The following is a 72089-nucleotide window of genomic DNA, read 5'->3' as shown; positions in this document are numbered from 1 at the left end:
AATCCAGAGGAAGACCCTAACTCTCTTCAATTCCATGAAGGCTGAGAGAGGTGAGGAAGTTGCAGAAGAAAAGTTTGAAGCTAGCAGAGGTTGGTTCATGAGGTTTAGGGAAAGAAGCCATCCCCATAACATAAAAGTGTAAGTGAAGCAGCAAGTGCTGATATAGATGCTGCAGCCAAGTTACCCAGAAGATCTAGGTAAGATCATTGATGAGGGTGGCTGCACTAAACAATAGATTCTTGAGTAGATGAACTAGCCTTAATTGGAAGAAGAAGCCATCTAGGACTTTCATAGCTATAGAGCAAAAGTCAGTGCCTGGCTTCAAAGCTTCAAAGGACAGGCTAATTATCTTGTTACCAGGCTAATTTAGTTGGTAACATTAAGTTGCAGAAAATGCTCATTTACCATTACAAAAATCCTAGGGGCGTTAAGAATTATGCTAACTGTACTCTGCCTGGACTCTAGCAATGGAACAACAAAGCCTAGATGAAAACACATCTGCTTTAGTTAGCATGATTTATTGACTATTAAGTCCACTGTTGTTACCTACCGCTCAGGAAAAAAAGATTCCTTTCAAAATCTTACTGATCACTGGCAATGCACCTAGTCACACAAGAGCTTTGCTGGAGATGTACAAGAAGATTAATTTTTTTATGCCTGCTAGCACAACATGCATTCTGTAGCCCATGGATCAAGGAGTAATTTCAACTTTCAAGTCTTATTATTTAAGAAATACATTTCATAAGGCCATAGTTGCCATAGATAGGGATTCCTCTGCTGGATCTTGGTCAGGTAAGTTGCAAACCTTCTGAAAAGGATTCACCATTCTAGATACCGTTAAGAATAATTGTGATTCATGAGAGGAGGTCAAAATATCAACATTAACAGGAGTTTGGAAGAAATTGATTCCAACCCTCATAGCTGACTTTGAGGAGTTCAAGACTTCAGTGGAGGAAGCAACTGCAAATGTGGTGGAAATGGCAAGAGAACTAGAATTAGAAGTGGATTATAAAGATGTGACGGAATTGCTGTGATCTCATGATAAAACTTGAATGGATGAGGAGTTGCTTCTTATGGATGAGCAAAGAAAGTGGTTGCTTGAGATAGAATTTACTCCTGGTGAAGACGGTGTGAACACTGTTGAAATGACCAAAAAAATTAGTTGATAAAGGAGTGGCAGGGTTTGAGAGAACTGACTCCAGTTTTGAAAAAAAGTTTGACTGCAAATAAAATGCAATCAAATAGCATTGCATGCTACAGAGAAATTTTCCAGTAAAGGAAGAGTCAATAGATGCAGCAAACTTCATCAGTCTTATTTTAAGAAATTGCCACAACCACCCCAACCCTCTGCAGCCACCACCCCGATCAGTCAACAGCCATCAACATCAAGGCAATATTCTCCACCAGCAAAAAGATTACAACTCAGTGAAGCCTCAGATGATCATTAGTATTTTTTAGCAATAAAGTACTTTTAATTACACTATGCATGTTGTTGTTTTAGACATAACACTATTGCACATTTAATAGACTATGGTATAGTATAAACATAACTTTTATATGCACTGGGAAACCAAAAATTTCATGTGACTCACTTTATTGTGATATTTGCTTTATTGTGGTGGGCTGGAACCAAACCCACAATATCTCTGAGGTATGTCTGATTCGGTTTAGAAAACACAAAAAAGTGCAAAACTGGACCTATCCCTCAGAAGCTTCTACTCTATTTAAAAAAATGTGAAAATTATCCACATGAAGGCATTAAGCAACAGAATAATTAATGCTAAGCCAAAGAATGCTCATAATAATTGCTTTAGAAATACGTGCATGGTGGTGAGGGAGAGAAAGTTATATTAGCACGGGCTAAAAGAATCCCCAGTTCCTGGAATAAATGGAAACTGATTCCACTATGGAAAAGAAAAGATTAATCTTTGACTCGGCTGCCTGTGAAGAGACAGCATGTCAGGTGCTAGAAACCATGTAAGGTAAAGCCCGAACATGAATACACATTCACAGAACAAGAAAAGAGAAAGGGTGTGCGGCAACAAAAACGACTATTTGTTGCCATAGAATTTAAGGAGTCATTTGGGGCTCTAGCAATTGAGATTGACACTCTGAACACAGGATTTCAAAAGACAACTGAAAGAAGGATCGTTTGGAATGAGTGGAGGCTAGAAACGGGCAGAGTCATCAGATGGAAATCAGAGAGGAGGTAGGAACGAGCAGAGGAAAGCCTTAGAAATGAGCGACACACTGGACATGCAGGGGGCTCTCATAGAGGCAAAAAGCAAAGACGCTCTCTGGATCTGTCAGCCTGGGAGAAAGGACAGGGAGTGATACCAGAGGGAAAGTGACCCCTGAGAAAGGAAATGGAGAAGTCAATTTCACAATTCCCTCTCCACGATTTCAAATCTAAACAGCTCTGAAAAGCTAACATTTAAAAAAAAAAAAAAAAAACGTGGTGCAGCTCACTTGGTGGCAAGCCTGATCTGAATGAACATGAGGCTATTTGTAATCTTTACTCACCCTCTTTAGAGCGAGTAGTCTCACGTGCTGCTGAGGAAATATATACTGTGTTTGATTCCAGGGTGTTGCCTCCATAATATATGGTATTTGCCTCATGTTACCTTTCTCAGACCTGAAAAACATCAGATATTTCTGCAAGGCCTAAAGGTTGTAGAGAAGAAATTTTGTCCCTGTAATGAGTCCCGTTTAAAAGTTGCATTTGAGGTGTTCCAAACGAAAATGTTCTGTCAAGAGTGGGTACATATAGAGCACAAGTGTGGAAAATCATTTTCCAGTGAACTAGAATACTTTCTATAGAGTGGGAATTTTAAATGAAATGTTAAAATAATCCAGCAAAAAAAATCTCACCTCACAGGAAAAGTTCTTAGTTAACTTTAATGTGTTTAAACAAATTCCACAGTAGGCTACAATTTAAGGTTTAATGTACAGAGTAGCTTCGCATATAGATTTTCCTATCTCATTTTTCATCCAAGCAAATGTCTGTGAGAAAATGTCAACAGTAAACCTTACATAGTTTGTTATTTTTGTTTTATGTTTCCATTAAAAGCTGTTACTGAATCAAATCAGTCCAACATGGACAGCTGCCTGTCTTCTCATGCCCTGTGCAAGGCACAGAACACCCAGGTTTCTTTTGAAGTTAGGCCTTTGGAGTCCAACACTTTTCCTCAGGCTATTACTACTTGCTCAAACAGGTTTTCAAGAGTTCTTTGCAAAAACTCACTTGTTCTCTTCATGTTTTTTTCTGAGTAACATGGGAAAGAAAGGAAGAAAAAAAAATCAGACTTTCCCATGCTTCATAGGTAGAGAGAAGAAAAGCAGAAGTTGAACAGTTAGCAACAATTTAGAAATCAAAGTAGTCCTTCACCAGCTCCCAGACTCCTGACGTGTGGACCAGTGTAATTCAACATCTTGAAGAGCATGTTATCGAACCATGCGTGTGTGTGTGTGTGTGTGTGTGTATGTGTGTGAACACATGCACACCACAAACAAATGTGGAGTTCACACAGCACACCATAGACAAATAAACAGATAATTCAAAAGTGTGTTTCTCTCTTCCCAGCACTACACAATGACTTTTAAGATCTCTGGGAGTCAATGAGAATCAAACACATTATTGCAAGTAAGGTTTGGGACCAAATGAGTTCATTTGATCACATTCCAGGTTGTTTAATTACAATGCATTCTTTTTAATGAGAGAAATTACACATAAGTTATAACTGCTCTTCTTTTTAATTTAGCAGGTACTGGCAGAAATCTTATAACATACATAATTGCAACATCCTGTAATTAACATTTACCATCTTATCCCTGCCACAGAGTGGAAGAGTGGAATCCACAAAGCCAACAATTATAATAAAATGAGACATTACCATGTTTTAGTCCCAGTTTAAATCACTCAATACTGTAGCCATCATTTCTATACCTCATTCATTTACTTAATACACATTTCACGTGTACGTAGTTATTTTGCCCACAGCATTCTTTCCAGTGTCAGAAATAGGATGAAAACAAATTTTTGAAGGGAAAGGAGTTTGTTTTTGATGAGCATCTATTATGTGCCAAATAACTTATTTTGTCATCTCTTCTTTGAAACTACCCCTATTAATATAGATATTGTTATTCCCATTTTATAAATATGGAGAGCTGAGGTTAAGACAAGTGCAAGAAGTTTCACATAATTCATACAGCTAAAAAATGGTGAAAGATTTGATCCATTCAATTGATTTTTTTTTTTGAGACTGAGTCTCACTCTGTCACCCTGGGTAGAGTGCAGTGGTGTCATCATGGCTCACAGAAACCTCAAACTCCTGGGCTCAAGTGACCCTCCTGCCTCAGCCTCCCAAGTAGCTGGGACTACAGGTGTGTGCCACCACACTTGGCTAATATTTTCTATTTTTGGTAGTGATGGGGTCTTGCACTTGCTCAGGCTGGTCTTGAACTCCTGACCTTAAATGATCCTCCTGCCTCTGCTTCCCAGAGTGCTAGGATTATAGGCATGAGTCACTATGCCTGGCCCCATGCAATTAAATATTTATTGAGCACTTACCACACCTCTGGCACTGCCCTGGCTACCTGGGATACACCATGATACCAAAGGGACAAAGGTCTTTTCCTCTCATCTCTTTCTACAGTAACTGTGGCTCTCAGTTCTGATTGAGAACACACTAAGTCACCTGGAGAACTTCTAAAACATACTAGTGCCCAATGTCCACCGCTAGTAATTAAATCAGAACCTCTGGAAGTGAAACCAGACCTTAAGCATTTTTTAAAGTTCACCAAGTTATTCTAAAGTGCATCCAGGACTGAGAATCTTTTCATTTATTAGATTGTGCTATATACAAGGTCACTACTCTCAAAATACACTGTACAGAGGTTAGAGATAAATGCATACAAATAGAATAAGAAAAAAAATTTAAGGAGTTAAGAAATTGGAAATTGTGTGGTATATAGTCAAAGCATTGGAATTTACAAAAGGAAAAATTACTTTTGTATTGGGGTGGGTATATGAAAATGTAATTTTTTAAATGAAGGGAATGTAGGGGGACCACTTGAAGGGAGGGTATAATTTAGAGTAGAGGAATGGTCTTCAAACTTTGGTGTGTATCAGAATCATTTATGGAACTCGATAAAATGCAAATACCCAAGCTCCATGCTACTTCCAAAGGTTGAGCCTCTCTATTCTTTGCTAGCTCAGATGATTAAAATACACACTATAGTTTGATAATCATTAGACTAGAAGGAGGGAATTTTGAAGACATTATTGGCAGATGAAGAAGTGATTGTTACTGAGGAACAAAGAGAAGCCAGAATGAATATGATATACATGGTGTGAGGGTAAAGGCTAATAATGTTAAGGAAATCTACATAATCGAGATAGAAAGTGTGATGGCTGATTTTATGGGTCAATGTGGCTGGGCCATGGTGCCCAGATATTTGGTCAAATATTATTCTGGATGTTTCTGTGAAGGTGTTTTTTGGATGAGATTAACACTTAAGTTTGTGAACTTTGAATAAAGCAGTTTACCCTCCATAATGTGGAGCATCTCATCCAATCAGCTGAAGGTCTTAATATAACAATGACCTCCCCCAAGCAAGACAAAATTCTCTCAGCAGACTTTCTGGGACTCACACTACAACTCTTTCCCGGGTGTTCAGTCTGCAAATTTTGGACTTGCACTTCCACAATCATATAAGCCAATTCATCTCTCTCAATCTCTCTGTCTTTCCTCTACACACACACACACACACACACACACACTAACACACACAGACACCCTGTTGATTCTGTTTCTTTGGAGATCCCTAACTAATAAAGACAGAGAAGTTAGAAAAATGACAGATTACACTGACGGAAGACCCCGACGGGCAAGCTAAAGAACTTGGTCTTTATCTGATTGGAACCATGGGAGTTTCCAAATAAAATGGGTGAGCCTTCAGAGTATAGGTTTTGCCTTTGGCACTCACTGAAAGATCGAACATCAGTATAGAGTGTGGGTTAATTTCTATTGTTCTTTTCTCTTTAAACTGTCACTACAGAGAGAGAAGTAGCTGTTTCGAAACATGTAACTTGTTAGAACAGGATTAAAAATTTCACTGAACTGTAAGTTTTCCTCATTGTTGTACCAAGGAAGTGCTAATACATCACAGAGATAAAGGGCAAACAGAGGTGAAACGGGACTGAAGAATGACGCTGTAGATTTCCAATCTTTGATGCAGGTACCAACCTCACCTTCTGCAGCCATTTTCTGAAATGTTAAATGTGTACCCTTCTGATGTAGTAACCACAAAAAAAATAGCCTAGAATTTTAAAAAATAAATCAATTTAGCTTCAAAGGATTTATACAAAGAACACTAGGAATTTTATAACCTACAGTCCTAAGTTGATTTTTAAAGACATCTCCTCACATACATCTTGTGTCCCTGATACCTCCAGAAAGATGGGAAAAAGACAACAAACCTGGGTTTGTTTAAAAAAATGTAGTTGAAATCATCTGTGCTTATTGTTCTATTGTCGTAACTATGTAAATAAGCAAATTTTTTGTTATAGATCTGTTTAGATTTTCTTCTTAATTGGTCCAAAATCTGGCAGTTTTCTTTCCAGGGTTCTACATTAATCTGTGTTCCTCATTCATTCATTCACTCATTCATCCCATTCGGCATTTTTTAAAGAAATATATACCAAGTACCTACCCCAAGTCTCACACTGTGCAAGGTATTAGAAACACAGCATTGAATAAGACAAAAGACACAATCTTGTTCTCATTATAATTTTATGATATCTTAAAATGATGTCTTGAAATGAAAAAGGTAAATAAGGAGAAATGGTCCAAATGACAATGACCCAGACAGCTAATGGGATTACATTGGCTTCGCAAAGGTGCTAGGGGTTTTCTTTGTTGGTGCTTGATTTCTAAAAACTTCATAGAGCAGAAATTTCAGACGTGGAAATTCTAATAGACATAAAATACTTTTCCAGAAGACATGCAAGTAGTTTAAAGCTTTCCTCCTTCCTCACTTCCCCCTTCTCTCCTCTCTTTCATCTGACAAGTGTGTTTGAATCTCTACTGTGGACAAGTTCAGGTGAAGATATAATGAGTGAAAGCACACTCTTTGCACTCCGAGAGCTTATAGTATGGTAGGGAATAAGACAGGAATAAAAATTAACCATAGGAATCGATGTGGGAAAAATTGTAAAAAGAGGGAAGAACATGAAAGAATGGTGCACAGTTGTGAATAAGCGTAAGAGACAGTGAGGAAACTAGTCAGCTGAAGTTAGATGTGATGTTGTGTAATCCTGGGAAAGAAAGCTGGGTTGATACAATGGGACAAGAGTAGAAAGTGCTTTTAATTCCAAGTAAAAGTGTTATATTTTAATTTCTAGACAATGAGGAGACACCAAAATTCCTTAGCAGAGCATTGATAAGGTGGCATTTTATTAACATTAACTTGTTTGTAGTTGCAGAACAGAAGCAAAAGGTTGGAGGAAGGAAGGCTAGGTAGGAGAATTTGGCAATAACTTTCCTGCAAGGCCATGAGAGTTTGGGTTTTCCTGATATCTGTGTAAAGAAAAATGATGGGATGTATGAAAGAGGAATTTTGGAATAAGAATCAGAAGGAATTGGTCATTGACTATATGTAAATAATAAAGAAAAAATGTTGATTCAAAATTATTCCCAGGTTTTAAGCCTGAAGGATTTAGTAATGTGAAACCTTGGGAAACTTTGTGGAGATACTAGCATCTTGGGGCCAGTGTCATAATATCAGCAGAATAAATAACCAATTGTGTTGTCTTTGGGGAAGGCTACATATACATTCAATGCACTTCATCTATCTCAGAGTGTTTCTACACTTCCTTAGAACTAACGTGTGCATTTCAGGCAAAATAACTCAGGACAAAAAATGCAGTGATGTATAGCAATATCAGAATTGTTAACCTGGTAGGTTAACAAATTTATCCCTTTGGGAAATAACTTTATCAACTAGAGTACGCTACTTATGTATAGTTTCTTTTACCTCTAGTCTCACAGACTCCATTTATTTTGAAAGTAACTTAAGTCAAACTCCATTTGTTTCAATAGGTTATTTCATACGTTTGTAATACAGTTAGATTGCTTTTGTCACATTCTGCATTCCATCCTGGGATCCACCAGTCTTCTAAATAATTTTTTTTAATTTGCATACATTAAACCTTTCTCTTTGTGCCATAAGTGCTATGAGTTTGAACAAATGCATAATGCCATGTATCCACAATTACAGCATCATACAGAATAATTTTACCACCCTATGAAATTCCCTGTGCTTCCCTGATCCTTGGCACCCTCACTGATCTTTTTACCATTGCTAGAGTTTTGCCTTTTTTAGAATATCACGTAATTGGAATCATACAGTATGCAGACTTTTCAGACTGTCTTCTATCACTCAGCAATATGCATTTAAAATTTATGTATGTCTTTTTGTGGCTTTATAGCTCTTTTTTATATAATTCAATAATGTTCTATTGTATGCATTTATCACGGTTTGTTTATCCATTGGTCACCTGAAGGACATCTTGGCTGTTTCCTGTTTTTAGCAATTATGAATAAAACTGCTATAAGCATTCAAAAAATGCAGTGATATCCCCATCCCATAGTTCAATCTGGAGTATTTCAATTTATGGAGTAGGTTTTCCCTAACATAAATGAAGAGGTCACTGTATTACTTTGCGAGGGCTATCATAACAAAATACCACAAACTGGGTGGCTAAAACAACAAAAATTTATTTTCTCACAGTTCTGCAGTGTTAAATTCCAAGGCAAGATTTGGTTCCTCCTGAGACCTGTCTCCGTGGCTGGCAGGTGACCATCTCCTCACTGTGTTCCTGCATGTCCTTTCTTCTATACCTGTGCATCTCTGGTGTCTCTCCTTCTTATAAGAACACCAGTTATATTGGATTAGGGCCCACCAATATGACCTCATTTAACCTCAGTTACCTCTTTAAAAGCCCTGTTCCCAAATACAGTCACATTCCATGATGTACTAGAGATAAATATTTCAACATATTGATTGTTGGGAGGACATAAATCACTTCATAACAGCTACTGTGTTCTCTATTATTCTTTTTGAGTTACTCAGTGTTTGGGAATCAGAAAGTTAAGTGGAAGTATTTCTGGGAGGTGGGTTCTAAGGGAAAAGTCTCTCCACTTTCAAAAAAAGCAGATAAAATCAATCATTTAAGTCTTAGGAATTATGTAAAATGAAAACACAATATATGACTAAATTATTCTTTTTTATTCCTATAATTATTCTAATTATTTTGAATGAAATCAAATCACCAAATCATCTCTATGCCCATGGAGTTTTCTACTTACCATTCTGGTATCTGGCTGACTGTCCCTTCAAATGTTCATTTCATGCATTTATTTGTGTATTTACACATTCATTCATGTAATGAATATTTAAGTGTCTACTATGGGCCTCACACTGGTAGGTCCTAGGATACAGCAGAGAAGAAGGCAACAAGAACCCTGTGATACAGCTCTTACCATCTACTTTGAAGCGCAGACAAGCAAGCAATGGTGGCAATCTGTGATAAATGCAAGGAGAAGTCTGATGTGGGTGCCAGGGGAACTTAACCAATCTATCGGCTTCGGAAAAGGGTTCCCTGAGAAAATGACACTGAAGCAGCAACTTGAAGAATGACTAGGAATAGCAAGAAAAAGAAGAGAGTGGAGAAGCATATTCCAGGCAGAGAAAAACAAGGACAAATGCTCCAGGTGTGAGAAAGAACAAGGTCTTTTATGGCAGTTGGAAGGAATTCCGCATACTAGGAAAGGAACAGGTGGTGCCAAGATGAGGCATGTTACAACAGGAAACCAGAAATGAAGAAAGGGTCAAGTCACAAGAGTGAGGTTTAAAAGAGATTAGGTGGTATACTAGGGCACTGAAAGCTGTTGAAGAGATTTAAACTGGTGAGTGATTTGATCAGATTTGGATTTTTGACATGTTCACTCAGGCCACCGTGTGGAGAGTGAATTGGAGGCAGGATGAAAAGAGGCTTGTCCAGGAATTAAGAGTGGATAATGCTTAGAAGTAGGGTAATGACAGTGAGGTGAAGGAAATTGGATGAATTTGTAAGAAACCTTACAAGAATCGAGGGGACCAATGCATCATTTAAATTCCACAGAAGCTTTTCACAAGATGGCACTGAAGGCGAAGAAGGAAGCTTCTGCCCCTCCCAAAGCTGAAGCCAAAGCAAAGGCTCTGAAGGCCAAGAAGGCAGTGCCACAAGGCGTCCACAGCCACAAAAAAAAAAGAAGATCCGTACATCACCCACCTTCCTCTAGCCGAAGACACTGAGGCTCCAGAGGCAGCCCACATATCCTCAGAGGAGCTGCAGGAGAAACAAGCTTGACCACCATGCCATCATCAAGTTCCCCCAACCACAGAGTCTGCCATGAATAAGACAGAAGACAACACACTTGTGTTCGTTGCAGATGTCAAAGCCAACAAGCACCAAACAGGCTGTGAAGAAGCTCTATGACATGGATGTGGCCAAGGTCAACACCCTGACCAGGCCTGGTGGAGAGAAGAAGGCACATGTTCGACTGGCATCTGATTATGATGCTTTGGATGTTACCCAAAAAATTGGGACTAAATCAAGTCCAGCTGGCTAATTCTAAATATACATCTTTTCACCATAAGAAATAAAAAATTTAAAAAAAAATTTAAATAATTCCACAGAGGAAAGTAGATTTTTTTTTTTTTATTTTATTTACTGACATATCCCAAATGCCTTAAGGAGTGCCTGGCAAATAGCAGAAGACCAATGAACACTTGTTAAATGAATCGATTGACTGTAGTATGTAATTTACAAGAATTATAAGAATGAGTTAAGAATATTATCCAGGTTTTTGGCTTGGGAAACTGGGAATCCAGTGGTGCTATTTACTGAAACAGGAAGCCATGGAAGAGGAGTACGGGGGAGGAATAGGATGGATCATGTTTTAGGCATGTTTTGACATACCATTAGAGGAAACATCAAGTGGAAATGTGAAGTAGGTAGGGAGAACTCAGGAGAATGTCCCGACTGGAAAAACTGTGAGTTGTTAATATAATTTTTAATATGATCAACATGACATTTAATATGATCATGGTTGACATCCCCATGTGCGGAGAGTTAGCTACGCTTCCCGCAAAGAGGTCCTTTTCTCTTTGTTCTGATCATGGTCTCTAAGTTGACTATGCCAGTTTGCAGGGAGTTAGCTACGCTCCCTGCAAAGAGGTTTTTCTTCCGATCAGGTCTCTCAGGCAGGGGTCATCGCAAAGGATGAAAAATATAGTAGGAAACAGAAATAAAAGATAAAGTAATGGTGATAATAATACACAGAGCCAAAGATATAGTTTATAAAGTGAAAGTTTATGAAAGTAGACAAAGGAGGGTATCTGGATGGAAATATTTTACCCACATAAAATATCTCCCCAACTGAAACTCCACACAGGTATTATATAGGGTACATACAGGCTCCGGTTGCCAAGGGCAACGGGATTTTCATACTAACAGGCAGTTTGCTTTAGGGTCAAAGTCTCCTAAAAGGCTACTACAGATCCTTTAACTAACTCTAACTAGGGGAACAATGGGTTATAAAATCGTCTTGGGGCAAACTTCTAAGTTTTATGATAAGGCTATTACTTTAGCAACAAACAGAGACATCTTGGCTCTGGTGATGGTGTTCTTGGAGACAGAGATGATCCCAGAAGTCAACATGGGCTGTGCTTTGTGTTAATTACTTTAACCGCACGGTTCCATCTGGGCCCGGCTTGGGCAATAGCATATCTATCTGATTAGCTCTCATCTCTGGGGGTCCACCTGTCAGCAGCACCGGCAACCTTTGGTCCTAAGGGAGGCCTGCCTTGTCTTTCAAAACAGGCGAGAACCAAAGGCCCAGTTTACAGCTGTCTCCTTGAGATGCAGCTTCTACTGACCAGCAAAACGCCCTCCTGAGACGAGGCAGCTTTTGAACTAACATATTTATTTTTTCCTTAAGGCAAAGCCTTATTTGATTTCTGAAATAAAATCTTGTCTCCAGAAATACAGGGGGCATTTCTATAATTCAGTATTCTTAGGCTCAACACCCATGTAAGGTATGTAGGCCGAAAACAGGAGGATCTAGGATGCATCCTGAGGAACACTAACATTTAAGTGACCTAGAGAAGAAGAGCTTTCTCTTTCTCTCTCCAAAAACCTATTTCCCACCCTCTTCATCATACACCACTAGATCTCTCTCTTCCAGGAGCTCTTATTTCATAAACCTTGACACAAGAAGGGAGGGAATTAACCTCTATAATTTCTAAAATCCCTTGGTGTTTTAAAATTTTGTGACTCAGTGATCATTTCTTTACTCTCTATGTTAAATCTTTGTTACAACCTAACAAAGATTTTTGAGGAAGGCACAGTGCTATTGAACCAATTTATACTATATTGACATTTAATATGGTGACAACCAACATCTCGTATAGATCTTCACAGTCACCCACTTTTATTGTAGTTATTATCTTTTTTTTTCTCTGAAATAGAATTATCAAGTTTAGAAAGGGAAGAGCCTGTAGAATTCATCTAATATTATGCTTTTATTTTACAAAGGCAATTTGCGACTTGCCTAAGACTATTTAGTAGCAAAATGAAGGTTTGAAGGTGATTTTCTAGCTCCCAGTTCGGGCTTATCCTACTATGCTACCCCATGTTGCATATATTTATGATTTTCAGTTTCTTTGTTCAGAATAAAATCCCTTAGAGGCAGAGACCACATTGCTTTTGTATTGCTTCTTGATCCTTGATGTGCCTAGTGCAGTGCTTAGGATGCAGAGAAGGGGACAAGGAACATCTTGGGCTAATTGTTCTGGAGGTCACAGGGTAACTGTTCAAAATGATTGGACAATGCCCTTGCAACACAGCAAAACTTTCTTTCACTTATTTATATAACGTTGGTGTGGAAGATGCAGGCAACACAAAGAGGCCAAGTACTTCACTGAAATGTCACATTCCTTTGGCTCTGGAAGACATATTAATTGACCTATCCTGTAGGCTAAATCAACCCCTTCACCTGCAACCATGCAGTGTATCAAAGTTAAGTATTATTTTAAAAACCTGCAACACACATACCAATAGTTTATGGTGCAGCTATTGTGAGGGTGTCATTCTCTCTTCTCTCAATTATGCAGGGGCACCTAAATTTATCAAGGCCACCAAAGGGAATGGAGAGGGAGTGATGGATTAGCCAAGCACTGACTCTATTTTGTGACTGGATATTAAAATAACAATAGAATCCATATCTGAAGGCCAACTGTGCACAAAGCCTCATACTACATACCTTCCATACATAATCTTATTTCAATCCTCACAAAAACTGTGAGGTACAGACACCAAAAATCAGAGGTGTGGACTGATTTTCCTAAGGGTACACAGTCCGTAAGTGGCAGAGTCAGGATTTGAACTCATGTCTGTCTGATTCCAAAACCCATTCTCTTCCCAAACACTGAAATCACTGAAATTCAACTTTACGCTGATCTCTCAGTAATAGGATGAAACATTATTTTTTTCCAAGGGACTACTTTCTACTTGAATGGAGGCTGGAAAAGTAACCAACTTGTCCTGCCTCCCTCATGCGATGCCATCCATCTTCAGGCCCTGACTAAGATCAACCCAATCACCGAAGCTGAGGGAAAGAACCATTCCTGAGCCACGATCCCGGATAAAGTGGTTCTGGCCCTCAGCCCAAATTTTTCTTACAGGAGTTTGAGATGGAACAAGGTCAGGGAACACATTTTCGTGTTTTCTTCCTATGAGAATTGCTTGGATGAGAAGTTTCTATCTCAAAATATGAAAAATATAAAGAGGAAATATGCTACTTCAGTCTTAATTCTGACTAGGAAGGGAAAATTGTAGGCCAAAAAGAAGTCACATGTTCCTTAGAGGGGGAAAAAAAACCACATGATCTTAATTTTTAAATAACTAGATGATAAAACTACAAGTCAGAAAATATATTAATTCATTCCCTATTCTGTGCCAGACATTGTTCTAGGCTCTAGATACACAGAAGAGGACAAGACAGATAAAATCCCATAACTTCAGAATGCTGACACTCCTATGTATGGGGAACAATAGACAAATAAACATAAAACTTCAACATTTATCCTAGGGTTCAGAAAAATCTAATTTAAATAATTTTTGGAAATTTTAAAAATCCAAAGTCCCAATGCCAGACAAATGGTTCATATTTTTTCTTTTTCTGTTTAAATTGACATTATAATATTTTGAAAATGGAAACCTAGTTTTAAAGTGAAAATACACTCAGTGACTGATGAAACTTCCATGGGAATAGTGAGAAGACAACTGTCACACAGGATAGTTCTCCATCCTTTGATAGTTTTGTAAAGTCTTTGATATGTTAGGGAATTTATCACAGTTCTTTATGAGCATTCTTTATTACTTTGAATTAACGTTAATTCAAGTTAAGCAACATCTTATATCATAGTTAAAACATAGCTATTCTGTTAAACTCCAGCTTGGAATAAATTTTAAAGTACATTCTTAATAAAAAATGTTTAAGAAAAGAACATGGAACAAAATAAAAAGTGTTCAGGAAAATAATTTTATTCCTAAAGACAATAGAAAATAAAATTAACTCAAGAGTGACCAAAGACTCTAGATGTTCTAGTTTTTTTTTTTTTCTGTATTGCTGACCTTCATTTTTATTTAAATACAATGATCTTTTAAGAGGATAAACAAAAAACTTTACACAGAAAATATTTTACATAAATGTAAACATGCATGTCTACTTAATAATTAAGCAAAATAAACTTTTAGGTACAAAATTTTAAAAATCATTAAAGCAAATAAAATAATGAACTCAAGAGAGAAATAACAGAAGCAATGAAAACATACATTTCATAATGCTTTAATTGGTCTTCTCTTCCAACCTACTGGTTAAGGTCTGAGTTTCAGAAATCCTACTTTCCTTGCCAAATGGAAACATCCAATTTGGCTGTACCTAATATATATCCACATAACAGACTAATTCTCTTCCAAAGTAATGTAATAAATATATCATTCATTCCCTCATTCTATCTCTCTCTCTCTCTCTCTCTCTCACACACACACACACACACACACACACACAGCTGAACCAGCCTCTCAAATAGGGAAGTAAGGATTTTGGAATTTTCAAGTTTTCCCAGCACTGATACACAAACACATTATCACCTCCATAGAAAAAATGGTTCTGCTACAGAAATAAAATAGTTCATGAGTGGAATTATTACAAATCTCTAGTTTATTTGTATTAAGTTTCCCCAAATCACATCTTTACTGAGGCTTGCCATGGCATTTCAGGCACCTTAGACTTAAGTCTTTTCATCTTGCCTAAATGACCCACAGTATAGTAGAGATCGTATAGAGCAAAGAAAAGGCAATTTTAACAATTCAGTTAAAGACTTCTAAATCATGAAAATCAACACGAATATTTTCAGCTCTCTCCAAATGCCTGGAATGTTTTCTCTATGTCTATCCCCTGTACTTCTCTATGTCTATCCCCAGGTTAGTTTTCTCTGCCTCCTCCCCCACAAGGCTATAAGCATCTGAATGTCTATTCCTGTGGACACACCAAGGAATAGAGATGAAAGTGATAGTCTCTGCTTTTAAGGAGCTCATATCAACTCGAATTCAGGCAAGAGAAAGATCAGTATGCACACACAGGACACTCCATGTGGTTGAAACAGAAAAAGGGTCCATGAAGATGGCCCCGCAGAATCTCAGGAGTGGGGTTTGGAGGTCGAGGGGAGGGGGAGAGGCTGAGAGAAGGCACAGAGGCAGGAAGAACCAAGTCTAGCTTGGCTGACATGAAGTTACTCATGAGAAGCCATCTGTGAGGCCAAATTCTTGATTTCCAAAAAGAAAATGATTCCTTACTCTGGTGGGTACAAATAGGGGGTAGGGGACCAGAACCACCAAAGGTTTTGTGCAGACAACAAAACTGGACCTGTGCTATAGAATAACCATCCAGTGTTGGGTAGGACAGATGACAGGGAGGAAAGGGTCTGAAGCTCAGAAAGCTTAACTCACTGAGCCCAGTGCCACGTGCAAGTACTTCCTATAGCACCAAACATCTTGGCCCAACATACCAAAAACCACAGTTCTGTCCATATAAATAAATCAAAGCTTTCGAAGAAAAAAGGGAAAGAGAGAGAGAGGCTTAAATAGATATTTTTAGTTCAAGTTCCTAGAACCTACCCCAGTTTGAGCAAGTTAAGAGTAGTGAAACAATTCCCACATCCAGTAATGATTCAAGTCTCCCAATCATGACCTTCACCTTCCCTGAGCTGTCATTATCAATCCACTATAAGTAAGTTCCTACTCGCCACTAAATCCACTGAAACGTCACAACTTCACAACAGCTGAGAACCCACCACAGAGTACTGGTGCACAACCATTACCTAAACTTGGGTGAAGTGGTGTGAGCGTGCTGCTGGGCAAGGGCTCTGTCCCCATCTCCAGCTCGCTGGCGTCACTACGCGGATGAAAATAGTCAACTCTGCAAGGTACAACTCAAACAAAATCCCCCACCACAGACTATTACCTTTCTAGGTCTAGATTAGCTGGGGCGGGGAGACCATCTGAGTGGGCGGACTCAAAGAGGAAAAATTATTATTACTGTCTTAATGGAAATTTCTCAGGACATGTTCAAACTGCAGAAATGGGCTACTCTATACTAATTACAGGACGATTGATCACACCTTCACTCAATATGGAACATTTACTAGTGACCAGTTTCCTGCAACAACAGATTCATTTGGAAACTGCACACTGCAGAAGGCAATCTTGTGACTTTCATCTAGTTGTACATAAAAAACACAAATCAGTCTGGGAGTCAGGCACAAACAGTGGTACAAAAGCATGAACAGAAATCCCCTATCAAAGAATGTGCAGTTTCCTACTGTAGAACTCCTATCTAGATTCCGGTTTTTGGAAACTTACTGCTGGTTCATTTGTTCAGAGAGGTTCTTCACTACACCTCTCTTCTATTCCTATCTCCTCCTGCTAAAACCCACTGAATGAAGAACGCTTACTATGGATGTACATGGAACCAAAAGCCCCAATGTAACTCAGTCACACGCATCAGCACAGCGGCTGCTGGTTTAATCTGCTCACCCAGCCTCATGTGTTTAGGGACTCTGTGGATCTTATTCAAGCTAGAAGTACCCAACACTTTTGTCCTTTGGAATCTAATCAAAGCTCCAATGTACATATAAAAGTCCCATATATGATAAATCTCTGATTCCAACAAAAGGGATTCAAGGGAGGGAGGAACGAGAAAAGCCTGGGAAAGGGGCAGGTAGTACCCAGGAGACTGCCACAGCTGGCCGTGTGCTTCCTTTCCTAGTCTGTAAATGGGGGTTGAGCTAGCCAGATGTCCTGGTTCCCAACCAGCTGACGCGCAAGCACTCCGTCTTGAAATCCATTTCTACCCAGGCTTGGGTCAAACAACTTCCTTACCACTTTGTGTCAACAATTTAAAGTGGTTTTCACATATTTCAGTGATGCAGTTTGAGATTTCCCGCTCTCTCCTATCCCCTCAAAGACTGTTTCATTTCACTGGTGCAAATCACCTGGCCAAGCTGACTGGCCTGGTGAAGACATGGCCTTTGAGTAACCTAGACCAGGGCACATTTGTCTGTTTCTCATGAACAATGTTAACTAAATGGAAACATAATTCTGTTAGTTCTTCTATAGATCTACTTGGAAAGATGAGATTGTTCAAAAATTACATGAGAAAATCACCCATTACCACTAAGGTAAACCTTTGAATATCTAAGAGCTCCAGAGCCTCAAATTTCTACTACTGATTCATAACATTTTCCTCTTGGCAATGGACTACATGCTAAAGCAGCCCGGTCTTGCAGCATGTTTGTGTACCAAAAAGCAGACTTTGAAAGATCCAGTGCTAGTCATCACTGTCACTGCCAGACTCACTCAACTGCAAGTCATTTCTGAGGGTGTTCATGAGCTGGTTGCTTCCTTGTAGCCGGCTGGTTCCATTGGCAATGGCAGGGCTGCTGGTGTGAAGGCTGTGGAGGAGAGACTGGGCCATCGTCCTCGCCTCCCTTGCTGGAGCTATCGTCATCGCTTCCTGAGGAGCTCTCAGAGTCTGAGGAGCTGCTCCCACTGCTGCTGCTCATCTGTCCAATAACATCAACTTCCGCTCTCGGCTCTCTTTTCATATCATCCAACTCAGGTTCCGGTGAGGGGTTATCTTTCAAGGGAGAAGTTTTGGGTGCAACTGGAGGCTTCCTTGGAGCTCTGAAGAGCATCGGTGGTGGAGGTGGTGGTTGGTGGCCGTGATGGCTGTGCCGTTCGAGTAGGCTGCTCTTCCATTCGGGCCTGGATTTTACTGCTCCCCTCAGATCTTGTTTTCTTCACCTGCATGCTACTACTGAGTTTTTCCAGCACCTATTCACCAGTGTCGTGATTAATAATAAGCACACGGTCTTTCTGATAAGGCCATTTGTTTCCCTTGAACACAGTCATTGGTGGTGTGGATCCAGGGATATGTGGCAGTGTGACTTCATCTCCTTTGCCAACCTGAAGCCCTCCTTGACAGGAAGTGTCTTTAGATGCTGGCTTAAAATCATAGAGAATGGTGTGGAAGAAGGCCCTTGGAAGCTTCTCGAAGCTCTCCCCGAGCCCCAGGCAACGTTCCTCGAGGTCCAGCAGTGGGTTTGCGGTCCCGTTCATGGCCGCACACGGGCCTAGCCTAGATGTTCTAGTTTTTTGTTTGTTTGTTTGTTTGTTTGTTTAAAAAAAAAACTGAAGTAAATTTGGATTTTGGAAAATTGCTAGAATAAATTCTTGAATACAGTTCGTGAGCATGTAGGAAATGAAATGGTGATTTCTAGGGAATCATGGATATCTTAATAACAAATCATACTTTTTAATGAGCAGAAGCATATTTGCTGCAAACACGGTACCTTGATATTTTTTTTCAGTCACATTTACCTTGACTTCAATGCCTTGATATTTGTAAATCATTTCCCAAAATCTTTCACGATATGTATGCAAATAAGATTGTCTAAGTTGCATATGTAAGTCTTCAGTTAGCAAGTTTCATTCCTGGTTCCACAGTAACACCGATTCATGGTTGGATAGAAAGCTAGCAGGAATGCTTTGTATCTGTTCCTGTTCTCTTTAACATTTCTACATGTGATTTGAATGAAGATATCGAAGGCATGTCATCAACTGCACAAAGTTTAGGGTAAAAGCTACTGTGTTTGAAAAGAAAGATTAGATTAAAAATATCTTGATTGACCAGAACAGTTGGAAAGGGCAGACTTTCTCTGGCTACAGGGATAGAAAACTCACTGTCATTGCTGCCTTTCTCTTGGGTTTGCTAGGGCCAGCATCCAGAATCCATTGAGTGCCTATTTTCACACTGCATGTAGCAATTCATTACCATGGGGGAAAATAATAGGACAATAATCACTGCCCAGAAAGGACTAATTTTAATGATAAATGATAGACTTTTTTATTGTTGTTGTTTTCTTTAAATGAATAAACATATAAAATATTAAAGTAGGAAAAAATCCCATAGAAACAACGTACTGTAATTTAACTTTTTTTCATTAATACAAACATCTCCTATAATGTCCCAGATATGTGGCTAGGCAGCATTTTTTGTTTTCTAAAAAAAGTGCCTAAAACAGTGCCTGGAACTTAGTCACTAAAAAAATATTTGTTGATTGAATGATTTTAGAAAAGGGAAACTCACTCCTTTCTTAGGTACCATATTTTATTTCTAGGAGCTACCAATTTCTAAAATGGCCTTCCTTATACTGAGTCAAATGCATTTTTCCGTAACTCCCTACTTGTTAGATATAAATATACTTTCCTGATGTGGACAAAATAAATCTAGCTGTCTTCCAAATATTTGAAGACAGCTAACATGTTCCCTTTAAGTGTTTGTTATTTTTTCCAGGTAGAAGGTTAACTCACTCCTGAACCTTTTTCATATAATATAATTTTCTATTTCTTAATCATTTTTATCATTCTCTTCTGAATATACCTCAAATTTACAAAGATTGTCTTAAAATATGGTGCCCTGAACTAAACAGCTCTCCAGATGAAAGCTGATCTGAACACCATGCTACATTATGGTAAGATTAGAGAAGCTGTGTAAGTTAGTAATTACTTCAGTCTTAAATCAATTAAAATCTTTAAAACTACAGGAAGGTCCTAGCTGACATCTGTATTAAACATGTTAATTTTTTTTCCAAAACTAAGATTATATTTTCCATTTTGTTTCCTACAGCGAGTCTTTTATTTTATTAGCCAAAGGATTAAAATGAAGCATTTATTATAAGACAAAGGGTTTTTTTGTTTGTTTGTTTGCCTAAAGTCATTTAAATTTGGTTTTAAAATCTCATACAGTCCTAATCAGATAAACACTCATTGTTCTCTGTGTTCAGTCCTGAACTTTGAAAGCAACACTCTGGTACTCATGGCCTTGGACTTCCGTGGGCAGGAAGCCTGTGGAGGCCCTGAGTCAGCACAGAGCACTGGGTGAGGGGAGTCTGACAAGCCAGTTAGGTGAGAAGCCACCGAAACCCAGTAGAAAGAGATTGCTTAAGTTTCCCTCTAGGCCAAATGGACATGAGAATTGCACGTGCATTATTATTGGTAAGTAGAGAAACTTGCTGCTCTGCTATGTGGTCTGGAAGGAGGAAGAGTGCTAGGATTCTTCCCCAACAGGGAGAATAAGATTAAATAGCCTTAAAGGCACATAAAGACACAATCCTCCCAGTCCTCCCCACACACTGGCTGGCTGGAATATGTCAGACAGGAGTCTATAAGCATGTACTTTGAGAGGGTCCGTAGTGACTAAAGATTCTGCCAATTCATCCTTCAGTAACTTGGATTTTGAGACATTTGGAGCTCTAGGAAGGGTAGCAGTGGGAGGAGGGAAGCCCCGGCCTGCATCTGCAGGAGCCCCTCCTGCACCTTCCCCAACACACAGGGAGCCAGGCCTGCTCATCTGCCTTCTGGGCTGCTCCATGCTGTGAGCCTGCTCCCAGTGCAGGCAGCATGGCCACCAAGACTCCCCCGCCCTCAGTGGTCACACGACCAAGATACTTTTCACATTTAAGTGGATAGAAATTGGGTGAGTATTTCCAGGGGAAAGGCAGAGAAGCAGGGCTGCTGGTGACAGGGGGAATCTCTCTAATGTCCTGACAATTCCACTCTAGCTCCAAACTTGCGTACTCTACTCAGCCAAACACAAACTTAGCTTAGGAAGACCCTTTCTCCTCATAAAGAGTGTTAGCAACCATATCTTGTTCCTTGAGCACCCCCCTTTGGATACTTTCCCCAAATTCTACCCATTCCAAGCAGTTTATCACAGTATTCCTTTAAATCCTTAACAATTCTGTCCCTGGAAGGAATTCTAGTGATGAAATTTTTTCCATTCTGTAACATTTTCAGTGATATTTCATTCCCCTTAGGGAATAGATCCTGGAAAATACCCTGCTGTCCTGATCAAATATGGGATAGGCAAAGTGTAGGCCCTGTGTTCTTTTCATTCTGGGGTTGAAGCCCCATTTCCTTTCCCGAGACCAGTGTGATCAGGAGGCTGGTTCCAACAGAGCCAACCATGGTGGTGGAAAGGAGCTCTTTCCTCACCTGCCTTGCCACACAGCTCCTCTCTCATGCCGCACACCTAGCTTTCTGCAGCTACAATAAATGTGGCATGGGGATCCTTGACCTACCCGTTCCTGAGACCCCCAAAGATAAGTCTTCCCTGGTAACATAGGCTAAACCTTTGTAGAAATTTCAGTGTTTGACACTCTGTTCCTGGGAGTTCAAGAAAGGCCTGGGTGAGCATTGCAACACTATTGCTCCCTGGACTAGGGAGACATTCAAGCCTCTGGGTACTCTAACAGGTTATAATTAGTCTGCAGGATGTCTAGTACTGGAGGAAGTAATTTAATTTCTGAACCACTGAACCATAATTCACAAGCGGAAAAGATTCCCACGTATAGGATCATAATGTTCATACATCACTATATGGGAAAATAATGCCTTCTGTTTATTTATTTGTTCTTTCCTCCTCTCCATCCTTATCTCTGGCCAAGCCACAATCTTTTTTTCCTGACTTCATTTTGAGAGAAAAGTTAATGAAAAATATTTGCACAGTAAAATCATTTCTTATCTCACCCTCAACTGTATTTATATACGGTTGCAGCAGTGGTCTCCCGGTACAGTGAGGCAAAGACTTACGATAAAGAATGTCAGTGAAAAGAAATGAAGAAAGAAGTAAGTGGGCATAATTGTCCCCACTGCCTTCCCCCTTGGCAAACAATCTCTCCTATTCTCTATTTCCCTCCTATCTTACTTATGCTGAGGTGACAGGATTTGGAGAGACCCACCGTACCTCCAAACTCAAGTGATGATGCTGGACAAAGCCTCAAACTTACAAATTGAAAGGAAAAAAAATTAAATGCAACACCATCTTTAAATTATAGTCAAGGCATCCGTAGCCTTGTTTATTTGCCTTGGAAAAGCCTAGATACTGAATGCGCCGTCCCTCGGTCAGCTAAACAAAACATATCTGTGAGCCAAATTCATCCAGAGGGACATGACTGCAAATCCAAGCCATCCATGCAGAATGTTTCACATTTCTTCCACCCTGTCTTTCATTTCTTCCAGGTTCTTCAAGAACTCTATAGCAGACCTTGCACTAGGTTTGATTAAGGTCTTTATCTCATTTAATCTTCTCAACAATCTAATAAGAGAAATATTATCTCCATTTTACAGCAGCACAGACTTTGAGAGATTAGGTGAGTTCCTCCAAGAGCACACAAGCTAGTAGGTGGCAGAGCAAGGGAAGGACACTGTAACATTAAAGTCCATGGTCTTAATCCTTAGGCTGTGCTGCTTCTCTGCAATAAGTGAAGACAGTAATAGTGACCCTCCATGTCAAAGTGACATTCAGCTGCTACATCTTCAGGGTGTCACAGTGTCCTGGAGGTGCCAAGATGCTGTGGGGTGCCCTTATCACTGGGCTGAGGATGGAAGAAGACTGGGCTACCCTTCCCAACACACAAGTCTTCTCATCCACTGCATGTTTGAATCATGTGTCTTTTCTGAGAACCTCTCATTATTCTTCCCCAGCACCTAGAAGCAAGAAGTTTTGGTGAAAACTGGCAGAATGTTTTTTTCTTCCTAGTCCAGTCTTTTAGTCATTGCAAGGTCTCAGGCAAGTTGTAATTATTCTCAGTTCCAAATCTCTAACATATAGTAATTACCTTCCTCTCTTCCTGAAAGAATCAAAAGATAATAGGGTATACGAACGTACTTCACAAATGGGGAAATAACCTACATGATATACTGGTCCAAGCTTAAGTTCCAAAAGTTGGATGGATGTGTTAGTTATGATGAACCCATTGGCAAAAAATGAAGTTGTATAAACAAATTTTTTTTCCTCTGCTGGTATTGTAGATAAGATTCTAAAGCTTACTGGTGTTTAAAATGCTGATTTAACAAAAGAAGCTTTTGGTAGAAATCAAGGTGGCTGTCAAACAGGTTTTTACCATTGTGGTTTATTGTGAGGCTCTGTAGTGTAGCCAGATTAAACAATGTTGAGGTCAAACAGAAATGCACGGCATCAAAGCCTGCGGCCACAGGAGCTGGCATCTAGAGGAGGAAACAGTCTGATTCTGCAGTCTTACAAGGGGACCAGATGACTTAGCAATTCTATGTTCATTTCCTCTGTGGGGTGAGTTCAGCATAAAAAGAGGCCAAAGGCTGAGGTTCCGTCTCTATTAATCTGTATTGGAGTGACGAGAACAAATCGAACAGACTGTGAACACAGCACGTGCTCACTCCAAGACTGGGTAAGCCCTTCTAGACTGCGACAGCCCCCTCAGAGGGCCCCATTTGTTCCAAGAAGTTTTGGGAATGAAATAAATTCCTTTACCTTGCTAGTCATAGAAACATCCCCTCCAGGTAGTAACTAGCATTTTCTTTAATATTACAAAGTGCTTTCAAATATTCTATCTTATGTTATGTGAGGAAGGATTATTCCCTTTTTATAGATGAAATTTCAGAGAGACCAAGTCACATAGCTATTAACGGACAAAGGCTAAACTTGAATCCAAACCGTCTTTTCAAATATCATCGATATTTTTCTCTACGCCTCAGTCCTTTCAAACTCCATCAGCAAAATACTGGGATCATTTCAATCCACTGTGTCGCATTCAGGAAAATAACCAATAAACACAAGGCAACATGCTTAATTTACAAAAACCATTTATTCTAGACTTTACAGAATAACCCCAATTTGAAAGTTGACTTCCTGTTGTCCTCCAGCAATTCTTGAACCTGTCATAACATATGTCCAAAAATCTGCCCACTGTTAATGGGTTGTTAAAAAATTCTATGTGACCGTGACATTATTTTTTAAATGCCAAAATTTACTTATATGTGTATGTGCTGTCTCTTGACTTAGAACACAAGGTTTTTAAGGACAAGACCAAAGCAGCTATATCATTTTACATTTCAGTGTAAAATTCATGAGATATCCAGTTGCTCTAACATACTCCTGAGCACTTAATATTGTCAGTATTTTCATTTTAATCATTCTAATAGGTATGTAGTGACTTTAATTTGCATTTCTCTAATGGCTAATGGTATTGAACATCTTTACATATGCTATTTGCCTTATGTATATCCTCTTTGGTAATGTTTTTTTGTCCAATTTCTAATTGGATGGTTTGCTTTCTTGCTATTGTTTAGAGATCTTTATATATTTTGGATATATGCTCTTTGACAGAGAATTGACTTGCAAATGATTTCTGCCAGTCCTGTGGCTTGTCTTTTCATTTTTTTAACAGAGTTGTTCCAGAACAAATTTTTTTTTTTTAGTTTTAAGTTCAATTTATTGATTTGTTTTTCTTTTATGGATCATGCTTTGGACCCCATATTTTTTAAGCACCTCTCTATCTCATTCATGCCCTCCATTATATCTGAAAATCTTTGTCTGGAAAACTTCCAGGGTTCTGTCAGGCATATTCTGGAGTGCTACATTTTAAAATTTTTAATTCTGCTGTTAAGTTCCCAGACCCTTTCCATCTTCCAGAAAATGTATTAAATTCGCTCACCCTTTTATACCCTATCTTCTTGTCTACTCACATTACCATCATGTTATTGGGTTATCAGAGGGTAGGAGAGAAAAATGCTTGTGTACATTTCCCACTTGAACAGGAACTATGCCAGGGGTTTTGCTGCTGTATATTTAAGGCACTGTTCAGCAAACTTATTTAAAGAGCCAGACAGCAAACATGTTAGGGTTTGCAGGCCATACTGTCCTTGTCATGACTACTCAACTCTGTCATTGTAGAGCAAAAGCAGCCATAGTACCTAAATGAATGGGCATGTCTCTGTTCCAATAAAACTTTATTTACCAAAAAATGAGCAGCAGGCCAAGTTTTGTCTATCAGCCATAGGTTACTGACCCCTGATTTAAGGACATGAAGAATGTGCTTGACAGTGTCCATTAGATCTATGTACAGTTTAAAAAGTAATAACTCGATATCCATGGATCTACATAGAGGAGGAGGTCAGAAGCAAGAGACTAGGACCCTGAGATATTGCATCTGAAACCTAACTTACCAATTAACTTCTTGTTATGTAACATTTCAAATTTCTCTTATTATTATTATTGAACCCAATTTTCTATTTAGCCAATCAAAAGCCTTTATTTACAAACAAAAAACATCCTTACTGAGAGAAAGCACATGTATTTACAATTAAAATGACAATTTTTTAATCAGTTAATATTTGGAGACTTTCTTCCCCCAAAATAGTTGGCCATAGACAAATGCCTTTCTTTCCTCTTAATTTCTAGGCTTTACTTATGACTTGACTTGAATAATGTAACAATAGTGATAAACTCTCAAGTCACAGGCACAAAAAAATCTCATTTCAATACCACATCTGCCAGACTGGCATTTAGAGGGGGGCTTAAGTTTCTTTTTTTCCAAATGAAGGATTCATATAAAATCCTTGTATATATTTCTCCAAATTTAATTTTTTTAATAAGTAATATTTTCAAACAATTAAAAATGCAAGTATGTATGTAGTAAAAAGTCTTCTCCCACTCTTGTTCTCCATCAAGTACTTTTCCTAAGCGGCAATCAAAATTTCCAGGGTCTTCAGTATATTTTCACAGATGCTCTATGTTATATATAACAAACATAGCAAACACACATTTTATACTATATATACTGTTCTACACCTTGAGTTTTCTACTTAACAATATGTCTTAGACAATATATAGTGAACATCAATCCATAGTAAATTTCCTTCTTTATTATAGATGCCTTGAATTCAATTAAATACATAAGCTGTTAGTATAACCTAGGATATGTCGCAGTAATAAACAACTCCAAAATTACAGTGGTTTAATACTACAAAGGTTTATTTCTACCTCATGCTACCTGTTTATGATGAGTTGACTGGGAGTTCTATTCCATGTCTACATCACTGGGGGACTCAGCAAATGGAGCAGGCTCTATCTGATCAAATTAGCAGTAGAGAATCATACTGAAACGAAATGATTCAGTCTAAAAGTGACAGATGACATTTCTGTTTACAACCTTGGACAAGGGGTCATGTGGTCACATACAACCACAATGGACCCAGCAAGTGGTGAAAGTATTTGACCATCTGTATTAATAACCAGAGGCTATATCACACTTTTAAAATCAGTTTTTTATTGCTGATTCTTCTGTTGTTTTCAACCCTTTGCAAGTATAAATAATACTATGACCAATGTGCACAGGCCATTTTGCACATGTGAATGTACCTATAGGATATATTGCTAGAAGTAGAATTTTGCATGAATCTTTCAAGTCCACCTGTGGCAAGAATCACCCCAGGAATTTAGTTTCTCTATACTTGACATATGCCAAACACAGATTATTAAAATTATGTTTTCATTTTTGGGGTGGCAGGTGAAAGCAAAGAGATATTTCAATGGAAGTATTTCCTTCAAATATGACAAGAATATACCATATAATTTTGACTTGACTAAATGCCTCAAATAAAGAGTATTATGTGCTTGGCCTTTAGCTGCTTTAATAGATTTAGTTATTATACATAATTTCTTTTGAAGTATTTCCAGGGACACAATTGACTACAGCTACATTCTCTGAGCTAGAATAAGAAACAAGAATGGCTACAATATTTTGTGTTTTATTCTAGTCTCAAAAGGCTCATGATTTGCTTCTAAATTTTAGTCAGGTCAGAATTAGAGTCCTTGATGTTGCACTGAAGGCTGAGATTAGGAGATGGAATCCTCTAATTATTTGTTTTTACTAGATTTCCCAATAGTCTCCTGGGAAGTTGATGTGTGTCACATTAAAATATGATTCTATGACCAAATTAGTTTGGGAACATCAGGTTAACCAAAGCTAACTTTTTAACCACAGGACTTTTCATGGCCTCATTTACTGTGTGTGCAGAAATTTTAAATTTCCGATAAAAGAATAAACCACATAGTTTCTCAAATGTATTTGACCATGGAGCTAATGTTTTATGAGCTTCTATCTAGATAGCCTAATTCTCAACAGAACGTATTTAGGGAAGTATCTGGTTTATAGTGTTAAAAATATAATTCAGCAAGGGATTATTGAACATCAATTATATTCTCGGCTTATGTTAATCATTCTGTGGTTACAGAAAAGTAGGCTAAACTCCTCATTTCAAATAGCCTGCAGGCTATCGGGAAATAAACAAGACAAAAAATACAATAAGTCACTGCAATTTACACAGAATATAAATGAGCATTTTCCTGAGACAAAAGATTTCCTTAATTTTCAACATAGACTCTGACACTTTTATTCAGTTCAAGTTTCTCTTTTGGTGTCCAATCACCATTTCATTTGTTAGGAAATAAAATATTTAGCACAAGAAAAAATGCTTTTCTTTCAATCTTAAGTATTCTACAGTGAAACTTTAAGGAAACAAACATTATTTCAGATGATTTATGTTTTAACTTTACTGTTTCCAGATTCCTTCTTCAGCAGTGACTGTAAAAATTGCCTGAAAAAAGAGCAGGTATCCATGGTTTAGATGACTGAAGATCCACTACCAAAATAGGGAAAAAGAAACAATCTTTAGGAATAAATCTCAAATAAAAATATGTAACTGTTTTGGACTTTTTATTTCCTAATTTTCTCAGCCATGACACAAACGTTTAGACTGACACATATGCACTGAGAAAAATCATCACATAAAAATAACCTTAAAGCAAATTTCATTTTGATGCAATTAATTCTGGATTCCTTTTTGGCACCTGCTAAACTTTTTTCGATGAAAAATTATATACTTGTTGGCATGGTACTACTATAGTATCCTTAAATATATTAATATTATTAATGATTCTGTTCATAAATATGTTTGAATTGTCTTGAGTTAGGATATAAACAAAATGACTTTGACGAATGTTTGGAAGGGAAATTTCTTGAGAAGTTCCTTTGATGATGTCAAGTTAAAGCTTTAAACACTCTCCCTTCAGCAAAGATCTGAAGATGGATTTCTATTCTTAAAGGAAAATCTAGAAATGCCTATTGTATTTCCATTTATTCTCTTTTCTTTAACCTAATGAAAAAACTAAAGTAACAGATGGTTGTTAGAAGCTATTTTACAAAAGAAAATTGAGTGCTCTTCTGAGACACGGCAAAGATATAAACATGCTGATTCAAAATTTACATATAAAAATAATGTACAGACTTACTTCATGCCTAATACTTGCCTGAGAGACAAAAACCTACCTACTATTCCTATATTGTTATATTTTGACCCTACAGGTCAATAACTGTCATCCTCTTCAGAGTCCCTTCAGGCCCCTAAACAAATGGACCCCTGCCTAGACACTTTCCGAACATACCTCACCAAACCCCCAGTGATACCTTAGTTAGGATGAGACATGTAATATGTTTGGGAGTTTTGGGGTTCTAATTATAAACATACTTAATTTATGAAAGAAATTTTTATGAACTTGAATCTGGTGCTATTTTATTTGTCCAATTTATTACAACTAATTGGAAGTGAAACTAATACAATTATGTGTCTTTAGATAATCTCTAGCTTGTTTTTTATTAATTCCTAGTAATTTCAGAGCATTAGACAAAATGGTAAAGTTTTACTGTATGACATAAAATTTTTGCTCTGAATATATTGTCAGCAAAATGAGTCTATTAAATAAAATTTTTCCTTTAATTCAAAAGGCCACTGGTGTATTCAAGTAACTGCTTCAACATTCCATATACAGAGCAGACAAACATTCGCTATGTCAGTTAAAACGTAGACTTATCACAAAAAAAGATAAGAAAGGTGTTCCTTTTTTATTTTAAGACACACCGCACGGACAAAGCACAAAACTTTCTGGCTGAGAATCCAAATGTTGGTCACAATCTAGTCCCTTGGAGGTTTCTATCATCCTCAAAAAACAAAGTTCTGTCAAATTCTGTCAGCTGAGCCCTGGGCACAAGTCTGGCTGATGCCCACCCTGCCCGACCGCCTCCTTGTGACAGGTCTTTCTGTCCATGTTTCTCAGTTTTTCCAGAAAAGGAAGCTGTGGTGGGGGAAGAGACTTCAGTCATTTATTCTCCTCTCCCTGTGTATTTTTGACCTTGCTGATTCTTTCCTTGCTTATCCCTTTGGCTGTTGAGAGCCTCCAGTGAATTTCTCAGTTAAGCAAATCTATTCTTATATCCAAGATTTATGTTTGATTCTTTTTTATTATTTTAATATCTTTGTTAAATTTCTCTCATAAATTTCTGACTTGCTTCTGTGTGATAGCTTAGAGATCATTGAGTATCCTTAAAATTGCTATTACTATTTTCAATTCTTGGTCAGAGAACTCACATATTGCTGTCTTGTGAGGGTCAGTCACCGGTTCCTTGCTTTGTTTATTTGGAGAAGTCATGGTTCCCTGTTTGTTATTTTTTCGTGAGAATGAACATCTATGTCACCAGAGGACGACATGTTCTGTGCAGCCAGCCCTGTTCGCAGCTGAACTTTACTTTAGGCCCAGTACGTGTATGACTGAACTCCCTCCATGATTGCCGTCAACGGGGGCCGAGTCTTTACTCACATTGAGAATCCCCAGGCCAAGCTGCAGAGTTCTTGGGTGTTGATTTTCACAGTTTTAAGATAGTCCAGGAATTGTCACAAGGCCTGGCAGATGAGCGGTTGTTCCTCCTGATGGAGGTTAGTGAAACGCTGCTTCATAAGCAGCCATCCTCTGTCCAACACACGATGATTGTTTCCCAGAGCAGGATGCTCACTCCTGCGGTGCAGGCTCCTGAAATCCTGTCCCTGCAGACTTTCTGCCTAGACAACCTCAGAGACCGAGGGTCTGGCACCCAGAGAAACCCACTCACCACATCAAGGGACCCTTGGGGCTGGGCTCTGTGCTGCTGCGTGCTTTGGAATTTGCACAATTGAAAATTTTTGGTTTGGCTTCTGACTGGAGAGTAAGCAGTGAGAGCTATGATTCAGGGGCACCAACAGGCGATGGCACACGGGGCAAGAGACGTGAGGGACAGGCACGCAGACCTGAGGTGGTAGATTGAAGCACACAGATGGTCAGCAGTCGCCAAACAGCGTGACAGCTGAGAGCTGTTCTTCATCACTGCTGGGAAGTGGGTCTCCTTAGGGAGACTCACTCAGCTGGACAGTAACTGAAGGGAAAAAGATACTCATTTAGACACACACATACACTCAGGGTTCAGAAAAAAGGGTCTTTGCTGATAAGATTAAATTAAGAATCTTGAGATGAGGAGCCTCTCACGAATTATCCCAGTGGGTGCTAAATGCCATCACAAGTCTCCCTGTAAGTAGGGGAGAGGCAGAGGGAGATTCTCACACAACAGGGAAGGCCACGTGAAGACAGAGGCAGAGATTGGAGTGATGCAGCCACAAGCCAAGGAATGCAGGCAGAAGCCACCAGAAGCATGAAGAGTCAAAGAACAGGCTTTCTCCTAGAGTCTCTGCAGGGAGCACTTCCTTGCTGACATTTTGGTTTTGGCCCAGTGATAATCCATTTCAAATTTGTGGCCCAGGAAGTGAAAGAATAAATTTCTGTTGTTTAAGTCACCAGTTTGTGACAATTTACTACAACAGCCAAAGGAAACTAATACAGGTTATTATCTAATCCACATATATTTATTGACACACACATACTCTCTCACACACACACTCAGGATTCAGAAAGACACTGGACCAATAAGCCATATCTAAGGTTGGTCTAGTGCTGACAAGGGTTATTTGAGGGCAGTGCCTAAGTGTGGCACCAGAAAAACACACTCCTCATTGTCTGAAATAGAGATGAGCATTGTAAAGAGCAATGTCATCAGCTGTGCCATATAAATTGTACCCAATTGAAATAACCCTCTTAAAATGCATAAAAACATTTTTGCTTGCTGTTAGCTTACTTTTGTTCCCTTCACCCACCAGAAAAATAATTCTGGTTGCATTTTATTAATAGCTTTTAAATAATTAGTGCTTTGACCTACTATAGCAGTCCAGTTTGTGAGTAAGTTGTTCATTTTTAATTATTTCTTCTCATTGTGTGTACTGTATTTAAGATTACTAGAAGTTCTAGGAGATGGAAGGAAATTCGAGAGTCTTTCCATGCTTAGCATATCTGTTTTTACATCCTTTCCATTGGATATATGGGCCAAGCTTTGGAGACCTGCCCTAAACCCTGGCCTCTGACCTCCCCTCTAGGCTTTTACCTCTGATTGTCTTGTCACCTCCCAGAGCAGTTTGAGGACCATATTGGAATGATGTGTAGTCTCTATATTGATAGAGCAATAGTTATTTCTATGGGCTTTGGATACTTTCAGGAGACCCTCTCCAACTAAAGAACCCACTCTTCTGCTAATTTTCTCAAACTACCTGAATGTTTTCCCCGAGGCCCCCATATATACTATCAACCTCATTTTGCTAGTTAGTTTCCCAAATTTCTAAACTGTTTATCTACCTAGCCTCCCTGCATGCTTTCTTTTCTTAAATTCCAAAGGAATCATTCAGAATATGATAAAATCGCAGGTTGTCAAGCCCTCAGCCACCCATCACCTAATTGCCAGCCTCTCTTACCTGTGCTGCAACCAGTCAGTCACTGGGCTCACTTCTGACCAATTTTGATTGTCACAGAAATCTTGTTTCATTTTCAAAGACTCATTTCTGGTAATGTTTAGAAGTTAAATCACAATTTTAAATTGAACCTTTCCCTCATAACCCCAGCACTGGAAAGATCTAACTATACACTTCCAGTATCTTTGCTTTGGAAAGGGGGCATGATGTGCTCTATAACCCTTTTTCTTCTTCTAGTCACAGGTTCCTTCAGTGTCTTGAAAAGCACAAATACATCCTCACTTACCCGAGCCAGGTGGCAGCCATTTCCTTGGTCGCCCACCGTGGCTGATCTGGAGTGCGGTCCTGAGGGATGGGCAGTGGCTCCAACATGCAAGGCTGAAGTGGGGCTCAAGCCTTTAAAGCTTCCCTGGTTCACATCTAAGCTTGGTCCCCTGCACTGCCCACCCCCAGCTGCCACATTCACGTGGCCCTGCTCTGTGGCCTGCACTTCTTTGCATCCCTCCCTGTGGTGTTTCCAGCGAACCCGCAGCTCTGAACCTCATCTCCCCTCCGCGTCATCTCTCAGGGGGAAAGGACACATCGGATCCATCATCCTCACCTCCCAGAAACCACAAACAGCCCCGACCCCACTCCTTACCTGGCAGTCCCTGAGATACAAGGTCACCAGTGAGCTTTCTCCCTGCTTAAGGAGGACAAGACAGATCCACAAGCCCCCAACTAAGCAGACATCTAAGGAGAAAGTGCCCATTTCCTCCTGCTCAGGCAGCACCAAGCCTGTGAGGATTCTCTTGGCACCCCCAGCTCTTTGGGTTGCCGAGAGAGAGCAAAGCATCTCCCTCCCTGCAAACTGCACTTTCCAACACAGGCTGCCATGTCCCCTCTCCACAGGCAGGCGTCAAGTGCCCTGGTGAGAGAGCCAGCTCTGAACACTCTCCAGTTAGCCTAGCGGGTAGTTGGCTGCAAACACAGGTGCATCTTTGGATTTGCTATTTGAACCACAGAATGCCTTTCGTGCACGGCTGTGAGCCACTGATATTGCTAACAACATGAAATGTTTCACATAACATCCTATTGTCCATACAAATATAATAATTTCAAAAAGCATTTCTAAAACTGTTCTGATTTTGATAAAATAATCTGCATTTAAACAATAGTGTGTCCTACCTGAGAATTTCAGGAAGTCACATAATAGTCACCTGGGGAAGGAACCTGGGATGTCACCTGCACATTATGCAGAGGCAGCATTTACCAACAAATCCCCGGGGTTACAGGATTTCCAGGCTCTGTTAGAGGATTACTGCTCTATTTTTGCTTCCTGCCTCATCATTGCAACATATGTTCAACACTGGTTTTATAGTGACAATTTATACTTTATGCCCAAGAATAGTAAATGGAAAGAAGTAAGTTTTTTTAAGGAGAAGCGAAATATTATAATTCCCAAACTGGCTGGGTCAGGCATGCAAGAAAACGTGCAAAAAATGAATATTTGTAAACTTTGATTCCTTAATAAAGTGATAAAGTCTCCATAGTGGTCTTCAAAGCACCCATGAGTGCCCAACAATTTAAAAATGAGCAGATACTCACCTTTGATTACAACAGATTTTTTCTTTTGCTGTTAATGAAATAAAAAGATTCAATTTATTTAATGTTTTTACTTCTGTTACAAAGTTTAAAAGAGGGTCGGAATCACATTTTGATAATTTCTTTTGGTTACTACTTGATTTGGTCTGAGACCAAGTTTTTAACCACCTCCTTAAATCAAAATGTGCAGGATAGGCCATTAGCTCTAGTCATTATTCCATTAACTCATCATTTTTTTTTTTTTAACCACATGATGTATTTATTATCTACAATGTGCAAAACATTGTTATCGGGCACATAGATAGCAATATACTAAATAATTGGAAGGACAGAATATCTCCTACTCACAAAATTTCAACTTATAAACTTTCACAAATATTAACAAATCATTTTTTTTAACCCTTTATGATTGTCTTTTTTTTTTTTTTTTTTTTTAATTTAAGCCGCTTCAGCTGTGCTTGGGAAAGTCTGTCGTGGTTGAGTAATGTACTCCCTCTGGTGGATACAGACAGAGAAGTATTTGATTCCTTCATTTGAGGATTTGTTATGATTTTAATTTCTGAGCACAATTTTGGCATGTGTTCTCCCTAAAAACTTACATTTTGGTACATTCAATTTGCCAAGGCCACAGCAAGCAGTCTATGAATCTTTCTGTAGTTTAATTTTATTTCCGTTGTTATCTTTTTTTCCCCATCATGGTTCTTTTCATTCTTAAAGTCATTCAATTACCAAATGTCTGCCATGGGCCAGGCACGGCTCTAGGCACTGAGGATACAGCAGGGAGTGAACAAACAATTCAAAATCCCCTCTTAGGAAACAAAAAACAATATCAAATAATGTTCATTGTGTGCTTCCTACATGCCAGACCACGTATTTAGTGACTTGCAATTATTATTGAACTGAATACTCCCAACAACCCTGTTTGGAAACTGAGGAGCTAAGACTCTTGCCCAAGATCACACAGATAGGAGGGACAAGAACCTCTCAGCAAGCTTCTCTGACCAGGCGGTTACAGACCACCCAGGGACCCTGAGCTTCGAGGACTTGTTTTAATTTTCATGATGGTGAAAAGGCAGAGGTGAGCTGCCCTGTCACGTGCTGGGAAGCTGGTTGCGAGCAGAATCTTATGTCAGTATGAAGCGGTCCATTTCTATGGTATCGTTATTTATTTTACACTAGCTATTTCTTCATTCGTTGTATGCCCTTATATCATTATTTACCACTAACAATGTGACTTAAGAGTATGATAGCTATCATTCAAATCTATTCACTTTTCTTTATGTGTTTAAAAGTCATTAGCAGTGTAGTGGTCTAAGCCACCAACTGCAGAACAGTAAATATTGAAAGAGTAATCTTGCCCTTTGAAGTGTTTCTGGCTGGAATAAATGTTTGTTCAGGTTGTAGCACTGCCCAGGTAATCACTACGTAGTGGTTTTGTGCTGGAACAAGCAGAAAAAAAAATTATTAGGTGCAAGAAAAGTTTTATGGTGGATTTCTATTAACTTACACTTCAGGCTTGTATTTTAAAGGGGAATTAGCAGTGTCTGCTCCAACTACACAAGACACAGTAAAACAAACCAAAAGAAGAAAACTGAAAAGAGGTTAACTCAGGCCAACAGTTGAAAAAAAAAAAACAAGTAAAAACAAAATAAGGGCATCCTCTCTCCAATTAAAAGGTCTACCCTGTCACCCAAACTTTATTAAAATCACAGGGGTGGCTCTTCCCTCCTTGTTAAAACTTCTGTGTATAAGCAGTTTTGAAAGATAACTTTGCCATATAATTCCATGTGGTTCTTTCTTCATTTCACCAGATTGTTTTCTCCACAAATTGTGCTTATAATTGACAACCAGTATCTTACTTTGAGATATCAAGATACCAGTTTCTGTTGGGGTTAAAATGCTCTTAGTCACTATTTTTATTTTATACAGAACAATTTTCATAACAAATATTTCTCCAAGAGGGTGGATCCACACTAAGAAGATCCTCTAAAGAGGATCTGTTATCTCTGATATGATCCTTCTGCCTTTCCGCAATCACCTCTTCTCCTACAATGTCAGCTATCACCTCTAAAGAGACAACTCTTAGTCTTCCTGGTTCTCCCTTACAAAACTCAGTTGGATTCTCCAACTGCCCTCTGGGCCTCTTTATGTAGGTTTCCCACTCATGCTTGAAGCTCAACATGCCCCCAAAGAGAACTCATCCTCAAATCTGCTCCTACATCACCGCCTCCCTAACCATTGCCAAATCCTGTAATGATATCTCTACCATGAGTTTTGGATCTGTTCCTGTCTTGTGAGTTCATGGTGCCCAGAGCCAAGTTGCCCTCACTTGTTCTTTCTTGAACTGCCATAAAAGTCTTTTAACTGACTCCCTAGTTTCCAAATATACTCCTGTAGGCTAGCTGCCATTCAGCAATCTCCAAATCCTGTATGCAAGATGCAAGCTGCTATCTATCTTTCTGTAGCTCATCAATCTTTTGCACATCATTGGCAAATTAGAGAGAAACCACAGAGCCCAGGCTGGCATCCAGGGGCGTGCACAATGGGGTCCCTCCCAATGAGCCGTTGGACCCTACATGCTCTGTAAATTGGAGTTCCCACCTTCCCCTAAGCTAATCAGTCTTTCCCTGACTCCAAGGTTTATTCACACTGTTTTATCTAGATGGTATGCCAGTCTCATCTCCATGTTTGCTGATTTTATCCATTCATTAAGGCCTTCAAATTCAGAGGCCACCTTTTCCATAAAGTCTTTCTACTTCCTCCTAAGGAGAATTTTCCCTCAAATCTTTATTGGTCTTACTCCATCATACTTTCCTCATTTTCTTCTTCTTGGTATTATAGTTATGGATTTATATGTCTTATTCCCCCTACACATACACACAAACATACCCTATTCCCTCCTTGTGCTGGACATGGCACAGTAGTCAGGAAAAAACAGGTGCTGTGGATCCTAACTCTAACACCTATATGCACAGCTGTAGGCAAGTTTCTTGCCCATTGCAAACTTAGTTCCTTATTTGTAAGAAAGGAGTAATGCTCAAAATTTTAAAAATTAAATTAAATCGTGTATATTAACTATCAGGTACTCACTAAATGCTAGTTCTCATTAACTGTAACTATCTGGAAGGAGAGCACTCAGTCTTCCCGGGCAATGCCTCACCCATCCCGACAGAAATGTGAGCTCAGAATGCTGGATGAACTGAAGGACCGTGTCTTTAGGAGGATTCCTTTGCTTAATACTTATTGCAAAATTTAGTAGCAGCTGGACAAGCACTGTGCTGATCTATAGAGCACTAAAAGACATTCCACAATTAGATTAACCAGGCTCTAGGGTCTCAGCTGGACCAAAATGGCCCAACTGTTACCCAGTTATCATAAAGCTGCTCTTGGTATGGTAAGGCCCAGCCATTACTTATGTTTCAGAGCCGTTAGAGCCACGTGACAAGTGAGTATCCAAAAAAGTCAAAACCCAGCAGATGCACTAATGCCCAACCACCTCAATCCTGGTTCCTAAGGCAGAAAGTGGCATCACACTTCATCCTCTAATGGCTCCCAGAGGTCATTTAGCTGAGAGGTCTCAAATTTTTGTCTCATTGAAGCTTCTTCATGGGAATGATGGGGACAGTGAAACGAGATAAGAAAATCTGGTTTTCCCTGCTGCACCTATGACCGATCACCTGATAGATAAAGCAGACAGTCCCTATGTGGTATAATTCCCAACATTAACTCCATTTACAGTGATTTTCACAGGCAAGGTGGTTCTAGTACAGGTAGAAAAGTAGAGAGTAAATTTCCCAAATGGAAACATATAAAAACAATCCAGGGGTTGCCTCCACTCCCAGTAATTCTGAGAATTGTTCCTTAAAGCTGCTATAAATTAATGCCTTTTTAGGTATTAGTTGGCAAGTAACAAAGATAAGACTAGAATTAAGGTGGAAAGGTTTGTGGCCAAGCAAGACAAGGCACAAAAGAGGGTAGGAATTTGTCCTGTCAAAACATCCACATCATTTTTTCAGATGTGTTCTCTAGCTGGTACATGTGCCACGAGTTTAATGAAAAGCAACAAGAAAGTACAGTTACTTTTTGCTAGAAAAAGTCATTTCACTGATAAATAAGTACGATAGTTCTCTAATCCACATGCACAACCTTCTCCCCCCTTACCTCCAGCATGAGTGCATACACACACACACACACACACACACACACACAGGGCCTTTCCCAGATCTGCCAAGAGGGCTTGCCCTGAACCAAGTGCCAAGAATATTTTTTTCTCTATGGAAACTGAGTGTAAAACTATTTATATATTTGGCTATCCAACCATCTGTTTCTTGCCATGCTTCAATAATGATTTAAGATGGCTTGTATGGATATGTAATATGACAAGAATTTAAATTAGAAGTGAGATGAAAGAAGAAATAAAAGGAAACCAAAGATGAAAACACATGAGACAGTAAAAGAACTAAAAACCATGTTCCATGCATCTCCTGCTAGTGAACCTCAAATTTATCTCTAATCATTCCAGTGGCCAGCTCTGAAGAAAAAGCTAGTCAATCACGTAACTCTCATCTCTAAGAAGGATTTCCAAACTTTTATGTGCATCTGAGTCACCAAAGAGTTTATAAAACTAGAACCCCTTGGGCCCCACTTACAGAATTTCCAATTCTGTTGATCTGGGGTGAGATCTTGCAATTTATAATTCTAGGAAATTCTCATTGATATTTAAGATACAAACAAAGTACTCAGGACAGTAACAGTTATTTTAATATCAAAATCATAAAGACTTTCTTCAAGGGAATAACAAAAAGAACCTTATGAGATACAATGAACATTCTTACAGAGATGCAAGATAAGCTTCAGAGGTCACATGCTATTGCTCACAATAACCTTCAAATAGGCTTTTATTGAACTATGTATGTTCAGATTTGGTGGAAGTGTGGGTGGGGGCAAAAATAGAATAATGTTTTCCAAGAAGTTGTCTTTTGTCAGTTTGGCTTGGCCCAGATTAGGAGCTTAAAAGGACTTTGTTCAATTCCATTACCTTTATATCAAGCAAAAAATTAAGAACCTTTTACTAAATATGTTAGCAAAGCATACAAGATTCAGGGCCATGTCAGCACTGAGGTTTATCTATAAACTATAATGTGGTTTTAGAGGAATGGACTCTGGTTAATCTTATCTTTAAAGTTTGTCCTCCCTCAGGGCTTGAATTATGTTGGAGAGAGGAGGCAGAGGTGCTGAATGGAAGGATGTGAGCTCATCTCACCATAGGGATTGCTCTTTGTGAAGACCTAAGTCTGTTTTTAGTGAGCCCAAATCATCTAAAGTTCTCCATATGATGAGCTCTTCAATATACATGAATTTTGCATGGTCATGTAAAGTTTCATTCACTTAAATTTTATAGCTGAAGAGACTTGAATTTTATTATGTTTTTCACATCTCCTGTCACTTTGAATCTGAAATGAATCTGGGAGAGTTTGGGGTGCTTTATAGTTAGAGTTTTATTTTGCTTTGTTTTGTTTTTTAACAAATCAGTTACTAGATGGGTTTCTCCTTTGGTTTTCTGGAAACGGTGAAAAAACAGGGCTGGTACTAGACACTCTGTTATTTGAAGCATCAAATTGACACCAAATCTACTATTTGCAGGTTTGAGAGTCACTGCTCCCAAACCTGGGTAGAAAATCATATGAACGGTGCTATTAGATATTGAGACCTCCTTCCCTTATTCAACAAATATGTATAGAGGGCTTGGTATTTGCCAAGCACTGTGGCAGATGATGAGAATACAAGAATGAGCAAAAGTCTGCCTCGGTGGTGTTTATAGTCCTGTGTTTACTGACAAAAGGCAATTACAAGATAGTGTGGGCAGTCGTCGGAACGAAGAAATGCAGAACACTCAGGAGAGAAAATAAATCCACACTTGGGTAGTCAGGAAAGGCTTCTTGAAGGGAGTTACATGTAAGCTGAGACCAAACATGTAGATAATATGTAAGTAGAAGTTAAACATGTGCACGTGGGTTAAGCGCAAGTTGGGACGGTGTTCAAAATGGAAGAGGGGAGAGCGTGCAGTCGGCCCTCCGCATCTCTCGGTTCCACGTCCACAGATGCAACCAAACTCGAATCAAAAATATTTCAAAAAAAAAAAAAAAAAAGAAACAAATAATACAACAATAAAGAAAAATACAAATTAAAAAATACAGTCTGGGTGTCCCCATGCCTCTAATCCCAGCACTTTGGAAGGCTGAGGTGGGAGGATTGGTTGAGGCCAGGAGTTCGAGACCAGCCTGGGCAACATACGGAGACCCTGTCTCTACCAAAAAATAAATTTTTTAATACAGTATAACAATTATTTATATAACATTTGCATTGTATTAGGTATTATAAGTAAACTAGAAGTGATTTAAAGTATAAGCGAGAAAATGTGTAGGTTAAATAAAAATACTGCACCATTTTATATCAGGGGCTTGAGCATCCACGATTTTGCCATCCGCTGGAGATCTTGGAACCGATCTCCTCCGGACACCATGGATGCCGAGGAAGGAGGGTACAACCAAAACAAAACAAAACAAAACAAAACAAGAAACCTATCTTGTTGTGAAGGTTCATGCGATAGAAGAACATACACTACTGAAGCTGAAATAAATGCAGTCTGACCTCCGCATGAGATATGTCAGGCTGCCGGTGAAAAGGCTGAGAGATAGGGAGAGGGGCACCAGATTTTGAAAGCCCTTATAATCTGTATTAAGGAATTTAGACTTTATCCCAAGAGAATCGAGGAGCCATTAAGCTGGTGATCAATTGTTTGCATACAGAAAGATTGCTAGAACCTCTAAGTCCCTCATGCCTAAAGTTTCATCACGTGTAAGGGTCCGATGAGTGATGTTAAGGGTTTAACACCTGAAAACCTAAGGTAGTGAAAGAAACTTAGAACGGAGAATGCTGTTGCTGCTTGGAAAAGCCCAAACATCCTACACAGGTGCAACCAGTCCTGCCTGCCCTGAGTACACCAACTCGGAGGCGGCTGGGCGAACTGCGGCCACGTTGAGGTCTGGGAGACGAAGGTACTTTGCCAGTTATGGGAGGCTAAATCAATGACAATGTTATTGTATCGTTCCTCAAAATAAGTAGTATATTGCATACTTTAATGTTTTTCACATTCCCACCTCCGTATCTCCATCATCCAAGCAGACAGTTTCTACAGGAAAGGAAAAGTGGACGTACAGTAGTGTCTAGGCGCCCCCTGCCTTGTACCGCTGGAGATAAAAGCTCCCGAGGAAAGGTAAGCACCGTATTTGCAAATGTTTGTATTAGTGGGTCGATTATTTAATAGGGACATTGACATATTTGGTCGAGAAGTGTTCTCAGGTATGCTAAAAAGAAGACAAGTATTTCATTGTATATTTGTTTGTCATTAATGGATACGTTTTAAAAGCTGAAGCTGGAAGACAACTAACGCCATGATATACACAGGCGAGCTGTGATTCTGCTTAAGGGAATGAGAGCTAACCCACAATACAGTGTAATTTAACTTATGAAGAAATCCCATGATTTTAATACTATATATAATTTCAAATATTGGCTAATGCAGTGATATGAAGCAAAAATTAAATGTTTCAGAAATGGAAATGCTTAACATGAGATGATTCCTCTGTGTCGTTTGCCATCTAGTGTTCATTTGTGGAAATAAAAAAGGCTGGTACAATAATTTCCCAAGCAGGCTGAGGTGGCAAAGGGATGACTCACAGCTACATTTCCATTTTAAGATCCCAAATTGTGCCCTCAAACCCTGGAAGGCTTGCGGAGGTGGGCGAATGGGTGGGTGGGTGAGTTGGCTACTTCCAAAAATTGGTTACTTCTGGGAAACAAAATGGTTTTCAATTCTGCTTACCTGATAATCTCACCTGGGAAATTTATTAACAGTACAGGCGTCTGGGGAACAGTCTAAACCTGGTAAGTCAGATTCATGAGGGGGGACCACAGCAGTGGCATGTTCTACAAGCTCTCCAGGTGGTTCTAATGTGCAGCCAGGGTGAGCTCCGCTGGGCAGTGGTTGGCACTGTGGACCCCAGCTGTGTCTCTGCAGGAGTTTCACCACCTCATTGTCACCTTGGGCAGGGAAATTGGGCAAATTAAATAACATATATGTACCTCAGTACAAAAAGGATAATAACCTCTCCTGTGGTTGTTGTGGGGATTAAACATGATCATGAATATCAAGTGCTTAGCATAAAGCATTGTACACTGTAATCAACAAATGCTAAATAATATTAATAATAATATTTATGATCAAGGAAAACATTTTATGAGCTATTTGAAGCAATAAACTACCTAAGGGATATGAACGTATTACATAGGACATACTAGAAATTAAAAGATATTACATATGGCATATTTCTATTCCTCTTAAACAGGTAGCCTTGTGGGATTGTGCTCATACCCAGCTCAATCTGAGGGTGGCCACTCCTGAGAAGCACATTTCTTCTTACCCAGTGCTGACCTGAAGTGCTTTATTACATGTTAAGTTTTTCCCAGTCATTCCCAATATCTGTCTTTGGTTTCAAATTTCCCACTTCCCTAGCAAATTTCATGTGTCTTGCTTGGGTCAGATGTCCTCTCTTGAATTAATCAGAGGCCAGAATCCCATCTATAGACGTGGTGACAGTAGGTACAGCCCTGTTTCTTGGGAGCAGCTCCCAGGGAAAGGAGAATCACCGCAACGTAGAAATATCTTTGAAATCATAAAAAAAATATATATTATTACTGTAGACTGTTCTGGGCAGAAGGAAAATCATCAGAGAAGGCACAGAAGAGTCCATTGAAGAGCTAGTGTTTCAGTTTGGGTGGAGTTTCAGTGGGAATGTTTGGTGGGGCCATATCATGAAAACATGGCTGTGACAAATTGGATGTAGGGACTAAGGAAAGAGAAACATCAATATAACAAGTGCTGATCTGGAAAGGCAGAGGAGACGGCAAACAGTAGAGTAGCAGAACATTCTGAGCAAAAATTAATGAGTTGGTTTGAGACCTGTTGACAGAGGGCAGTCAGAAGGGGGCATCCAGGAACGAGCTGGAGATTTGGAGTGAGAATTCAGAAGGGACATGTGGGCTGGGTCAAGATTTGAGTCAGTCGGATGGAGGTGATGGTTGAAGTTGTGGGGTATGCATGAGTTTCCCCAGAGTAACTTGACAGTCAGAAGATAAACCACCAAGAATGGTACTCTGTAGAACAGCATCACCACCAGAGGAAGCCAGCAAAGGGGACCGAGAACAGGAAAAAAAAAAAAAAAAGGAAAATTTCAATGTGTGATTTTAAAAACAGAGAAACAAGGGGGAAGTACTGCAGGGAGTTAAGTGAAAAGCAGAAAAAATTTGGATTCTGTAAATTATTAGGACATGAATGGTGACTTCATAAAGTATAGAACCATTGGGATGATAGAGGGTGAGCCAGCCTGGAAATCATCCACATTAGTTCGGGTACATATAGTCAATTTTTTCCCATTGCTTTCTAGCATTCATTGTATGACTAGACCACACTCTTAAAAAATCCATTCTGTTGTTGGTGGACTTTTGGATGGTTTCCCATCCCACTTAGGGCTATTATAAAATAATGCCACTATGAACATACTTATACATGCCTTTTGGTGCACATATGTGTGCATTTATAGTGGGTCAGTGCCCAGGAGTGGAGTTGCTGCATCATAGGGCAAGCATATGATTAGGTTTAGTATTAATAGATACTGCCAGAGTTTACCAAAATATTACTAGTTAAATTTTTAGTTAAATATTAGTTATACCAATATCCACTCACCAGCAGTGTCTGAGAAGGCAAGACACTTCATATGCTTACCAACCCTTTATATTGTTGGGAGTTTATTTAGTTTTTGTTGCTGCTGGATTTATATTTTGCTTTCTGGTATATGCAGTGGTATAAAATTATTTTAATTTGCATTTCTTGGATGACTGATATTAAGCACTTTTACATTTGCTTTTTGTTTGAATATATTATTGTGTGGACTATATGTTCAAGTTATTTGCCTATTTTGTAATTGGATTATCTTTTTGATTGTTATACAGGAGTTGTTTATATACTCCATATAATTTGTCAGATATATGTATTTCAAATGCAGTAGGTTGCTCCTATGATTCTGTTAATGGTGTATGTTGATGATAGAAGTATTAATGTAGCCCAATTTATCAGTTTTCCTTTAGGGTTAATGCTTTTTTGTGTCCTCTTTACTATTGTTTTCCTACTTAGGTCAAAAAGATATGCTATTTTCTAGAAGCTTTGCTTTACACTTCATATTTAGGTTTAGGATCCATCTGGAATTGATTTTTGTACATAGTGTGATGGAATCAATATTCTTTCTTCCCTTTTAATATGGATATAGACTCCTCACCACTTAGCAAAAAGAACATCCTTTCCTTACTGCGTTGCAGTTACATGATTGTCATAAACTAGATAGTTCCACATATTTGGGTTGATTTCTGGACACTGTTCTATTGGTCTATTTTTTTAGTCTTGTGCTAATATAACTGTTTTAATTTTGCAGCTCTGTAACAAGTCTTGATATCTGGTGGTCTAGTCTTCTAACTTTGCTTTTTTGTTTTTTAGATGGTTTTAGCTATTTTCAGCTTTCTACATTTCCATATAAATTGTCAACCTTCCCACTTTACCTTCTTCCCCCAAACATGATTGAGATTTTGATTGGGATTATATTAAATCTGTAGATCAATTTGGTAAGAATTGCCATCTGAGCAATATTGATTGTTCCAAACAATAAACATGGTATACTACTCTATTTATTACGATCTTTGTAATTTTTTTTCAGTGATGTTTTATAGTTTTTCTGTGTAGAATTCTTGTACATCTTTCATTAGAATACTTTCTAGGTATCTATTGGCTTTTTAAAATACTACTGTAAATGTTATGTTCACTAAATGCTATCTTACGTGTTGCTAGCTTATACAAAGGCAGCTGATTTTTGTACATTGACCCTCTTTATCTCCAGCGACATCACTAAAGACACTAATTCTAATGGTTTGCAGATTCATTTGGATTTTCTAAGTCCACAATCACATAGACTATGGATTACTTTTATTTCTACCAATGAATCCCTCTACTTTGTTTCCTTGCTTTGTATCTAAGGCTACAGATTTTCCTATAAACAATGTTTTACCTTCATCCCACAAATTACATTTTCTAGACAAAGACTCCTTAGACAGTTGAGGATGCTCAAAACTGAAAAAGATCAAACCAAAACAAATAAGCAAAATTGAACAACTAAAACCCAAAGAACTTGTAAAGGACAATGTAGGGGTTAGATAGCATTTAAAATATATAAAAGAATAGCCTAAGAAAGAGAGCATATTTAATCAATGAAATTAAAACAAGGGGCTTTAAAAATGTTAATAGATGGGTTGGAAAATAAAGTAATGAAAATCTCTTAGAAGCAAAAGCAAAGAGATATTAAACAGAGGAAATAAGCTGATAAGGTACTAGGTTCAACACCTGAATAGAAATTCTAGAAAGAGAAGAGAGAGACTAAAGAAGTGGAGGATTATCAAAGAAATAAAACACTGAAGACTTGAGGAATTTCCAGAATGAAAACAAAATAATTAACACAAAGAATGAAAAAGACACAAATCAATGTTTATCATAGGGAAATTAGAAAACTCCAGAAATAAAGAGAAAATCCTAAAGTCTTCCAGAGAAAAGAGTATTCTGGATTGACCATCAGCTCAATTTCTCATCAGCAATGCTGAAAGCTAAGAGGGTGAACCAATGCTTTAAATAATTCTGAGAGAAAACTTACATTCAACCTAGAATTCTAGACCTAGCCAAACTATCAATGAAGCAAGAGAGAACAGACATTTTCCGACATGGAAAAAAATCACAAAATTTGACCTCCCAAGTACCTTTTCACAGAAAACACCCAGAAGATGGGTTCACCAAAATGAATGAAGAATGAGGCCAGAAGACAGAAGATTCAACATAAGAGAAGCAAAGGCATGCCCTGAAGGACCACGCAGCACACCTGGCCAGGAACTAATTCAGACAGAAGAAAATCAAAAAGGGCAGCAAAAGGTCTATCTCCAGAGAGAAAAGAAATATTACAGATAGAACAGAATATCTCAGTATAGTGAACAAATGGAAAATAAAAAGAATTTACAATCCTGTGGGACATTTGTTAATTTCAGAAAGAGCACAAAGTTGCACAGGAAAGAAACTGTAATCATGATGTACTAATTGTTAGCTAACCAGAGAATAAAAGTCATAAGTTAAACAATGATATTATTTTAACAAAAAATTTATATATTACTATAGTAGAAGGATGGAAAGGAGGAAAGAAAGGTAACTCATGGGTTCTTTCTCCATAATAGCATGTTAATGGAGAATTAGTAAAGCCAATAAATGAAGATGTAGTAGAACACAGCTGTCCTTTAAAAAGATGGAGTAAATACTAGAAACAACGGCTAAAAGAGTTTGGAGAGACAGACTCAGGGGTGGGTTAGAATGGGATAGGAAAACGCTGTTTTTCATTCTGAGCTCTGTAGTATTATTTGAAATTCTTAACTATGTATATGTATTAATTAGATAATGAAAAGTACATATTTTTTCTAAATAAGCAAGGGGAAAGATGGACCTGAAGCAAAAGGAAATGACTTGAAATTATTATTGTTTTTCTTTCTTTAAACATGATATCTTAGGCTCTAGACTAGATCTTCAAATTAAGAACAACTGAGTTATGATGATACATATCACAAGCAAACCAATAATTCAGACATTGTAAACCATTTCTAGTAATAGCTAGCAATTCATAATAAAGCCAAAGAGTGCTTTACAAATAAGTATATCATAGAATGAGCTCAATTTTGTTTAAGGGGTCAGGGAAGGATGTTCAAATGTATATATTTTATGGATGTATGTATATACACATACAGAAAGATAATATATTTTGCCTACAACATATACAGGTTACGCCTAAGAAGTCTTGTTAATTAAAGATTTTCAAATATTGTTGGGTAATTCACTTGTTAATCATCCTTTTTCAGTATCTAAAAAAATTTCAGCCACAAGATATCCAGTTGCATTTAGAATAAAAAGATGGAAAAGCTACCTATGGAACAAAAAAAAGTTTTTAAGTTTTTAGAAAAGTTGGAAAAACTATAGGCAAACAAAAATTTATATTCAGTTACAACTTCATGTTTCAAATATTTATAACTGAACATGAAACCCTTAAAAGTAATTTAAACCATAACTTTTAACAATGTAAATACCAATTATATTTTTTATTTAAAATTTTATTCATGATAGTCTTCTTAATTAAAATAAATTTAATTTCAAAAACAACCTATCTTGGAATAAAACAGTATCAAATGTTTTAAGTGCATGTAATCAATAGTACAAATACAGTAATTATAATATTCAAATCTTAGTATCATATATATTTAATTAGATGTACATACAATAAAATAAGCCAGTACTTTGAAATCTTTAAAGTAGCCCTTTTCGTTTTATCAAATACAAGGCTGATAGAAACCTATGATAAAACTTATAGTCAGTTCATGTGCCATGGGCTAAACAATAAATTAATCCGTTAAAAATTTCTATGAACCAATACAATTTTTTTGAGTTTGATAGGCCAAAGACTATTAAGGACTATTTAAAGGCTCAGTAGAATCCAATAACAATAAAGTTAAATAAAGAGTTTGGGGAGAAACCAAATAAGTCAATATTAACAATACAGAATATTTCCCAGCATAACCAAATCAGTGTAAATATCTTCAAAATGCAAATATTGGATTTAATAAAATGCTACTGTATCTAATTAGTTCAGATATCTGAGAAGAGTGCTTTGGGAAACAGTTTCTCCTGTCCTGTAGAGGGACTTTAAAGCAAATCCAAATATATACTGTAACAAAGTGCTTCTGAAAATGTATTCATTGCAGAAATGCCCACAGTAAGCAATGTTATCTTGCAGTATGGTAATGTGAAATGGTATGGTAATATGACATATAAAAAAGAGAACTAGATAATTTTTACTTCAAAACCTGAAGCAAAAATACAGAAAATGGTAAGCTCATTACTTTATGTATCTATTATAACTAGGAATTATTGCCCTCAAATTATTCATTCTTACAATGTTTGTTTTTGGATTGCCTACTATTCGACAGGTAGTATACTAGGTGCTATATTGACACTGATGAATAAAACAAATACGGTTCTCTGGAAAGAAATAAACCTTGGTCTAGGAAGTACTTTTTATATCCTTACAAATTTAATTAAATAGGGCTTTTGAAACTAAAGAGACAGTTTTTTTAAAAAAGGTAATTTTGTGAGTGTTTATGTATATAACACAGTAAGTCAAAATTTCAGAGGACCTTAGATACTTAGAAAGGCAAAATTGCTAATTGAGTATTTCAGTTGATATTCTTACTGTTCTGTACTTTTTCCCAAAGTACATTCTTACATGAAAAAATTTTAAAACAATGAAACAAATATTACGTGTATTTTTTCAAACATAGTCTTGGTAAAATATGGACCATGTTCCAATTTTTTAATCGGGACAGAGACAATTTAAACCAAGCATATCATACATCTGAAACAGATATCCATCAGTGAGTCAGCAAATCTGGGCAGAAGCAACTATGACTGAATAGAAGGCTGTTGTAATTAATCTTCATCATCTCGTTGAAAAGGTATGACTTGAATTTCTTTGGCTATCCTTTCTGCTAATGCTCTACTATTTGCAGCAATTACTCTTCGTGACATCAAATCAAACGGTCCACCTAAAAGAAAATCAAGTTTGAAAAATAGTTATATTTGGTACAAAAATAATTCATATAAAACAAGTATAACACTGTGCACTATGATGAATCAAAACATTTTAATACTTTCAATTTTCTTAAGTAAAAATCTACTCTGTAACATAACTACAATGTTTAAGCTTTGGTAGTATGTAACAGAGTTTCTAAGGATCTTTTTTGAAGAAATATCAGTTGTTGGTTTGAGGAGAGATCTTAAGTTACACTAGTCAAAAAATATCTTTTCTTTCTATTTCTTCTGTTGTACATTCTTATTATCTCCTTACTTTTTGAGAATCTATGGACAGAAAATATGACTCCAAGGCATTTTCATAACACTGTCCTTCCCATTTCCTTATATTTTGTTGCCTTTCTCCAAGACCACTGGTGAATTCTGTGAGCCCAGGTTCACCCTTCACATTAACAATTTTACCATCAGCTCAAAGTAAGTATTTAACCTTTCTAGGTCCAAGGCAGAAGGTGATGGTAGAAGTCACCCATCATTGACTACCAGGTGCAAGAGTTCTGGGTGCAAGCCTCAGACTCAGTGACTGTCTAGATCTCTCTGCAGTCTCTCAGGAATTCCTGCTACTCATGTTTGAAAAGCCTTCGCCATTTATCATTATCAGTCCCACATTACCATCAGTTCTTACTCTTGCCTCTGTCTCCTAATGTTTGCTTTGATTTTGTACAAAATTACATGGCTTCTTTTTGCCTTAAAAGCTGAGGATTAATATATATCAAATATGTTTTTAAACCCCGTATGTGGAGGAAAGTCCAATAGATGTGGAGAGAAAAATGCTTCACTATCCCATAATTTTACCTGTAACATCCATTAGCACTCCACCAGCTTCAGAAACAATGATGGCAGCTCCTGCAATATCCCAGCAGTGAATTCCCATTTCATAATACGCATCTGCTCCTCCAGTTGCCACAAGGCACATATTAGTAGCTGCTGTTCCAACACCACGGATCCTAACAAATAGTATTTAAAAAGAAGATTAGGGTTTTATTTAATTTTGTTCCCCCCACCCCGATGGTTTACTAGAAGCATTTCAAACATGCCTCATCCACTTAGAAGAACCAAAATAATGTATAGACAATCACACTTTGAATACATTATCCAGTATCCATGTATTGGAATACATCCAATACATGTTCTGTTGAACATGAGAGTTCCACAGAAAAGCGAAAGGAAACTCCAAAGTCTGGGAAGAAGGAAGAAAACAAGCAGTCTGCATGGCTGGAACTGGCCAATGACTGGGAGTGACTCCCCAGTATGGGAGAGGGTAAGTTAGCGTCTTTCTGCAGTCCGCTTTCCCACTGGAGAATAGCATAATCCAGGACATGGGAGAGCACCTTGACCCTCCCAACCCCTGATTCTAACACAGGGAGCAGCCGGAAGACTGTGAGAAGGAACTGCTCCAGGGAGTGTCCCACGTCCTTCCTCAGACCTAAGCAGCTACAGTAAGATCACATTCCCGATCCTATCTCTTAGCAAACTGTGTATGGTCCTGTACTCATTGGTACTAGTCTTAGGCATTAGGGAGACTCAGGCTGCAGCTTGCAGAATGGGGGCTTGGGCAGGGGAGGGGCCCCCACAACCCTAACTGAGAGGCAAACAGTGTGGGCTCCAGCCATTGGCACTGAAACCAGGCACTCTCCCCACCCCCGGGACCTGACCAGGATGAGAGGTGCTATGGCTGCTTGGTCCTGAGGGTTTCACAACCCTATCCACCACTGGGGAGATCTGAGCACTTCTCCCAGGGGTCAGAGGTCAGACATAAACAACCCAGTGCTACAACCTCAGCTGGCTCCTACCTGCAAATATCACCTTCCGGACTGGAGGCTAGCTTGTACAACCCATTGCAACCACTGCCAACACAGGAGCACAGGAACTATAAGAGCATCTCACCACCACTGCTACTGCCATTGTCTACACCACCCTGGCTGCCCAGGAGCTTGAGAGCCCACCCACCTGCTCAGTATACTACTACTATAACTGGCACCCAAGAAAGACACCTAGAGCCCCAAGATTCAGTCTGCTTAGACCCTCGAACACAGATGCCAGCATAAGCTGCCTTAGGTTACAAGGATAGATACATTTAGCCCTCCACCCCTACCACTGAAACCTGAAGATGGGCCCATCTGGCATTCCAGTCTGCAGACAGCTTCACCACAGCCTCTACCAGTAGCTATACCCTAACACACTGAGGATTCCACAGATGCCACTAAGGCTATTTATAGCCAAAGAAATCATACAGAGTCTTCACTACTACAGACACCTAAAAGCAAAGACAGAAGGACTGACTCAACCAACATCATAGTTACACCTTCAAGAAAAAATTCCCAACCAATGATAATAAATTCAAAAATAAAAAGAAGCAACTCTTACATCAGATGCACAGAAACCAATGTAAAGACACAGGAAGCATGAAAAAGCTAGGAATTGTGACTTCCAAAAACAAAGACAAAAATTCTCCAGCAATAGATCCTAATGAAAAGAAATCCTTAAAACCAAAAAAAAAAAAAAATTAAAAATATTGATTTTTAAACAAGGTCAATGAGATGCAAGAGAAATTTAAAAACTGATACAAAGAGCTCAGAAAATTAATTCAGGATATGAACAACAGATTTACCAAGATGATACATATTCAAAACAACCTCCAATCAGAAATTCTGGAACTGAAAAATTAATTGAAACAAATACAAAATATATTTAAAAGCTTCAACAATGCACTAGACCAAGCAAAAGAAAGAATTTCAGAACTTGAAGATAAGCCTTTCAAAATAATCCAATCAGACAAAAATAAAGAAAAAAAGAATAAAAAGAACAAAGCTTTGAAGACACTGGGGACTATAAAGAAAGACCGAACTTACAAATTACTGATATTCTTAAGAAAAAAGAGAGATTAAAAGGCTTAGAAAACCTATTTCACAAAATAATACATGAAAATTTTCCAAGTCTAGAAAGAAATTTATTAATAGACATTCAGATCCAGGAAGCTCAGCAATTCCCCTGTCAAAACAATGCAAAACGGAGTTCACCACAGCACATTATAATCAGACTTGCCTAAAGTCAAAGATAAATAGCAAATCTTAAAAACAGCAAGAGAAAAGTGTCTTCTCACTTATAAAGGAAACTCCATCACACTAACAACAGATTTCTCAGCAGAAACCTTACAGGCAAGAAGAGAATGGATGATATTTGAAATGTTAAAAGAGCAAAACTGTCATGCAAGAATAATATATCCAGCAAAATTATCTTTCATAAAGGAAGGAGAAATAAAGTTACTCCCAGACAAGCAAATGCTGAGAGAATTTGTTACCATAATACTAGTCCTACAAAAATTGCTCAAAGAAATCCTAAACTGGAAGCGAATGAACAATATCCACCGGCATGAAAACACACAAAGTGTAAAACTCACTAGTAAAGCAAACACACAAAGGAGAAAGGGAAAGAAATCAAATGGTGCCACTACAGAATTCTACCAAACCACAAAGGCAAAGAAACAGAAACAAAGAATTTATAAAACAACTAGAAAATTAATATGACAAGAACAAAATATCACATATCAATATTAACCTTGAATATAAATGGGCTAAATGCTCCACTTAAAAGATATAAATTTGCTGAATGGAGTAAAAAAAGCTATGATTTAACTATATGCTACTTGGAAGAAACTCACCCTACTTGTAAATATATATATAGACTGAAATTAAAGGAGTGGAAAAAGATATTCCATGCAACTGGAAACCAAAAGTGAGCAAGAGTAGCTATATTTATATCAAATAAAACAGACATTAAATCAAAAATAAGTGTGTCATGTTTGTAACCCTAGCACTTTGGGAGGCCAAGGCAGGAAGAATCTCTGGAAGCCCAGGAGTTCAAGACCAGCCTGGGCAACATGGTGAGGCCCTGTCTCTACAAAAAATAAAAAATTTAGCCAGGCCTGGTTGCATGTGCCTGCAGTCCCAGCTACTTGGGAGGCTGAGGTGGGAGGATCACTTGAGCCCAGGAGTTTGAGGTTGCAGTGAGCTATGATGACATCACTGCACTCTAGCCTAGGCAAGAGAGTGCAATCCTGTCTCAAAAATTAAATAAATAAAATGACAGGTGTTGGTGAGGATACAGAGAAAAGGCAATGCTTCTACACTGTCAGTGGGAAGGTAAATTAGTATAATCTCCATGGAAAATAGTATAGAGACTTCTCAAAGAACAAAAATATTGAACTACCACTTGCTCCAGCAATCCTACTACTGGGTATCTACTCAAAGAAACAGAAATCAATATATCAAAGGGATATCTGCACTCTTATGTTTGTAACAGAACTATTCACAATAGCAAAGGTAGGGAATCAATCTAAGTGTCAATCAATGGATGAATGAATAAGGAAAATGTGGTAAATATACGCAATGCAATATTATTTGGCCATAAAAAAGAATAAAATCATGTTGTTTGCAGCAACATGGATGGAAGCCAGACACAGAAAGACAAATATTACATGTTCTCACTCATTAGTGGGTGCTATAGAAAAGTGTACACATGGACAGAGAGAGTGGAAGGTTAGACAACGGAGACTCCGAAGGGCAAGGGAGTGGTAGGGGCGTTGCATGATGAGAAATTGTATAATGGGTATGAAGTATGATATTCAGGTGATGAATACACTAAAAGCCATGACTTGACCCACTGTATATGTGACAAACTGCACTTGTACCACATAAACTTATATAAATAAAAAAAAAAATTGAGATAGCAAAACAACAATCCTTTAAAATAAGGATTATTTTTACTATTTAGTTGCCAAAGAATTAACTTCAATTTGAATGTTGATTGAGATGACTTGAACCAATCTAGAGGACAAATGTTTTAAAAAAAGGTGGTATCTAATTAAAAAATAAAGTGTCATTATCATGGTGTATGATATAAATCACAAAACTAACCCTTACAAAGCAATAATTTAATAAGAGAAATATTAAACAATGATTTTTCAGGAAAAAACAATGAAGAAAATACTATAATTCAACTATAACGGCATTAAGTATATTCCTCTTTGTCTAACTCAGGCATTACAACTTATGTTATTTTATTCACATACACACATAACATAAAGCAGATACTCTCCAAGAGGTTTAAAATATCGTGATACTGGTCATTTCCAGCTGGGTGTGCCTCAGCAGTAACAGCAGGCCTGGGCTCTGCAGACACCTAGGCCTCCCTTGGAAGATCACTTCAGGTTTGCTTTCTCATAGCACCTCTTCCTTGCAAATACACCAAGCTGAGATAAATATGGGTGCTAATTGATAGCAATTATAATAATAGCTGATTCGGGAAGAAAATCATCAATAAATGCTAAAATTAGTGGGTGAGAGTTTGATATTTACATAGTGTCAAGGTCTCTCTGCACCAGATACAGAATAAGTACAAGGGGAAAAATGGCATCCTTACAATTTCTACCCTTACTAAGTGACTAAAACTGAAGAATCAGAGCAATGAAAAATATCACCGAAGAAATCAATAAGTCAGTGCTTCTCCTTGGTAATATTTTCCTAGATATATTTCTTTAAAAATCCTGAAGTATAAATTACATTCTGCTTCAGCCAATAGCAAAATGAAAGGTTAAAGTATTAAACCACCGGCAGCTCTTTTATGGCTAACACAACCTTTTTATTGCCCATGGCTAAAGTCCTTGCTTCAAAACAGCACACTGTACCTGCATTGCTCTTCCCACAAGGACATCATTCTGGGAGGTTCTACAGCTACTTGACAGCAACTCTCTCTTTTACTTTACTCATTATTAAATAGACCACACGTTTACAGCCCATAATCAGTTTGTACAAAGGTCAAACTGTACTGTGAAGGTCCTGACTCCTAAAAGAGGGGGAGTCTCTTTCTTTCTCTCCTAACATTAGAGAAAGAGAAATGATCTGGAAGCTAGGGTTCTAGTCATATCTCCATCTAGCTATGTGATCTCAGGCAGCCACTGCACCTCTCTGAACCTCAGTTAACTCATCTACAAATTGAGGCCAATTTATCAGATAATCTTTGATCAGTTCTGGAGTCTTATAGCTCAGTGATATGTTCAGAAGGAAAAAGGAACAGTTGGCAATAAAACGAAATCATAAAAATCTGTTGTTAGTCAACAGCTTTTTATTATAATTTTTCATGCAAACAACTACACTAAAGGTCAGAGAAATGCTATTTAATATAGCATTAACTATTCTAAAGTTAAGGACCTCAAACCTCTAGCTTCTCTTAAAAATTTAAAGATAAATGTAAGGATAAGTCTTTGCTTTTAATTTCTTCACTTTTAAAACTGTCATTATAGAAGGATTCTGAGGTTTGGAGCATTATAGTGGCATTCTGATTTTGAAACTCCCCATGACCCTCCTGAAAAAAAAAATCAACAAGGAGGGCAAATAAAACACACAGGACCCCTTCCTTCAGCATTTCTAGGAAATAGAAAACAGGAACTCTCAAACTCCCTGTAGGCAGAAGGAAAGGCAAACAAACAAACAAATTCTAACAGAGCACTGCAAGCCTGTGGATACAGAGAGTGGGGATGAAGAGGCAGAAAAGACTTTGTTACAAAGAGCAGAGAGGACCAGAGAGGGCACACAGGGAACCTAGACAGAACTACCCTCAGACAAAGCAAGCAAAACAATATATACAAAAATACTGAACACAGATCAGGACTTGGTAATTCATAGTCCAGGCTGGAAAACATGCAGAACCTGACCAGGCTGCCTCAGGGAAGCTGTGACTCTGGAGGAGAATCAGATAAGATAAAAGAGGGGGTACCTCTGGGAGATAAAAAGTGAAGGAAAAGTGGAAAGTAAGAGTGAGAAATTAAGGATCCTGCAGAAATGAACGAGAAACAAGACAAGACGACCCCACCTACTACCACCACTTAACAGATATTCCTAAAAGAAACTGCACAGAAGGGCAGACCTGATAAAACAGGAACCCTGATCACAGAATGAATAGAAATAGAAAAAAGCAGACTATATCCACGGAAAATGATTGCAAAACATCAGGCATTGCTAATAAAAATGTTCTTGGTTTTTTGCTATAAATTCTCCCCCCTACAAAAAATGAAGCAGAAAAAAACTGAAAGATCAATACAATCTGCATTAAATATCCCCAAATACTTGTGAATATGGAAAAAAATGTAAGTCAGAAATATAGAAACTAGGAGGAGAAATTGACAAAAAATAAAACACAATTAACGAACTCAAGAAAAAAAAGGGGAAAAAATAATGAAAATACATCAGGCATGAAGAATAAATTACAGAACCAAAAATGAGATGCAAAAGAAAACTTAATAAAAATGAATGAGGAAAAGCAAGAAAAGAAAGAAATGAAAAGGGAGAGAAAGAGACTGAAATGGAAGACACAAGAAAGTGGAACCTTACTATTTGTATCTCTGAAGAAGAAAATGATAACAGAAGTGCACTGATATTTAAAATTATATCTCAAGAAAGCTTTCTGGAAATAAAAACTACATGAATCTACACATTGAAACAGAACATTGACCCAGACTGAGAAATTCTAGATATATTCTTACAAAACTACTAGCCAAAGATTAAGGGTGAAAAAAGAGCTCCAAGTAAAAGATGAAATAATGTAAAGGCCAAGATAACTAGTGGCATCAGATTTCCCAAAAGCAATATACAAAGAAAGGCAACAGTGAAGTAGCATTTTCAAGAAATTTATACTTTCTTTTATTAAGGATATTTTATCCAGCAAAGCTGCCCTTCATGTCTCAAGGCCACAGAAAAATAGACTGGAATATTCCCAAACTCAGGGAACACTGTGAACATGTGCCCTCCCCAAGGAATCTACTAGAGGATGAGCTTCCTCCCATTAGGAGGTAAGTAGAACACCGTACAAAAAGACTGTGAGCATTTTATAAAGTCAAATGAACTAAGATCAAAGGGTAGGATCAGGATCATGGGTTGAAGAATATGTACAAATGACATGCTCTAACCAAGTGGAAAGTGTGTAACTTTAAAAATGGAATAAAAAGAGAGAAAAAGGGAAAAGGAGAATAAAGTCATTGACTGCTATACTGGCAAGAGGTGGAAGCCAGAAAATTCTGGAACTTTTACAGATAGCAAATGGTTAAGAAGAGTAATAAAGGCACTATAAAAGTTTTTATACAAAATAAAACTGCTAGAATAAAATTTAACATTTCATAAATACAAAAAGAATTTTTTTTAAAAAAGAGAGAAGGCATGTCAAATAAACACAGTAACTCAGTAACTATATACACATGAAAATAAGTAATCCAAAATCCAAGATTAGCCTTCTTCCTTAACTATATTGTTTTGTGAAATATTGTAATTGGATAAAGGGCAACAGGAAAGAGTCCCTTCCCTCTTCACTCTTGATCTTAATCATAGATTAACTTCCCTCTTTCTTCTCTCACAAAAAAGACTTCATGACTATCACATTGTCTAAGATGGAATGTTATATATACTCTTTTAAATTGGACAGGAAATGAAAATAAGCTGAAAGGAAAACAAACTATAATTAATTAAATTATTGTAATTCATCAATCAGTCTTGTATTAAAAAAAAGTTATAATGCTATTAAATTTGTTTTCTGCCTATATAAGCAAGACATTAACTTTTAACTTCAGAGAGTTGACCCCATTTCTCCGGAGTCTGTGTTTCCCAGATGGCTAATGTCTAGTTTTTCACTTGAATAAACTCTTTAAAACTGGATTCTGATCCTTTCAATTACTTTAGCTTGATATATAATACACATAGTAATTACAACATAAGATAATACAATAGAATTGAGACCCAACAAAACAGCCATATCAATAAATCAATAGACCTAACTTGTCAATTTTTTAAGAAGGATTTAAAATTAACTTATAGGCCGGGCGCGGTGGCTCACGCCTGTAATCCTAGCACTCTGGGAGGCCGAGGTGGGCGGATCGTTTGAGCTCAGGAGTTCGAGACCAGCCTGAGCAAAAGCGAGACCCCATCTCTACTAAAAATAGAAAGAAATTATACGGACAGCTAAAAATATATATAGAAAAAAATTAGCCGGGCATGGTGGTGCATGCCTGTAGTCCCAGCTACTCGGGAGGCTGAGACAGGAGGATCCCTTGAGCTCAGGAGTTTGAAGTTGCTGTGAGCTAGGCTGACGCCACGGCACTCACTCTAGCCTGGGCAACAGAGTGAGACTCTGTCTCAAAAAAAAAAATAAAATAAAATTAACTTATAAAGTGAAACTCAATGCTGTGTTATATACAAGAGACACACTTAAAATGCAGTGATTCCAAGGGATAAAAATAAAGGAATGGATGAAAATTTACCAGACAAATAGGAACAATAAGAAAGCAGAAATTTCAATTCTGATTTCAAAGTAGACTTCAAGCAAAATCACATAAAAAAAGACAAATAATACTCTATAATGTGAAATTACACAATAAAGTTGTAACTATTATGAATAGGCATCAGAGAACATAGCTTCCACCTATATAATATAAAAGCTATAAGAGTTGCAAGAAGAAATACAGAGAAACACAGAAGAATCTAACATGTCACTCTCAGTATGAGACAGGGAAAATAGACAAAAAAAAAAAAAAAAAAACACCTCAATAAAATAAGAGAGATCTTTTGTCTGTATATTGACCAGGATACCCTGAAAATAAAGAATATACTTTTTTTTTCAGTGCATATGGAACTTTTACAAAAATTGACCACAGACTAGGGCACAAAGAAAACAGCAGTATGTCCCATAAAGAATTATTGCAATGCAATAAAACTACAGATTAAAAATGAAATTTTAATAAAAGTCCTCTGTTAGAGTTTGTATGTTTGTCCCTTCTGAAACTCATGTTGAAACTTAATCTCCAATGTGGCAGTATTTAGGGGTAGGGTCTTTATGGGGTGATTGGGTTGAGGGGTTTGCCTTACAGATGGATTGACCCATTCATGCATTCATGGATTAGTAGATTAATGGGTTATCATGGGAGTGGGGCATGGCTAAAAAGGAATATCTGAAAATGTGGAAGCAGCTTTGGAACTGGGTAACTGGAAGACACTAAAGGAATTTGGAGGAGCAGGCTAAAAAAAAGGCTGAAATCCCTTGAATGGAACACAAATAGAGATTCTGGTAAGGGCTTAGAAGACAAGAAAACTAGGGAAAGTTTGGAATTCCACAGAGATTGGTTAAGTGGTTATGACCAGAATGCTGACAGAAATACAGACAGTAATGGCCATTCTGACATCGTCTCAGATGGAACTGAGGAACAAAGTACTGGAATATAAAGTAAAGGCCATTCATGTTATAAACTGACAAAGAAATTGGCTGAACTGTGTCTATGCCTGAGGGCTTCTAGGAAGGCCAAACTTGAGAGTGATGAACAAGGGTATCTAGCAGAAGAAATTTCTAAGCAAAATATAAAAAGAGCTGCATGGTTACTTTTGGCCACTTATGTTGAGATTCAAGAGCAAAGGAATAATATAAAGACAGAATTTATAATTCAAAGTGAAGCAGAGCAGAAAGATTTGGAAAACTCTCAGCCAGGCCACATAGGGAGTGCAAAGTGTGTCCCGGAGGGAAAACCAAGAGTTAGCCTACCAATCCTTTGCTAAACAAATTAGCTCAGATAAAAGGGAGCCATGTGCTATTTCTCAAGACAATGGAAGAAAGACCCCAAAGGCATTTTCAGAGATCTTCAAGGCTGCCCCTCCCATCACAGGCCTCCTAGGCCCCTCCCAGAGGCCTAGGAGGGCAAAAGGGTTGTAGAGGACAGGCCCAGGGCACTCTTCATGGTAGGCTGCCCAGCACAATTCTGGACTGTGCTCCTTGCACCCCAGCTGTTCCACAGATACTCCAGCCAAGGTCAAGTGACTCTAGGTGTGACTCATGCCACAGCTCTAGAAGGTATAAGTCATAAACCTTGGCAGCATCTATATGATACTAATTCTACAGGCTTTTGGAAAGCAAGAACTATGGAGGCTTGGCAGCCTCTACTCAGATTTCAAAGGATGTCCTCAAAAGCCTGGGAGCCCAGACAGAGACTTGTCCCAGGGCAGAGCCAATAGCAAAATGTGGGATTGGAGCTGACACAGAGAATCCCCATCAGGGCAATGCCTAGTGGAGCCATGGGAGCGGGACCACCACCAGGCCCTCAGAACTGTGTGGTTACCAGCAGCATGCAACATACCTCTGGAAAAGCTTCAGGCACAGGACTCCAACCCATACCAGCAACTATGTGGGCTACAACCAGCAAAGCCATAGGGGTAGGGCTGCTGAGGCCATGGGGGCCCACTCCCTCCCAGAGGCATCACAAGGAGTCAAAAGGGAAACCAAGGGGGTAACCCAGCAACCGTTTGCTAAACAGATCAGCACAGATAGAAGGCAGCCAGGTGCTATTTCTCCAGACAATAAGAGAAAGGGGCCAAAGGCATTTCAGTGATCTTCCATGCTGCCCCTCCCATCACAGGCCCAGAGGCCCAGGAGGGCAGAATGGTTCTAGGCAACAGTCCTGCGACACTCTCCACTGTTGGCTTCCCAAGGCCATTTTGGGACTCTGCTCTCTGCAACCCAGTCCACTCTGTGGCATCTCTTGCCCTGTTCAAATGACCCTAGGTATGGCTCATGCCACAGCTCTAGCAGTGACAAGTCATAAACCTTGGCAGCATCCACATGATGCTAATTCATCGGGTTTGCAGAAAGCAACAGCTGTGGAGGCTTGGCAGACTCCACTCAGATTCAGAGAATGTGACTGAAAGCCTAAGTGCCCAGGCAGAAATTTGTCATAGGGCCAGAGCCACTGCTGAGAGCCCCCACCTCAGCAATGTGGAGCAAGAATGTGGTGTTGGCGCTGACGAGGAGAGTCCCTACCAGTGCAATGCCTAGTAGAGCCATGGAAGTGAGGCCTCCACAGAGTCCCACTAGGGCCATACCTAGTGGAGCAGTGGAAGCAGGACCACCACCAGTATCCCAGAACTATGAAGTCACCAGCAGCATGTAAGGTATGCCTGGGAAGCTTCAGGAACCTGACTACAACCCATATGAATAGTCATGTGGGCTACAGACAGAAAAGCCATAGGGGCAGAGCTGCCTGAGGCCTTCGGGCCCAATCCCCACCCCAATGTGTCAAAGAGGTGGCACATGGAGGTAAAAGAAATTATTCTCCAGCTTTAAGATTTAATGTCTGTCCTGCTGGGTTTCAAACTTGCTTGGGACTTGCTAGTTCTTTCTTTTTGCCAATTCTCCCTTTTAGAATAGGAATGCCTGTCTTACGTGTCTACCACTATTATTATATCTTGGAAATTGATAACTTGTTTTGATCTGGACTTTGGATTTTTGAGTTGGTGTTACAATGAGTTAAGACTTTGGGACTATGGGTATCGAGTGAATGTATTCGTAAGAAAAACATGAGTTTGGGTGGCCAGGGTTAAATGCTATGGCTTGAATGTACATCCTCTCCAAAACTCATGCTGAAAGTTAATCCCCAGTGTAGCAGTATTGATAGGGAACCTTTAAGAGGTGAGTGGGTCATGAGGGCTGTGCCTTCATGAATGGATTAATCCATTCATAGATTAATAGGTTAATGGGTTATCACGGGAGTGGGACAGGTGGCTTTATAAGAAAAGGAAGAGAAACCTGCACTAGCACACTGAGCCCCCTCATCATGTGATGCCCTGCACCTCCTTGGGACTCTGCATAGAGTCCCCCCAGCAAGAAGGCCCTCACCAGATGCTCCCCCTCAACCTTGGACTTCTCAGCCTCCACACTGTAAGAAATACATTATTTTTCTTTATGTATTACCCAGTTTTGGGTATTCTGTTATGAGCAACAGAAAAGAGAATAAAACAATCTTCTTGTAAAAATTTAGGAATTCTACTCTTGAGTAAAAGCAGAAATTCAAACAAATTACAGAATTTATGAAAAAGAATTATGATGAAAACAATACATATCAGAATCTATGGGATACACTGAAAGCAGTGATCAGATGAAAATTTTCATAGCCTAAATACTCAATAAATGTCAAAGAATTAAAATAAATTTTCTACTGAAAAAGGAAAAAAAAGACAACAAAGTGAACCAAAAGAAATCACAAGGATGAAAATAATAGCGCAGAGAAGAAGAAAAAGTAGGTAAAATTAATAAGTCAAAATCCTGTTTCTTTGAAAAAATAAACAAAATAGACAAACCACTAGGTAATTTACTCAAGACCAAAAAAGTGAGCAAAGAAAAAAAGCACAAATATACAAAATAAGAAGTGACAAGGGAAAAATAACTACCAATAAAGAGGAGCCAGAAATTATTTGTAAGAGTCTACCTTGTAGACTGCTATGCAAATAACTGGAAAACTTAAAGGAAGTTAGCAATGTCTTAGGCTGTGGAAATGTTCCAGATTAAAGGAGGCTAAAGGGACACAACTACTAAATGTAATGCTGCCCCTAGACTGAGTCCTGCACTTGAGGAAGGAAAATGCTATAAAAGACATTACTAAATCAAGTGACAAACCTGAATGTGGATGGTAGCTTTGATGAGAAGTATATTTATAAAGTCAATTGTACCATGGTTATGGAAGAGAATATCCTTATTCTTAAAGAGTCATGATGTATTTAAGTTAGTCTAAAATGGTTCAGGGGTAAAAATGTATGTATGCCCACACACATATGCAGAGTGAGAGCAAGAGCGAGAGCGGAGAGCACACACACAAGTGACGGAGAATAATATAACAGTAAAGTACACGGACTAAACCATTCACAATAGGTGAAGCTGAGTAAAGGTCATCCTGTTGTTCTTCTACTACTTTATTTCCACAATGTTTTGTTATGTTTGAAATTGTTTTCAAATAAAAAGTTTTCTAAGTGACATTACAAAATTAGAATTATGTTACTTATCCCATGTCTATTAATAAAAATCTCATTTCTAAAGGCAAAATCATTCCTTTAAAACGTTAAATGATCTGAAACTTCAGGTGGGAAATAAAAAGAGCTTACCCATGAATAGGAATGCAAAAAAGTTTTTCCATATTAGAAAGAATAGTTCTTACAATCTCTGGTGTTCTGGAAGAGCCCAACTCAGTTATCAAGAGTGATTTGGTAATATCTAAAAATTAAAAAAAAAAAAAATTTTAAATAATCCCTAGATTTTAATAATTAGAATTCTAGGAAAAAATTAACACTTGTAATTCAGAATAAAATAGGACATTTTTATCCTTTACCCTAGTTTTATCAAATTTGTTTCTAAGCCTTTAAATATCAAAATACTGATAAATATATTATCCCCAAGTGATGGTCTCTATAAGCATCAAAGAGTCCAACTTCAAGACCATTCCCCTAAGAGTGCAGAATGTAACCAATTTGCCTGCATGCATGATGCCTTCAGTGGGAAATAAGCAAATATCTTAAATATAAAAGGAGTAGAAATTGGAAATTAAATTCAATAAAGAATTTATATAGAGATTTGAAATTTTAAAAAAAAGTTAACATTACATGATTACATAGTAGGTCTTATCTGACTTCCATTTACTATGTCAGGAGATCATCCCGTGCTTTCCACTCCCCTCTGAAACTGTGTCCTGACTGAAGCTCAGGACACACTCAACACTTCCCACATTTTATCTCCTCCCACCAGCTGAGATGTGTGGTCACCAGCTGTGTTTGTTCCCGGCATGGTTATAACTGTTGTCCTACATCTAATAGCTGTACAATTTAATTTAATATATAAAGTGAAGAATGATTATGCAAAGGGAAAGAGTTGTGTCTATGAAAGCTAACACATTCCTTCAGTGCTAAGATGCACATTTTTTGACATTAACATCTCAAAAATTAGGATGCATCATCCAATCCTTGAGGTCTTAGAATTCAATAAAAAGGAAATGAACTAAAAATCTGCTCTGAAATTATGTGTTTGATAGAGGGGAAAAATATAAAAGTCTAGAAAGATTCTGTACTCAGGTTGTTTTGCAAACATCTTTAAGTTCTTGCTGCACTTAAAAGAATCTGAAAGTGCAAACTGTGGAAAATGTTGGATGTGGTTTACGGAAGAAAGGTAACTCAAAATGTCAATCAGCCTTGAGAAAGAAAAAAAAAACCAAACACTTTTTATCTGAGGAATTCAAACCCCTTTAAATTATCAGGCTCAGAGAGGCATTTAAAATATAACAGCAGTCACGTCTCACTCCCCTTGAGCTAAATAATTATGTCTTGAAGGCACTTGCTATGCGGGCTCTAGACTAACTGACGCCAAGTAGCCAAAAAAATGACATGTGCTCTATGGTTTAACAATGTATAGCCAATCACTAACCAATGTTATTTCTGTAAACCAATGAATATTCCTGAAGAACAACTTTTGTAATCACCCCCTCTTCTGATTCATCTTTTTTTCTTTAAAACCTTGAGCCTCTCCTTTATTTTCTGTAGCACTCTCCAAGGCAACCTAGAAATGTGTCCAGGGTTTCAGTCCTCAACCTTGGCCCAAACAAACTATTTATATTGATTTTGCCTGACCAATAGCTGACAGGTCGACAGCTGTCACAGAAAAAGACGACTTAAAATGTCAATCATCCAATTCACGAAAAATGAATATGTGTCATTTTTAGTGATTCCCAGCATTAAAGCACTTTTTTCCCCCAATTTAGTATATCCCAAAGGCATCAGATCAGAGGAATTCTGTGAAGAATCTGAGAGGCAGTGGCTAAACAAATAAACTATGAACTCCACTAGGGTGGGAAGCCAGTCTTCATCATCTTCCTCTCTCCACCACCCAACACAATGTTGAGCCTGAAGTGTTTGCTCAATTGCATTTGCTTTTCCTGCTTCCACTCCATATTCAAAATACAAGTCGAAACAAAAGAATAAAGAGAAAATAAACATAATTTATGAATTAGTTAACACTCGGAAAACTCCATAAGGGAAATTAAGAACAATCAAATAGGAGCACACAATATCAACTGCACCAAAAATTGGAGACTAAACCTACCTTCTTGTTGTGAAACCTGTAGTTTCTGACCATTACAAAAGGCTCCTTTTCCTTTCCTGGCAGAGTACATCTTATCTTCCACACAACTGTATACAACTCCAAATTCTATCTGCAGAAGAAAAACAAGTTTTCTTTACCAAACCTGAGTATTTTTCATCATTAAATCAATACATTTCCAGCCTAATCAGACCAAGAGGTCATCACTCCTGAAATCCTTGACTCCCCTCCCATCCATGTCCAGACTTAAATAAGAGCACCCACTTTACCTCTCTCCCTCCTGCCTCAGATGAAGACAGATCTTTCCTATTTTCTAAGGTGAACAGTGTTCTGATTCCTGTGCTCATATATTCTCTGATAAACTGCTCCATCAACTGATCCCGCTCCCCTTGGATTTTTCTTCTGGTACTTTCTCAGCAAGTCTCTCCCTCCCTTACAAAACCCTCAAAATGGTATCCTCTCCTTTTCCCTCCACTGGCAAACAGCAGTCCACACTTTGCATCTCCTATTCTCCTCTTAATACATCCCATTTTGGCTTCTGGCCCAATCACTCATTCTTCTGAAACTCCCACACAGAGAACATCAATGAACTCTTCCTGAACAGGTGCCTCGTCTGAAGAATTGGAGACAGCTGGCCGTCGTCAGCACTTCTTCAGCACTTAATTGGGTACCTCCAGGTTTCTGGCATTACTCTCTTAGTTCTCCCTGGCTCATTAATCCATCTCTGTGTCATTATTTTAGAAGGCCCCACCCTTAACAGTTGTGCATCTCAGGCTTTTTTCCTTCTTCCATTGCTTCCATTTCCCCCTTAGCTCTTCATATTCTTACAGGTTGGTCCTTTCCAGCCCACAAATTCCACTATCACCTATAATTTTGGGTCCCATCAACCCATCATCATCATCACAGGAAAGAGTCTACACTTCAGAACCTAGTCTTGGAGAAGCCTCAAAGAGGTCAAAATCACTCATTGCCTGGTCACCTCCTATTCCTTCCCACAAATCTCCTCTTTCAAATTTTATCTTAAAAACACATCCCAATTTTGGCATTTCTTGGCTATTCTCACTGCCTCATCTTAGTTCAGAATCTCCCACTTCCCAATATAATCTCTACCTTGCTATAATTATCTGTCGCTTTTCACTTTAAGAACTCTACTGGTTTCCTACTAAGAAACAAAAACTAAATTTTCCTGTTGTCTCTTATAGTAAGGCCACAACTAAACTGATCAACTTCTGCTCTGGCCACTTCCAGTGTTTCCCCTCGATGAGCATCTCAATGTTCCCCATACACATGATGCTTTTCAACTTCTCCAAGCTGTTCTTTCTGATTAAAATGCTTTCCTTTTCTTTTTGATCTGGCAAATCCCTAATTTTCTAAGTGCCAGCTCACATGACCAACTTCTAAGACCCCTTCTGTTATGAAGATTTCCCCAACTCACACTTGGCAGAATTGATTACAACCTGTGTTCTCAAAGTATATTTTTTTCATGGTTCCACCACATATTATTTTTACCTGTTCATACATCTAACTCTTCACTGAACTGTGAGTTCAATGACAGGAACAGCACCTAGCCCAGGGCTCATTATATACAAAATGCTTACTTAGCTCCTTTTGGATGTTTTCACTGATTTATGCAACCCTGTGGCTAAGCTTTTATTTGTATTAGTTTGTGTTTTGATTTTTAGAAATGTCTTAATAGTTTTGTGTATATATTGATCAAACATATCACAAGTTCCTTGAAGACAGGTAGTAAGATATTAGTAAACATCCATCACTGTTTGACCAACCAAATAGCCAAACAGCAAGAAAATGCAATGGCTATGAATGTTACTTAGACATGTGTATTCAGTAATGTTTAGGTTCCTAAATATACTCTGCATTTTCCAACCATGCTTTGGCCCCTACTACTTCCTGGTCTCTGAATATCTCTCTTCATCGACACCTATTAAAGCATTCCTTTCTCAAACATTTTAGATCACACATCAACTCCTATCATATCTGACTCTTCCACACATATAATGGTGACTAAATATTGAATTGTATTTCAGTTACTTGTGTATATTTTCTCCTTAAAACTCCTGATTCTCAAAAAACATTCATTTTTTTCACTAAAAATATATCAAGAAAATGTTAACAGTCTTTCCTGTAGCTTATATTCAAAATAATACATTTTATAAATTGCATACAGAGACATTCTGAATTTATTAAGAAGACATATTTTCTCTTGCTCAGAAAATTAGAGCAAGGCCTTTATCAACCATACATTTAAAACAACATACCTTTTTATTTATAACAAAGCCAATTGAAACAGCTACAAAAGGAAATCTTAAAAGAAAGACAAAAAACAAATTTACCAGCATATAACTTATTTTTAATAAAATTAATAAAACTCATCTTTTCATAAGGTAAGTGCTTACAAAATGTTTCATATAAAAAGTCTCATCCCTCCTCCTGCAAAAATGTAAGACACAGAACAGTGTATACAGTATGCAATCCTTTGTGTAAATAGAAGAGAAACGAGCGGTATTATATATACATAAATACATACATACAGATGCTTCTACGGGCATGAAACATCCCTGAAAGAATTCACATGAAACTGATAACAATGGTCACCTCCAGAGACGGATCCGGGAAACTGGGGACAGAAGTGGGAAAAGCGCCTTGTACTTCATGCCATTTTATATCTTCAGAATGCCAAATGCAAGAAATATAGTAACTACGTAAATATATTTCTCCAAAAAATAAAAATACATTTTTAAAAACTTTTAAATTGATTGTGGTTAAAAAGAAAAGATTATTTTTGTTCACTTTCCCACAGCCTGAACCATTGATAGACACAAGTACTGCACTGTGCAGAATAAATTGTTGTTACTTGTCTCTACTCCAACTCGAAACCTGGAGCTTGACATCTGCAAAGTAAACGGGCTGCATGACAGTTTGAACACAGAGGTGTAATTTCTGACTCAAAAGAGAATAAAGATGAAGAAAATAGACAAAACAGGTTCCACGCAACTGTTGAAAATAAAAACTTTTAAATATTAGTTTTTATTTTAACAAAAATAGGATCATACTGTACACACTGTAGTATACAATCTTCTTTTCTTGCATTATAATATGTCATTAGCATCTTTTCCGATCTAAAAGATACATCATTTCTATCACATATAGATTCTAGATCTTAACTTTATAGACTTTAATGGTTCTATATGTATGTAGTACAGATGTGTACAACTACATGGCAACTTCAAATGTAACATCGATGTGTACTCCCACCAAACCAGGCTGCTCGTATAACTTTCGCGGGCAATTCCATCAGGCTTTCTTCTAGTGGTAATATACTGAGTTATAATATACTTTACTCTGTGCCAGGCACTATGCTAAATCCTATATAAATGTACTAATCATTGAGTCCCAACAACAAACAATTCTATGAGGCAGGTGCCATTAGTATGACCATTTTATACATTTTTTAAAACTGAGGCTTAGAAAGATTAACTAACTTGCCCAAGGTCACAATAAAAAAACACCAGAATTGAAGCCCAAGTCTATCAATCCTATCACCCCTGTGCTTTTCAACCCTGTTTGCTCTCCTCAACTCAACTCAACTCATTCTATATCCAGGAGTGACAACACTTCAGGAGCGACCTCCTTAGTTTCTTTACTGATCTCAATGCAGCAATGTTGTTTGCTTCCATTTTTACATGGCTCCCACAGTGAGAAAAAGAATGGTGAATAGGGCACTTTGCAGCATGAGACAGGATCACACATTAATAGTTCTTCACCTCCTCCACATCTGGTGAGAAGTCTGCATAATGCATTTTGCTCTACTATTCACTCTGAATAGACTTTCTTAGAATAAAAAAGCACAAACAAATTACACAATTCTTTAAAGTGTATATGTTCCTCAACAGAGAGCTCTAAAAGGCCAACCAGATAATATACCAGCAGTAATTATATTAAAAATTGTAAAACATACCCATGTACAAAGTTAGTCGTTCCATCAATAGGGTCAATGATCCACGTGGGGTTGTCGGTTAAGACACATTTTTCCCCAGCTGCCACAGACTCCTCACCAATGAAACTAAAGGGAAGAATGACAAATCCTAACTTTACATTGCTTTCAACAATTTCCAAGCCATAACGGTTCCTTAGCTACACGGTCTACTATAAAACATAAAACTCTGTGCCCCACTTTCCCAGTGTTGCTCTTTTTCCTTTTATAAAGACTAATAAAGGTGAGGAAGCTTTATTTTATTTCCACCCCCCCAGAGAAAATTCATGTAAAAAAATTACAGAATTCAAAATTCTAAAATATAATTCTAGGGTAAGTAAAGGCACATGCACGTGCACTCGTGCATACACACATACACCTGAAAAGAGCGTTTGCTGCATGTGAGAAATCATTAAGAAAATGTGGTGATTTTAAAAATAAGCCCACACATTCTCCAACAATCCTCCCTTCAAGAGGTAGAGCCTAATATCCTTTGCCTTGAGTGTGAGCTAGACTTAGCGATTTGTTTCTAATCAATGAAGTAGAAATGACAGTGTAAAATTTTAGAGACTAGTTCACAAAATGACCCTGTGGTTTGCATCTCATTGGCTCTGCTTCTCCCTCCCTTCGCCACCCACCCGTCGCTCTGGAAGAAGCCAGCTGCCATGTTGTGAGCTGCTCTGTGAAGAGGCCCACACGGCAAGAAACTGAGGGAAGCCGCCAACAGACAATCCTCATCCTTGAGGGGCTGAAGTGTGTCAGCAATCACACAAGTGAGTGACCCTTCAGCCCCAGTCATGCCTTGGGATGACTGCAGCCCCGACCACACTTTGGCTGTAACTTCATGGGAGCCTTGGCCAGAACCATGCAGCTAAACTACTCCCATATTCTGTAATCCCAGGAAACTGTGAGATAATAGATGTTTGTTGTTTAGAGCTCTAGGTTTTTTGGGTAATTTGCTTTGCAGTAATATATGACTAATACAGACAACATTAAATAATCAATGAGAAAGCAAATCACCCAAACTACTGTGTGTGTACATGCCTTCCTAAATCATGCTATGCAACAAATCTTACGGAAATTCCAAAAATGGTGTCTGAGTCACTGGTTTTCTTCTTTCCTGTTTTCTGTTTACTTTCCTTTTTTTAACACTGAACTGTCCTAATACACATAATCATAATCTTCTTTTCTCTTTTTCTCTTAGCTGAAAACCTTATTATTGGGAAGAAATATATTTAGTCACAGCTTTAAACATTTGTTCTTCTCAATGGCTAAAAAGACCAATAATGGCCAATGGCATGACTAGGAAGAAGTACAGAATGACAGAGCTAACACTTTGAAATGATGACAATGTTTCTGCTAGATTTCCATGCCTGTAAAAGAGCCCTGAATTAGGATTCTCTAACTCACTAAAGCTATGGCCACTCTACCATATAGAGAAGTTTACAATAAAGAGAATAAAATGAACTTTGAAATGATGCCAATGACAAACATTTGTCATGTTGGCTCCCCAGCACCTAAACATTTCTCTTACTATGAAGAAATCCAAATATTTCCTCTCCCCTGCTTCCTGGCAGCTTGAGGATGGGCAAACAACCTAAGCTCAGAAACCACAAGCTTCTGTACAGAATCTGTAATCCTAAAGCTAATGAGGTCAAGATAGAAGGCTGATTAAAAGTATTCAAAACCATCAGAGTCAGGGGTGAGGCCACCAGTGGCCTCCTAAGAGATGGCTCTTGTGTGATCTACATGCATACCTCCTGCCTCCCATGGTTCCTGCCTGAGCTGCCCAACACCCTCAACATTAATTGCTTTTCAGCTTAAGTTAAAATCATTTTCTATATCTAGTATCAAACTTCTTGCCTAATATTGACTGCAACCTAGGTTTCACTTTATCATTTGAAATTGAATAAAGAAATACCTGTGAGATGGATATTTTTCCCTTATGGAAGAGATAAGCATTTTTTCAACTTTTTGGTCAGTTGCAGTTACCAAATCAACTGGAGAACTTTTCAGCATAACATTCATTTCATTTTTTAGAGCTTCACGGACCACCTAGAAGGATTTTTATTTGTAAGCAAACAGAAAAGGCATAAGAAATTGTAAATCAAACAAAAAGATAAAATATAGAAATGGTTTAGGATATTCAGTCTAAGCCAGGTGCAGTGTCACACGCCAGTAGTCCCAGCTACCGGAGAGGCTCTGGCAGGAAGATTGTTCCAGCCCAGGAGTTCCAGAACAGCATGGGCAACAAAGCAAGACCCCATATCACAAAAGCAATAACAAAACAAACATTCAATCTCTCTTAAACGATATTCTTAAAAGATATCCTGAAAAATGTTTTACGAACATGTCTATAGAATATGCCTTTCATGGTTGTGACCTCTAGGTACAAAATTACATAATCTTACATCTTATTTTAGATTCATAACAGTTATCACAAAAAGTTTAATGATATAAAATTGAACTATTCATTCCACTTAAAGTCTATAGTAAAATGAAAACAAACATAGATTAATCAAAACACACATTTTATTTAACAAGACAATCTCACACTGTTCATACCCATCATGTTATGGCTGACCAAGTTTTAGCTCATACCTCTCCAGCCTTTCTTGCTAGGGTTACTGCATAATCCATGCATTCCTGCCAAGGATCAGCCATCTTCTAAAAATATTTAACACATATCAGCACCAAGTAGTTACAATTTTCTAAAAGTCTTAATTATAGAATAGTTATTTCATAATTTCACAAAGGCATCTAAATTATCAACAGACTTTCATTTCAGGATTCACACTACGTCAGCATTCTAAGGTCAATTTTCATTCTAGAGGTCAATTTTTTCCCCAACATTTACTCCCAGGCCCAGTAAAAAAAACATTTTTTATATAAATTACTTCTACTGTAAAAATATTTTCATAATAAAAAATATTCTATGAAATTGTCTCCCAGTCTGTCCACAGCATATCACATTAGGGGAAAAAAAAAACTAGTTTGGAGAATGAAGAAGAAAGAATAGAAGAAAAATTTTTAAAGATAGGTAAATGGGTAGAAAATAAAGTAAAAATAAGAGAAAGAACACTGGAAATACAGATATAAAAGAAGTTTGAAAGGAAGGAGCAAAACGCACATGTACAAAATGAATACCAGGCAGTTAGGAGCTTTACACATGAGATTTTTCTTTTTAATAAGGTTGTAAAGATAAAGAACTTAAGGATCAGAGATGAGAAATAATTTGCCCAAGAATATACAGAGGACACAGTCAGAATTTGAACGCAATTCTGATTTTAAAGTCCATCATTCTTTCTCTTATAACATTCTGAGAAAAAAATTCCAGGTCCCCAAAAATAACAAAAAAGAAAATTTATTTCCCTGATATTCAGAGAGGGAAAAAAAAAAAAAAAAAAAACATATTTTTTGTCCTCTGAACTCTTTAGCTTTTCACTAACTTCTGAAGACTAAAATAACTCACCACTGGCTTGACTACACTCTAAAATCTGTACCTAGCACAGTGAAGCTTTTTAAGCTGTCAG

General features: G+C 38.1%; 1 protein-coding gene and 1 pseudogene across 1 annotated transcript; both read right to left on the bottom strand.

Annotated features, from left to right (window-relative positions):
- Window positions 1-17985: 17985 nt before the first annotated feature.
- LOC138381788 (ELL-associated factor 1 pseudogene) lies at window positions 17986-18790 on the bottom strand (annotated as a pseudogene).
- Window positions 18791-48467: 29677 nt separating this feature from the next.
- On the bottom strand, window positions 48468-71232 carry LOC138381321 (inositol monophosphatase 1-like). Its single transcript, XM_069465502.1, has 8 exons — window positions 71158-71232; window positions 70478-70611; window positions 68542-68646; window positions 66842-66887; window positions 64569-64677; window positions 62585-62693; window positions 49422-49573; window positions 48468-48583 (listed from the first exon to the last, which is right to left on the bottom strand). The coding sequence occupies exons 1-8, from the start codon at window positions 71218-71220 to the stop codon at window positions 48468-48470; spliced, it is 834 nt and encodes a 277-aa protein (XP_069321603.1). The 5' UTR covers window positions 71221-71232.
- Between the last annotated feature and the right edge of the window lie 857 nt (window positions 71233-72089).

The sequence above is a fragment of the Eulemur rufifrons genome, chromosome 3, assembly GCF_041146395.1.
Source record: "Eulemur rufifrons isolate Redbay chromosome 3, OSU_ERuf_1, whole genome shotgun sequence".
Lineage (NCBI taxonomy): Eukaryota > Metazoa > Chordata > Mammalia > Primates > Lemuridae > Eulemur > Eulemur rufifrons.
Note: the sequence above shows the minus strand (reverse complement) of the source record. Positions and strands in the feature narration are given on the sequence as shown.

Excerpts from the sequence above, each read along its gene's own strand:
- LOC138381321 (XM_069465502.1), bottom strand. The coding sequence starts at position 71,220 with ATGGCTGATCCTTGGCAGGAATGCATGGATTATGCAGTAACCCTAGCA. Across the intron at positions 68,647-70,477 it reads GAAAAATATCCATCTCACAG|TTTCATTGGTGAGGAGTCTG; the intron begins GTATTTCTTTAT and ends TCTTCCCTTTAG. Across the intron at positions 62,694-64,568 it reads ACAGGTTTCACAACAAGAAG|ATATTACCAAATCACTCTTG; the intron begins GTAGGTTTAGTC and ends TTTAATTTTTAG.